The sequence below is a fragment of the Papio anubis genome, chromosome 7 (genome assembly GCF_008728515.1).
Source record: "Papio anubis isolate 15944 chromosome 7, Panubis1.0, whole genome shotgun sequence".
Lineage (NCBI taxonomy): Eukaryota > Metazoa > Chordata > Mammalia > Primates > Cercopithecidae > Papio > Papio anubis.
This window is the reverse complement of record NC_044982.1, coordinates 140828807-140900895: the sequence shown is the minus strand read 5'-3', so window position 1 is coordinate 140900895 and position 72089 is coordinate 140828807. Positions and strand designations below refer to the sequence as shown.

Sequence of the window (72089 nt, the reverse complement as noted above, 5' to 3'; positions counted from 1 at the left end):
TCTTGAGATCCATTTGCACTCTCACAATGTCTGAGAACTCTGAATAGTTTTTGCCTATGTGGGTTATGCCTACCAATATTTACCACATTGGAAATTAAACAAAAATATTAAAATACGTTTGTCATAATTCATTTTAAAATGACAAAATAAGTCAATTACAGGTTAACATATCTAATATATTTTTATAAATTAAAAAATTTATTTTAAGTTCTGGGATACATGTGCTGAATGTGCAGGTTTGTTACATAGGGATACGTGTGCCATGGTGGTTTGCTGCACCTGTCAACCTGTCACCTAGGTTTTAAGCCCCACATGCATTAGCTATTTGTCCTGATGCTCTTCCCTCCCCTCATCACCCCCTGACTATATTAGAAATTAAACTGAGAAATTTTACTGAGAAATCAAACTGAGAAACTTTATCATATTAGAAATTAAACTGAGAAATGTTAAAGTATATTTGTGTTAATTCATTTTAAAATAACAAAATTACAGGTTAATACATCTAATATATTTTTATGAATTTTTTAAAGTATAAAATAGAAGTGAGAATAGTGGCATTCATTTACATTTTGCAAGTCTTTTGATATGAAACACAACAGAAGATAGAGTTTTCTGTTTTTGGATTCAGTCTGTACTTAAATGCTGTTTTGGCTGTCGTGTATGTAGAAAATGAAGCTTCACAAAATATGTAGTTGGAAAAGGGAAGAATGCTGTAATAGCCTTATCAGATAGTTGTGAATATTCTTCAATACTACACAAAAACTTGGCAAGTAGTAGTTTCTTAAAGTACAGCTGTGATATGGCATCTGAAATAATTTCCATGAACTTTTCATCTATTGCTGGATTAAAATTCACTGGCCTATCTTGCACCTTAAATAAATCCTTTAGCTATGCATGGTCTTGTAACATCACACATTGATCATTTGGAAAATATTAGCTCACTGAGTTATGCAGATCTTCGAAATGTTGATGTATTCCATTGTACAATATTTTAAAAGTCACATTATTTAATAAAATCACCGGTCTCATTAAAAAGTCTTTAAGTACTGGGAAGTGGGTCAAATTCAAGGTGTAACATAGAAACTTGCCACGGTTCTAATTTTTACCTGAAGCCTCCAATTTCATCATTGGTAACAATTTATCAGTTGTTTTCTTGGACTTCACAGGCTTATTCGTTCATTTTTGGGAAAATGACTGCCAAATAGCCAAGCCTGAATAACCACTCTATGCCTGTCAGTTGTTATTTCAAGACAAAACGTTGTTCCATTAAAGGGGTTTACTCAGCCCCTTTATGGAAATAATTTTGAAATAATTTCAGAAGTGCTTTCCCTTGATACAACTCTCATGCTTTGCTACGCCGTTAAAGCTCTATGCATACTTCTTATTTTGTCACATTGAATATTAAAAAGACATGTTCCCAAGGATCAATTTTAAAAATTAATAATGATTTTGACTGCTTCATCAAGTAAAGCCCTAGAAAAACTGACTTTAAAAATTGGCAGTGAAGAATATTAGTACAGTGTGGTGCCATTGCTTTAACTTTTTTGCTAAGGCACCAGAAATTGAATACACCGTTGCTTTGGTACTCTCAGTGGAAACGTCACCCAAGCACAGAATAGGCAAATAGCGTCTTAGTTTGAAAATCATTTGACCTTGTGGACTCCCAGAAAGGTTTGTGAGATCTGTAGGGATTTGTAGACCACATTTTGAGAGCTACTGATGTGGAAGCATTGTTTCCAAGTGTAGCAGTGTATCTGGACTGGCTCCAGGAACCTAGATATAATCAACAAGGTGAGACATTGCATTTACTATATCGCTGAATTTTATTTAATTGTTTGCATTGAGGAGAACAGACTCATCTTGTGAATCATCAGCTTTCTGTGGTTTTCAAGTTACGGAATCTGCTCTTCTCTAGCAAGGAAGCGGTGTCTTCTTCTGTTGGCCCACAGCGCTCACAGCAATCTGAGAGCTCAGATATCTCCCTCTGAGACTTGCCTTATCAGGACTCTATTTTTGACATAGAAGACTTGCAATGCCTATTAATTCAGCTTTTTCTTAACTCCTACCATCCTTACAATCAAATATTAATCCCGATTTTGAGCATATTCTGCCTTCTGGCTGCTGGAGATAAGAGTCTCTTTAAAGACACAATAGAGGCCTTCTGCTTTCATAGCAGGCCCTAAGCTAATATTTGGGAGACATGAGCCTGTTTTTTTTCATCCTTCCAATATAGTTGAAAAAATCCAGCCAACCTTTCTATCCTCACGATACACATAAACACGTGTGTGTGTGTAAATTGTAGAACTTCTGTAGACTGTATATATATATATTTTGTATATATGGTGTATATATATGGAAATATGTATATATTAGTGTTTCCTCTTTTACCTGTGCTTCCTCCCAGTCCACCATAAGTGAGATTCTCAGTAGAGTGATACTAAAGAATAGAAGTGTTCATTACCATCCCATTTATTATAGTATTGGAAACCCTTTGCCATCTGACTGGTAAGTAACCTAGTTATAGTATCTCATCCTGAAGGTTTGCTTTCTAGAACATTTTGGGTTGCTGCAATAACTGAAATTGAACCAAGGATTCAAATAAAAGTATTTATTTGGGAGGTGATCTCAGGAAGCAAGTCAGTGAGTGAGGAAATAAATTAGAGGAGGGAAAGATAATAAAATGTATGTTAATAAGTTGGCTATCACTGTGGGAACAAGGGCTCAAGTCTACTGTGAATCTCAGAGACACTGTAGAAAGTACCTTCCAACTGTCTCATTCAGGGGTGAAGAAATGCATGTTAAAAGTTGGTTATCATTGTGGTGAAGGAGGTTGTGATTGTGGGGAACTTTATACACAGGAAGAAGTTGGGATGCTTTTCTTTCTTAGGCTGAAGTCGCTCTTGGGACTTTGGTCCTTTTTTAGACAGTTCTGTGTATGGGCCAAGCCTGCTTCAGTAGCCAGAGAATACCCTCAATCAAATGCCTAAGGTAGAAAACCAAATGTAGAACTCTTCTTCCCTAAAGCCCTGGGTGAGCTCTGGGAGAGATTTGGGAGGGCCTAAGGAGCATGGATGGGGCTCTGAAAATATGTATCACAGATCTCTACTTCACATCCACATGCAAACCAAATTCAGGAAGATAAAAGGGAAAATTATAATATGTTTAGAAGAAAACCTTGCGACTGATGGACCTTTTAGTAGAGAAAGATTTCTTTAAATAGGTACAAAAAGCACAAAGCATAAAGGAAAATAGCCAATGATTTATCTTTCCTAAAAGATACCATAAACAGAGTGAATAAAAAATGCTACAAACTAGGAGGAGATATTTGCAATACATGTAAACAACAAAGGATTAGTGTGTAGTATATCTAGATACTTCTGTCACTCAAAAAAAAAAAAAAAAAAAACCCAATAGAAAAATGAAAAAAATCAATGAGCACAAACCTCAAAGATGACAAACAAAAATGTTCTATTAATATTTGAAAGATATTAAATCTCATTAACCAGGGGAAAGAAAATTAAAACTACAAAATTAGAGAAAATTAAACTATTAGGATATATGAGGCGCTGGCAAGAATGTGGAGCCACAGAAACTCCCGTTCACTTTTGATGAGGGTATAAATTGTAACACTTCTGTGGAATGCAGATTGGCATTTCATAGTAAAGTTGAACGTGGGTATTTCCTGTGATCTGTCAGTGCCTCTTATCGCTATTTACCTAAGGAAACTTTTGCACACCAGGATATGCATGAATTTTTAAAGGATGTACACTATTTTTAAAAGAATATAGCCTTTAAAAATATATTATAAAACTGTAAACAACCTAACTGACATAAGGAGGACGTTGAGTCTTGGTTCTGTTTCTTACTGTTTGAGTGGACAGGTACTCGACCTCTCTAAACTTGAGTTCCCTCATCAGTAAAATAAAAATAATAGTAATTTTTAACTCATAGGTTTGCTATGAAAATTAAATAATACATGTAATATCCTTATTACTGTGCTTTCTGGTTATTGGCTCAATAAATGTTATTAAAATGAATGATTCTTATTTTCATTACAGAATTCCAGAAAGGACCATTTAAAGAAAAAAGTGATTCTTACTCCTTTGAGGTTTTAAGAACTTGTTGAATAGCATTTTAATTTTATTGCTTTCTAGTCACCTGGCCTTAATAATAGTACCTATCCCATAAGGTTGTCAAGAGAATTAAGTGAGATAAGGTACATAATGTACTTTAAAAAGCTTCTGTGCCTGATGGTAGTCATGCAACATGTGCAACCACTGTGATTATTTTTCTATTGTGCAGGAATATTTTCTATGTTTCTAAAATCTATGAAAGTTGAGGGTTACCAAAAAAGTGAGCAAAGGAGATAAACACTTTTCAAAAAAAGACATTTATGCAGCCAACAATCATATGAAAAAAACTCAACATCACTGTTCATTAGAGAAATGCAAATCAAAACTGCAATGAGATACCATCTCACCCTAATCAAATGGCTGTTAAACAGTCAAAAAATAAAAAATAAAATAAAAATAAAACGTGCTGGCAAGGCGGTGGAGAAAAAGGAATTCTTATACACTATTGGTGGGAGTGTAAATGAGTTCAGCCATTGCGGAAAACAGTGTGGCCTTTCCTCAAAGACCTAAAAACAGAACTGCCATTTGACCCAGCAATCCCATTACTGAGTGTATACCCAACAGAATATAAATTGTTCTATTATAAAGACACAGGCACGTGTATGTTCATTACAGCACTATTCATAGTAGCAAAGACATGGAATCAACCTAAATGCCCATCAATGGTAGGCTGGATAAAGAAAATGTGGTACATATACACCATGGAATATTATGCAGCCATAAAAAAGAATGAGATCATTTCCTTTTCAGGAATGTGTGTTGAGCTGGAGGCCATTATCATAAGTAAACTATTGCAGGAACAGAAAACCAAATACTGCATGTTCTCACTTACAAGTGGAAGCTAAATGATGAGAACACATGGACACAGAGAGGGGAAATACAGAAATTGGGGCCTACTGGAGAGTGGAAGGTGGGAGAAGGGAGAAGATCAGAAAAATAACTAATGGTTTAATACCTGGATGATGAAATAATCTGTACAACAAACCCCTATAACACAAGTTTACCTATGTAACAAACATGCACATGTACCCCTGAACATAAAATAAAAGTTAAAACAAGGTAGTTGAAGGTTAGCTCACTCAATTTGTTTTTATTTTTGGGGGGCCTCTGTCCTCACATACTTAATTTTGAGTTTTTTTTTCTCTTAAAGCACCGACCTTCTAAACAACATTTTGATTTTACTTGCTTCTTAGACCTTTTCAATAATTTTTTTTCTTTTGATTGATCTATATCTGGTTTAGGTTTTTCAAAGTTTTTAAAAAATCTTTGTGAATTTTTTAATTGTCTTGCATATTATTATTTTTTGGTCATTTCCTCTTATGTTTCTATATTGAACATGACTTTTCTCAAAACATTGCCAGGACTGGTTTTTGGTGGTTGATCTATATGACTTTTAAGTCTAAGGAGGCCTCTTCTGTGGCTCACAGGTCAGGAAGCTTGGCTTGGTGCCAAAAATGACAATACAAAACAATGTAACATAAAACAATAAAAATAAAATAACAAGATGAAAATTTCTGAAGTTTTTATGAGGAAAAAATCCCTGCCTGAAATATTTAGAATTTAGTTTAATCATTAAAAAAATACTTGATTATCAAATAATGAGTTCACAAATTAACTTAAATCCACTTAGATGCTCACATAGGATGAAAGAAACTTTCAGTATAGTTATATACACAGCAATAGATACTTTGGTGTTCAGTTCCCTGAAAGCCACCTTACACTGCATGAAGTTAAAGTGCTTGCAGTCCTTGCCACTGAAAGTAAGATCCGAGGACCAGCAGCATCAACACCATCATTACCAGGGAGTTTGCTCGATTCACAAAGTCCCAAATAATGCACCAGAACTACGGACTCAGAATCTCCATTTTGACACGATCCCCAGGCTGTGTCTATGCCTGATGGTGTTTGTGAGGCTAGGAGCTGGAGTCAGATCTGGTAGTGCAAGGCACCTTCCTCCTCCTCAAATATTCATAGATAAACGGTCAGTTTCTCTAAACCAGCATCTAGGTAGGGCAAAGAAGCATTTTGGATGATAGCTACAATTCAGTGAAATGTTAAGCACATGTGATTATATTGGATAATTAGTACCCAAGTCTCTTACTCAGCAATTTAATTCTTAGTGGCATTTTATCTTGCAAACATTTGCCACATTTTAGTATGTGACTTGTTTACACCTGCCTCACTTGAATATTTGGTAAAACATTACTTTTACTGTAATCCTGTTGAAGTAATAGAAGGAATATATTTTCATGTATTCATTGAATAAGCATTTAATAAACACCTGTTCTGTCCTGTACTACCGACTAGGAACACGAAGATGATTATAAATTGAAAACTGTCCTCAAGGAACTCACCATCTGATGGGGAGTGAACACATGAATGTACACTTTTCATGCCATGGTAGAAATACTTTGGTAGAGTACTTACAGGGTCATATGGAGGCATTGTTGAAGTGCAGCTTGTCCACACAGGAGGCAGGAGGGCTCATGGAGGGAGGTTGGATGGCATGACAAATTCAGAGAGAAAGAATATGATTTCATCTGATTTCCGGTAGTTAGGTGTCAATGAAGCCTAATGTGCAAGTAAAGGAGTGACATGGGCTGAGGCTGGAGATCCAGATAGAGCATTTCAAGTCCACGTGAAAGATCCTGGAGTTTATCATGTAGGGTAGTACTGAATAGTTTTAAATACTGAAGAGCCCAGTCTTATTATCATTATTGATGGAACACTCTGCCTATAGAGTGAAGGAAGGATGACGGACGTAGAAACATAAAACCTAAGTGGGAGAGACCAATTAAGAGGCTGTTACGTTCTTGCCGGCAAAAGATGGCGAGGGCCAAAGGTGGGGCCAGAAGTTCTCGAGCTGTTAGATGGTGAGATGTGGGCTTCATAACCAGGCAGAAGGGCAAAGGTAGAGAGAATCCGCAGAATCTGAAGGCTCCTACACCCTTTCTCTACAGCGTTCTTCATGTCATATTCCACTTTGCAGTACAATGTTGCAATTATTGCTTTAAATGAACAAATTTCTAAGATATCCCCCTCCTCCATCCATTACAGTGTAAAAAATGGAACAAATCCTTTATTATACAAGCATCTTAAACAAATGAAATGTAATTCATCCCACATGCTGTCAGCTAATTAAAGTATTTGTACTACAGATTCCTCAGCCTTTTACACAACCTTGGAGGAGCACTGGGGTTTTATTCCAGGAGAAAAACAAATCAATCTCCATTTTCCCTTATTTAATTTATGCCACAATAACAGTAGCTTCAGTGCAGAACTGCAGCTTCAAGCTTTACATTTACCCTGGAAGCTAATTGTGCACCTTCAGAAAACTGCCTGCAAGTAAAAAGAAGGAAATTACAAGTTAAAGAAATTTTTAAATTGGGATGAACTGGTTTTTCCTTCTCCTGCTACATTCAGATTTCTGTTTTAAGCATCATTTTCCCTCACCTTGCTATTCACTTTTCTCTCTGATCTCAGCCCAGTGGGAACTGAGATACTGGAGAAAGTGTATTTTTTCTCCTAGTTTTACAGTGTGACAGAAGAAGGTTTAAGTGATAGGCAAATGAAGGAAATGCAAGTCCTCAATATTCAGAACTAATTTACCAGGTTCTTGGCATGCTGAGAAACTCACTAGGTTTGTGGTCTTTTTGTGAATAACAGCACATTATCACCTATGACTGGCAGGTGGTCACAACTCAGCTGGAGAGAGTCCCACTGGAGAGCTCATTCTGCTGCCATGTAACTAAGTGACTCTTTTTCCCTGAAAGTTTATGTACTATATTCTATATAGAACATTTGTGCCTCATGCAGGGAACTTTAGCATTTTGACTTAAAAAAAACCCAATTATTGGGCAAGTACTGTGTGCAGGATGCTCCTAAGGAATTGACAGTGGATATAAATAAGCAATTTTTCCAACCCTATGCTGGGAAGAATTCCTGCAACAACAAGTTATAAAGGTAGTAAGGACCGTAAAGAACCCGAGAAGCTCAGTGTTGAAAGAAACATCTACAGGTTATCTAGTGCAACTACCTTCTGATGCTTAAATTCCCTTCTGCAGTAGGATGGTTGAATGTTAGTTCTGTCTCTACTTGACTGACTGTGGGGACAGGGAGCTCTCTACTTAAGGAAGGATCTTTAAATTTCTCAGACACCTTAGTATGTTTGTGTCCTCACCCCATTATTTCATGGTATACCCTTTGGTTTAACATAACAAGTCGATTACCTCTCCCACATGAGTCCCTTTACTTTAAGATACTTATTTTTAATTTTCATGACATCTCTCTTATAGCTTAAAAATGCCCAGGCTGTTTATTATTATTATAATATTATTTTTCTCATATATAACATGGCTTCCAAGTCTTAACTCACCTGGTCATTCTTCACTAGATGCTAATTTGTCTCTTTCATCTTAAAGAGAGATTCTTAACATCATTCTCAGGCCTGGCCAGACCTGTAGGGAAGAAGGTAGAACTTACTCTTTTTCCCATTTTAAATGTTCTGCCTTTATTAATAGAGCCCTCATTTTTATTAATTATTGAATCTGGTTGGATGTCAATGTAATGTCTTTTCATACTGATTTGTAGTACTTCAGACATACTTGTATGGAATCTGAACATTAATGGTTCCCATCAGGGTGAAAGGATAAAGGACTAAGATAGTACACCCTTGAATTACAAGCTAAGTCTTTGTATTAGTCTATTTTCATGCCGCTGATAAAGACATACCTGAGACTGGGAAGAAAAATAGGTTTAATGGATTCACAGTTCCACATGCTGGGGAGGCCTCACAATCATGGCAGAAGGCAAACGGCACTTCTTACATAGCAGACGCAAGAGAGAATGAGAGAGAAGCAAAAGTGGAAACCCCTTATAAAACCATCAGATTTTGTGAGATTTATTCACTACCACGAGAACAGTATGCGGGAAACTGCCCCCAGGATTCAGTTATCTCCCACTGGGTCCCTCTCACAACACATGGGAATTACGGAAGTATAATTCAAGATGAGATTTGGGTGGAGGCATAGGGCCAAACCATATCAGTCTTACTTCCAATCGGAAGCTTGCCCAACATTTTCTCACATCACCTTAATTTGCAAAAGTGGAGCTTGGGTGAAATGAGGAGTGAAAAAGGAGGAGGAGGAGGAGGTCATATTGAATGTAAAAAATGTGGCAATATAATAAAGGAGAAAAAATGTTGGCTGTGGAATCATAGGGGGAAATAACACAACAAATGAGTTCTAGTTTCTGAGCTCTCATTTGTGAACCCGTTGATCTTGGGAATGATAGATAAGTTATCTCATCTTTAATTTTGTCATTTTTGAAAAACACTATAATATTGCATAAATATAGTGGAAATAATAAAATGAGATATTACGTGAAAGCATTTATCTTAGATACATGTGTATTGCACACCTTGTTTCTTTCTCATCCTTGCAGTTACCTTCTCTTCCTTTTACCTCTTTCATTCCATTTAGGTGTCAAATAAAACCACAAGTCTGGGAAAGGAACAGTATGTAAGAGTGAAGATGCCTACTAGGTGGGCACAGAGAGAGCTCCTGGTGGGACAGGGACTGCAGTAGAAGAGCCACTGCTTGGAGAGGTTTATCAAAAACTCTATCTGAATGAATTTCAAGAGCAAAATGATGACATATCCACACATTTAAATGAAATCCTTCCCCTTTCCCTGGCAGTTAATATATTGAAATACTATATCATGTTTATCAAGGGAAAACACCACCAAAGACCTGCTTTTTAGTCTTGGCAGGTGTCCCTAATCCAGAATGACACTCTTCCCACTGGCCTGGACAGGCTTTCTGGTATCGAGTTCCTCTTCCAGGTAGCCATTAACAACTATTTCAAGTTGGCATTCATCACTGCTATTAGAGAGTAAACTAGATTGTCATAATTGGTCCTGTCTAAAATGAGAGCCATGGGGAATGCCCAGTTACAATTGTCTATGGCTGTTTCCTCCCGTGTGTGTGTGTCTTTTTCCTGATGTGGTGGTTCTCCAGATACTTGTATGTGGTATCCAGATCTTCTCTGGTTTTCCACAGCAAGAAATGATGCAGGGCATCTCTATGCCAGTCTTTTGCCCCTAATCCAGACTCATGGGTCTCAGGGATTAAGGGTCCTCCACCAATTCATAAGACCTTCACCTATGCTCCTTGTTACCATCATCACAAAACTTCTGTTTCTGATTACCCCTGCTCCTCTCCCATATTTTTATATGTCTTAGAGAATACTTGAATTAATTTAGGGTAGTTTTCATGTAGCTTTTTTTCTGAGTTGTTTGTATGGTCTTCCTTGACCTTAATGTTTTTGTTCCATGTTGTTATATATACTCTGTTGAGTTCGCAAGAATCTTTTTATTTTGAGATCTCTAAAGGTAACCTAAGAAATAAATTTTTTAATTGATTGACAATGAAAATAAATGTCTCCACAGTATGCAATTATGACACATAGATTAGTTTTGAGGAAGTCTTTGGATAGTATATTTAATGTTGGACAGTGCTTCTTTAACAAGTTTATTAAACCCCTCCAACAAAACTTGGTAAAAGAGACTCCTTCCGTTTCCTTCCTGGAACTTAAGCTCATCACGGTGGGATACCCAGAATAGATGGAAAATTGTCACTTTTCCCTTGCTTGACTGGTCTGTCTTACATGTATCCTGATGCAGGCTTCAGGCAGACAGTCTCTCTGTTACTAGCTTTGAAATTTTCACAACATATTGCAGTAATGCCTAGTGATGAAGTAGGGTATTTTAGGGAATATCTGTAAAGGGTTTTCTTCTTCCTCATAGCACCCATAGGACGTACTCTCCTCCCTCACATACACAATTTTTACCTCAGTTTTCCACATGTGGGTGCCTGGAACCTTTCTCCTATCTCCTGCTGATGTGCCCCATTAGCCAAACCCACATAGAAGCCAGAAGGGCGTAGGAGGAACCTGGTAATATAACCCAAACAGGCAGTTACCAGGTGGAGAACATTTTGGAGATGGATAGAAAGTGAATCTATAGGATCAAATTGAAGATATATGACACGCTCTTCATCTGCTTATTTATCGAGTACACATATATATACACACACACAGACATGCTACTTTGCTATTAAAACATAAACACATATATTTAAAAACGAGCAAAAATTGAAGCTAAAGTCAAGTAATTTCCAACTTGACATAATAAAATCATTTGGATACTAATAATTCAGCTATGTGCAAAGGACTTGGTAGGCACTGCAAGCAGAAAGATGTAGATGAGGAAAGGTAGCTGTTTCCAAAGAGCATATAGTTAAGTCATGAAATCAGATAGCATTTTCTCTCCTAGAAAGAAAAGTGTTAAGTGTAGGTGAAACTTGGACAGTAGGATCCAGGTTCAAATCCAAATAGGAACTTCTAAAATCGGAAATGTATCTTTATTAGCACTGAGGATATGCCTATTTGAAAATAGTTGAAGCAAATGAGGAGACAAGCATTCTCTTTTGGGAAAATTGTGGACTGTACAAATCCAGCAATGACATGATTACCTGGACCCCAAAATGTTCTGAAACCCTGCATAATGACAGCCTGCGAGGCTTATGACTCCTCTAGAGTGAAGCTTGCCCATCCTTAATCTTTTTCTCTAATTTCTTCCGTATTTATCTTCTTTTTAAAATAGAAAAATTAAAAGATAGCTCCTTTGTTTACAACATTTTTCTAAGTCTGGGTGTTAATTTTTTAATGATATCACATGAAATAAGACTCAAGGATAAAATCTATGTATTTTGTTTGGAAGTCATTCTTGAAGTGAAAAGACATTCTGTCCTTTAGGTTTCAGCCTCTCTTTATGTTAATGAATGCTAAGAAAAACGAAAGTAGCCACCTAGTCGTAAAGCAGGCACTTGTTAATCACATCACTACATAAATCAAATAAGGCTATTTACACAATTGCAAAAAATCTCTTTACATTCAATTCACTGTTTTCCAAGCAACTCATGTAAGAGAGATGTTAACAGATTGCATTTCCCTTGGCAACACTCTACACCCAAGATCAATGGATAATCTCCTGGCACTGGCTATAGAACTTCATTTGTTTATTTTTTAACTTTTAGATTAGAGGGTACACGTGAAGGTTTGTTACATAGGTAAACTTGTGTCACGGGGGTTTTACAGATTATTTCATCACTCCAGTATTAAGCCCAGTACCAAATAGTTATCTTTTCTGCTCCTCTCCCTCCTCCCACCCTCCCCCATCAAGTAGAACCCAGTGTCTGTTGTTTCCTTCTTTGCGTTCATAAGTTCTAATCATTTTGCTCCCACTTATAAGTGAGAACATGCAGCATTTGGTTTTCTGTGCCTGTGTTAGTTTGCTAAGGATAATAGCCTCCGGCTCCATTCATGTTCCTGCAAAAGACATCATCTTGTTCTCTTTTATGGCTCTATAGTATTCTATGGTATATATGTACCACATTTTCTTTATCCAGTCTGTCCCTGATGGCCATGCAGGTTGATTCCATGTCTTTGCTATTGTGAATAGTGCTGCAGTGCATACTGTGCACATGTGTCTTTATGGTATAATGATTTATATTTTTCTGGGTAGATACTCAATAATGGGATTGCTGGGTCGAGCGGCAGCTCTGCTTTTAGCTCTTTGAGGAATCATAATACTGCTTTTCACAATGGTTGAACTAATTGCTTTACATCTTTAAAAAGAAATCACACATCATCCAGGTAGCTTACCCAGGACTAAGGAAGGTTTCCCACACAAGGTGGAGGAGAAAGTGCTAGAATTCTTATATGAGAGGACCCCATGGACAATCTCTTGTTGGAATGTTAGAATGTTGGGAGAAAAGTAGAGGTAGTACGGCAGGGCTATGAGGTAGTTCTTATCTCAGAACCGCTTTTGGCTGGTTACTTAAATGAGATGGGGAATAGATTAATTGTTCATATCAAAGAGTAGTGATAGGATTCTAAAGAAGGTGAGATGGGAAAATATCTCTCCAAGCCAAGTTCTGATGTATCCATTACCAGGCTGTAGAACATTAAAAAATGAGATAGATTTTATAACAGCCTGACCCTTACTTTATGAATAAAGAGACAGAGGAATGTGTTGGGCAAAAGTGGAATAAAAGGGACCACATTTATGCATTGGATATTAAGCAGCCAGGATAATGGCTACTGAAAGCAGAAACAAATAGTGTCAGTCCTAAAATTATCCTTGACTTACTTTTTTTCTTGGAGAGAGTTTTCAGGCTGCAACTTAAGAAAAATATACGCAGAACCCAACAATGTTCCTGAATAAGAAAATGAAGCTGGGATTCCTAGGAGTCCAAAGTAGTTATACTTTAAAAAGACAGGGTAAGGAAGAGAAAATAGATACATGGAAAGAGTTCCATCAATCTGCAGAGGGCACCTGTTCAGTCATTAGCTGAGTAGTGATCAGCACGTGTATGTGAGGAAACTACTTGAGGCCAAGAACAAAGCTGTATCAGACAAGCAGAGGGAAAAAATCCTTGCAGCTTGCATAAGGTCAGGAATATTTCACATGCCTCATAGTCAGAAAGAAAAATCTCATAATTCCCGAGGCAATGAACACAGTATTTAAGCTCTAGTTACAGCAAAAACAAAGCTTAAAAGGCAAGATTGGAAAGGAAAATAAATAATTCCAAGTAATTTAACTGTATTCCATAATAAAGTTTAAGAATATTTATAGGAATTAAAAGATACAGTACTCAAAAAGTAAAATTCATATGTGTCATTTAATTAAAAATTAACGGGAATACAAATAAGAAATTACAATTCATAATGAAGAAAAAATTAATAAAACAGACCCAGAAATGACACACATAATAGAATTAGTAGTAAAGGCATTTAAATGGTCAAGAGGATAAAGGTTTAGCATGTTAAGCAGAGATATAAATGTTTTTAAAAAGATCTAAATACAATTTTTAGAAATAAAAAGATACTGAGATTATCAGATTACGCACTGCAGAAGGTTAGGTTAGTGATCTTGAAAACATAATGATAGAATGTATCAAAAATGAAAGAGAGACAGAATGGCATGCTGGTGAGTAGTGGGATAACTTCAGACAGCTTACTCTATGTATAATTGAAATCCCAAAAGAGAAGAAAAAGAAAAAAATTAGTAGAAGTAATAATCTGCAACTTTCCAAATTTGGTGAAAACTGTAAGTCTACAGATCGAAGAAGTTCAACAAACTCCAAGGACAAGACCCTTGAATAAAATTGCATGAAGACACATCATGATCAAATTGTTTAAAATAAATAAAATAAAGAGAAAATCTTAAAAGCAGCCAGATAAGAAAGGCATAGTGAGTATAAAAGAATACAGGTGAAAATGAAGAGAGGCTTCTTAGAAACAAAGCAAACCAGGGGACAAATGATCAAAGTTTTTGAAGTATTTGGAGGAGGCAATGATTATCTTAGAATTCTATGACTAGCAAAAATATGTTTGAGATAGGAAGATAAAATAAAAGGTTTACATCCATTAAAAAATCAAAGAATTTATCCCCAGTCAGTATACGCTACAAGAAATAGTGAAGTTCTCCAGGTGGAAGGAAAATGATATCAAATGGAATCTGGATTTACATTAAGAAATGAACAGCACTAGAAATGCTAAATATGTGAGTAAATACAAAATTTTAAAAATTATTTTAAAACATCTTTATTAAGTAGTTGACTAAAGCAAACCAATAGGATTATATTGTGGTGCTTATAATATATCTAAAAATAAAATGTATTTCAACTACAAATAAAATTTGTGGGAGGTCATTGTTTTGGATTGAGCTCCTGCACCAAGCTCCAACAGACCAGACCAAACCAGAATGGAGTCACTGGTGCTAGGCACCACATAACCAAATTGAACTTAAAAACAGGTCAGTTTTCTAAAAAGCAAAAGATTCATGCAACCAATCAAAAGGGCCCCAGGCAACCTGAACCAGCATGATTAGGAACCCCTGTGCCTTAACTCACACTAGGAAAGTAATCTGAAATAACTTGATGTTCACCAATCTGCTTTTTCTACTATATTGTTTCCTTGTTCCTGATCAAGGTCCCTTACAAAAATCTACTGTTCTGCCATTCCCAGTGGGGCTTATGTCTGTTTATAGAGTGGATGCTGCCTGGTTCATGAATAGCGAATAAACGTCAATTAGATCTTCAAAAATCAATTTTTGAAATTTTGTTTTTTTGACACCACAATAGCCAACATTCTAGGAAGGGAGAAATGAAAGTACACTGCTATATGCAAAGTGGTATATTACTTGAGAATAGACTATAATAAGTTAAAGTTGTATATTATAAACCTGAAAGCAATGACTCAAAAACCAAAAGTACAGTTATAGCTTTTAAACCAAAAAGGCAGAGACCAAGAAAAGCCAAAAAAAAAAAAAAAAAAAAAAAAGGGGGGGGAAATAAATATCAAATGGAAAAAAAACAACAACATAGCAAGATGGTAGATTTAAACACCATCATCACAATAATCACATTAAATAAATTGCCTAAATAACCCAATCCAAGCAAAAGGTAAGGATTTTTACGTTGAACAAAAAAGACCCAAATACATGTTACCAGTAAGAAGCTAACTTTAGGCTGACTGCGGTGGTTCACACCCATAATCCCAGCACTTTGGGAGGCTGAGGCGGGCAGATCACCTGAGGTCAGGAGTTTGAGACCAGCCTGGCTAACATGGTGAAACCCTGTTTCTACTAAAAAAAAATACAAAAAATTAGCCGGGTGTGGTGGTGCATGCCTGTAATCCCAGCTACTTGGGAAGCTTAGGCAGGAGAATTGCTTGAACCTGGGAGATGGAGGTTGCAGTGAGCCAACATAGTGCCATTGCACTTCAGTTTGGGCAGCAAGAGTGAAACTCCATCTCAAAAAAAGAAGCTAACTTTAAATATTAAAACAGAAATGGGTTAAAAGAAAAAAGATTGATAAATATAGGTCATGCTAACTTTAATAAAAAGGAATCTTGGGTGGCTATATTAATACTAGGCAAAACAGATTTCAGAGAAAACAATATTACTGAGGATAAAGAGGGAATTTTCATAGACAATGGGTTCAACTCATCAAGTAGACATAGTAATTCTAAATGTATGTGCACCTAATAATAAAGCTTGAAAACATGTGAAACAAAATCGGATAGCATGACAAGGAGAACCAGGCAAATTCACAATTACAGTAAAACATTACAACACTCATCTTTCAATGATTGATAGAACAAGTAGGCAGAAAATTATTAAGGATATAGAAGACTTAAACAATACCATCAACCAATTAGACATAATTAAAAATTATAGAACATTCCACAAAAGACAGCCAAATAATTATTTCTTTACATTTTTTCCCAGTGTATTTTAAAAATTTACCTAGATAAACCTTGTTCTGGGTCATAAAACAAGTCTCAATAAATTTAAATAATTCAGTTCATACAAACTATTCTCTGACTACAAAGGAATTAAATTAGAAATCAATATCAAAGAGGTCTGTGTGATATAAGCTATTTGGAAATGATATTAAATACTTGTAAATATCTCCTACTTAAAATAAATCAAAAGAGGACTTACAAAGTATTTTGAACTGAAAGAAAATGACAACATATTATATTAAAATGTTTACAAGACACCCAAAGTAAAACAGAAGTTTATAGCACTAACTACCTGTATAGAAAAGGAGAAAGGTCTCAAATCAATGGCTCCTGCTTCCACCTAATGATAATAGAAAGAAAAAAAAAAAAGAGAAAATTAAACTCAATGTATGCAAAAGAAAGAAATAAAGAAAAAAAGTAAGCAAAAAAATATGGTAGATAAAAATCAATGAAACCAAAAGCTGGGTCTTTGTGAATTTCAGTATAACGATAAATCTCCAGCCAGGCATATGAGGAAACAAATGAGAGAGAGAGAGAGACAAAGACAAAGAGAGAACGGAGAGAGGGAACAAATTTACCAGTATGAAAAAATAAAGGCTAATATTTGTAAAGATTCCATAACAATAATGAATGATTGTGAACAATTTCATGCCAATAAGTTCAACAACTTTAATGAAATGGACTTTACTGAAAGATACGCACTATCAAAGCATATTCATGAAGAAATAGATTACTTGGATAGCCTTATATGTATGAAAGTAATTGAATTTACAGCTAAGCACTTCCTACAAAGAAAACTCCAGATGGAGATGGCTCCATTGGTGAATTCTATAAAACATTTCAGGAGGAAATAGTACTGATTCCATATAAACTCTTCAGAAAATTGAAGTGATCATACTTTTCAACTAATTCTGTGAAGCCAATATTACCACGATATCAAGACAAGAGGAAACATTACAAGAAAAGGAAACGACGAACAAGTCTCTGTTATGAACATAAATGCAAAAATTATTCACAAATCCAATCCTGCAATATATAAAAATGATACTGCATCATAAATAAATGGGCTTTATCCCTGAAATGCAAGATTGTTTTAACATTCAAAAACAAATCAAGGGGACTTTTATTTTCAGTTTTGACAAAGAGGTTGGAAACTTTTATTCCTGAGCTTTCAACAGGAAAAAGCTGAACAAACTGAAAATCAATGAATTTTCTTGGAACCATGAGATAATGGAGGCCTCAAGGCAAACTGCCACCAGAACTCTGGAGGTGAACACAGGTAAACACAGGGAGTCACAGGCTAAATGGAACAGAAGCTACTGGAGCCCTAAACTGATAGGAACACTAAAAATCCTAACTTTGATGAATTCCTAGAGGCTGAATATGGTCTAGTCTGAGAGCGAGAAACATCTGGGAAGCCTGCATTTTTGTGGATTTTACTTGGAGGTACTCATGATGAAGAGTCACGAAAAACCTTCATGTTTCTGGCAGGGGAGGAAAGAAGCAAAACTTTTGAAATATGGCCATAATACTTTAGTATAAAGGTCTGTTCAGCAACAGAAAAGACTTTACCAGAACATTATCTGAGGTGGAGGAATAGAAATTACACAACTTCAGCCTTCTGTGTTTCTCTCATACCTAAGGGAGGAGGGGGGAAGCTGAGAAACACTTGTGAAGGTCACACTAGTGACACAGTCCCACTTAAAGACTGAGACTTAATCATAGGAGGACAGACTGCTTCCCCTTCTCCATACCTTACCATCACAAGTCTCCCATATAAAATAACAACGGATGAACCGGGTGTGGTGGCTCACACCTGTAATCCCAGCACTCGGGAGGCTGAGGCACGAGAACTGCTGGAACCCGGGCGTTGGAGGTTGCAGTGAACCGAGATCATGCCATTGCACTCCAGCCCGGGCAACAAGAGTGAAATTCCTTTTCTAAATTAATTAATTAAAATAAAATAAAATAACAATGGATGACACTGAAAGAACTGCAAGGCTCAGACTTGTATGTAAGAGCATTTTTAGGGAAACCCACAGACAGAGTAGGAGCCAGTATACAAGAACACAAGAAGAAATTGAAGGCTCTGGCATCTGCAACTATAGCAAACATTAAATAAGGCCTGTCTCCTAGCCAGATAAGCATAAGACCTGTCACTAAAGGCCTATTTACCTCAGATCATATTACATGATACATACTAAATGGTTTTCAACTGAAAAATTATGAAGTGTGCTAAAAAGCAAGCAAAAACATAATATGAAGAGACAAGCATCACATCCAGACTCAGATACGGCATGGATTTTGGAATTATCAGACAGAATTTCACTTGATCTTAGCCAAAAGACTAAGAAGGATAACAGACCGAATTTAAAATAACTCCGATTGATATGTTCAGAACTATAATGGTAAAATAGAGAACATGTGAGAACAGATGAGTAATGTAAAGAGAGAGCTAAAAATACTAAGAAAAAATCAAAAGAAAATGTTAGAAATTTAAGAAAAGCGCTGTAATAGACATATTTTGGTGGGATTATCAGTAAACTGTACCTGGCCAAAGAAAGAAGAAGTGAGCTTGAAGATATGTCAGTAGAGACTTAAGCTTAGAAAGCACAAACCAGGATAAAACCTCCCAATTTTACACCTAAGTCTATCGTATTAAAATGTAGAAAACTAAAGAAAAAAGAAAATCTTAAAAGCAGGCAGATGTGCACCTTAACTATAGAAGAAGAAAGATAAGAATTATAGGCCGGGCGCAGTGGCTCATGCCTGTAATCCCAGCACTCTGGGAGGCCGAGGGGGGCGGATCATCTGAGGTCATGAGTTCGAGACCAGCCTGACCAACATGGAGAAACCCCGTCTCTACTAAAAATACAAAATTAGCCAGGCGTGGTGATGCATGCCTGTAATCCCAGCTACTCAGGAGGCTGAGGCAGGAGAATCACTTGAACCTGGGAGGCGGAGGTTGTGGTGAGCCAAGATCGTGCCATTGCACTGCAGCCTGGGCAACAAGAGCAAAACTCCGTCTCAAAAAAAAAAAAAAAAAAAGGAAAAAAAGAATTATATCAGACTTCTTTTCAGAAATCATGCAAGGAAAAAGAGAGAGTAAAATATTTAAATTACCGAAAGAGAGACATATCAATATAGAATTCCATATTCAACAAAATTATCTTTCAAAAGTGAAGGAGAAATAAAATCTTTATCAGATGAACAAAAAGCTGAGGAAATTCATTGCCAACAGAACTTTTCTGAAAGAAATATTAAAAGTTCTTCAGAGAGAAGGAAAATGATATAGATTAGAAACAAATTTACATAAAACAGCATCTAAGAACGAATAAAGGTAAAATAAAATCTTTTTAAAATTCTTAATTGATCTAATACATAACTGTTGAAAGTAATAGTAGTAACAATATATTAGGTGATTATAGAATATGGATAAGTGGAATGAATGACGGCAATGCAAAATATAAGGGATTCAACTAACATGGGGGATGATCTAGGAAACCTATATTACCATGAGGACAATAGCACACACAAGCTTTAATGGGGTTGCTTGTTGGGGAGACCTTTTACAGCAGGAATCTGTCCAGAGATTACAGCATGGGGGTGGCTACTCAGAAGGGGAGAAGAACAAGGAAACATTTTGAGGAGAGGAAAAATGGAGAGAAAACTTACGATCCAGGTGATGTCGCACAGCAACAAGGAAGGGATTCTCTAGGTCAGAAAACTCCAAAGTGCCTGGCAGCTTGCGGTCTTGTAACCACAGGCTTGCTATTGTCAGTGGCCAGCAAATGTGAGGTGAGGTTTCATTGGATATGCAATGCAAGCAGTCTCTCAAGGACTAGAAATCTGCTTGTTTGAGCTCTTTTAAAAAGAACTGGATATGTAAAAATTTGTGTTTGGCCCTGGTGGGCCTTTCAGCGAATGGGTCTCAGCATGCAGGGAAGAAAGAAGCAATCTGGGGAGCAATACAGAGACATTATTTTTGACTCATTTATGTAACAGTAAACGATGGAAGGAAGGATTTGGTTGGGAATGCACTATTATAAGTGCAGTTACCTTACAATAGTGTATTCCCAACTCCTTCCTTCCGTCCTTTGTGTGAAGCTCTGTAATGTTACTTGAGAGTGAACTTCAAAGCTTTGTATATGTATATAGCAAACTCCATGGCAATCACAAATGGTGTGTGTGTGTGTGTGTGTGTGTGTGTGTGTTTGTGTTTTATATGCTAACAGAGGAGAGAAAATGGACTCATGTAATATGATCAGTTATAAGCCAGAAAAGGCAGACAAGAAGGAGGAGAAAAAAAGAAACAAAAAATATAACAAACAGAAATCAGTTACAAATATGGTAGATAAACCAACTCTATAAAAATAATAACTGTAAATGTGGAGGTCTAAATATGTTACAAAATAGAAATTGTCAGAGTGGATCTAAAAATTAAATCCAACTATATGTTGTCTATAATGTGCTTTAAATATAAATACACAGATACATTAAAAGTAAAGGGATAGAGAAAGATATATCCCGCTAGCACTAATCAGAAGAAGGCTGGAGTAGCTATATTAATTTCAGACAAAGCAGACTTCAGAAAAAAAAAATTATCAAGAATAAAAAGGGTAACATAGACAGGATAATATAAAGGAGTCAATTATCTAAGGAGACATAACAACCCTTAATGTGTTTGTACCAAATAACAATGAATCAAAATATGTGAAGCAGAAGTGTATAGAATGCAGAGAAATAGACAAATCCACTATTTTACTTGCAGACTTTTACAACCCTATTTAAATAAATTATAGATCATGTCTAACTTTTACTTAAGGAGACCAGAGAAAGAAAAGAAATTTAGGCCTAAAAGAAGCAGAAGAAAAGAATTTATAGTAATTAGAGCAGAAATCAGTGAAATTAAAAACAGAAACTTTGGAGTAAATCAATAAAACCAAATGTTGGTTCTTTAAAAAGGTAAATAAACTTGGGCTGGGCGCGGTGGCTCACGCCTGTAATCCCAGCACTTTGGGAGGCCAAGGCGGGCAGCGGATCACGAGGTCAGGAGATCAAGAACATCCTGGCTAACACGGTGAAACCCTGTCTCTACTAAAAATACAAAAAAATTAGCCAGGTGTGGTGGCATACACATGTAGTTCCAGCTACTCAGGAGGCTGAGGCAGGAGAATGGTGTGAACCCGGGAGGCAGAGCTTGCAGTGAGCCGAGATGGTGCCACTGCAATCCAGCCTGGGCGACAGAACGAGACTCGGTCTCAAAAAAAAAAAAAATTGGTTGAATTCTAGCCAGATTAACAACCAAACCAAAACAAACACAAAGAGGGAACATACAAATTACTAATATTAGAAAGAAAAAGGGGTCATTCCTGTTGATCCCATAGACATCAAAAGGATGATAAAGCGTTATTATGAAAAACCCCCATGCCACAAATGTGATGAATAGAATATTCCAATTCCTTAAAAGACACTACCCCAAATCCCACAGAGAGGATTATAGAATCTGAATAAGTCTGTGTCTGTTAAAGAAATGGAGCAATAATTCAAGAAAGAAAACACCAGGCCCAGATGGTTTCACTGGCGAATTTTACCAAAGGTTTAAGGAAGAATTGATATGAATTCTCTTCAATCTCCTCAAGAAAATAGAAGCAGAAGGAGCATCTCTTACCTCATTGCTATAAAACAAGCATTACCATAAAACCAAAACCAGATAGAGACATTACAAAAAAAGAAAACTACAGACCAGTTTCTCTCATGATCACAGATGGAAAAATCCTCAGCGAACCAAATCCAACAATGTACAATTATTTACCAGGACCAAGTGGGATTTATTCCAGTTATGCAAAACTAGTATTATATTTAAAAATCAATTAAGGCAACCCCTTACATTAATAGGAATTGATCATGGTAATACCAATCAAAATCCTGGCAAAATCCTATTTTATGGATATTGTGAAATTGAAATTTAGAGTCAATTTCAAAGTTGGAGGACTGACACTTCACATTTTACTATAAAGTTGTACAGTTATCAAGCAGAGAGGTATTGTCAAAAAATAGACCATAGATCAATGGAATTTGATAGAGTGCCCAGAAATAGACCCATACAAATACAATGGATATTTGACAAAGGAACAAAGGCAGTTCATTTTTCAACAAATGCTGTTAAACAATTGGATGTCCAAATGCAAAAAAGAAAAAGAAAAAAATTCAACAGAGACTTAAATGTTTCATAAAATATTTCAAAATATGATCAGTAATCTAAATAAAAAATGCAGTACTATAAAACTTTTAGAGGGCAGATGCAGTCAGTAATCTAAATATAAAATGCAGTACTGTAAAACTTTTAGAGGGGAGATGCAGTGGCTCATGCCTGCAATCCCAATACTTTGAGAGGCCAAGATGAGAGGATAACTTGAGACCAGGAACCTGAGACCAGCCTGAGCAACATATGGAGACTCTGTCTCCACAAAAAATACAAAATAATAGCCAGATGTGGTGGCCCACATCTGTAGTCCCAATTACTTGTGAGGCTAAGGTGGGAAGATTGCTTGAGCCAAGGAGTTTGAGGTTGCAGTGAGCTATCATGGCACCACTGTACTCCAGCATAGGTGACAGAGTGAGACCCTGTTTCAAAACAACAACCAAACAAATAGACTTTTAGGAGAAAACATGGGAGAAAATCTACGTGACCTTGAGTTTGGCAAAGCTTTTTTTTTTTTTTTAAAGGTATAACACCAAAAGCATGATCCATGGGAAAAAAATGGATAAATTATACTTTATCAAAACTTGAAAAAATTCTATTCTGCAAAAGTGGCTGTTAAGAGAATCAAAAAGCAAGACACAGACTAACAGAAAATGTTTTACACCACATAACTGATATAGAGCTTGTATCCAAAGTATACAAATAACTCTTAGACCTCAACACTAAGAAAACAACAACAACAAAAAACCAGAAAGCCCAACCTAAAAATATGTTTATCTATTCAATGCAATTGCAATAAAAATTCATTCAGGCTTTTTCTTTGGTAGAAATTGAGAAATTCTAAAATGTGCATCAAAAGAAGCTGCTTAAAGTAGCCAAAATAACTGGAAGAGAAGACCAAATTTAGGGGACTTATACTTCATGATTTCAAGATTTATTATAAAACTATGGTGAAAAATACGAAAAATTAGCCGGATGTGGTGGCAGGTGCCTGTAGTCCCAGCTACTTGGGAGGCTGAGGCAGGAGAATGGCGTGAACCAAGGAGGTGGAGCTTGAAGTGAGCCGAGACTGTGCCACCGCACTCCAGCCTGGGTGACAGAGTGAGACTCCGTCTCCAAAAAAAAAAAAAAAAAAAAAAAAGCTATAGTGATCCAGACCCTAATGTAAAAATAGATGATAGTTCATTGGAACAGAATAAAGTGTTCAGCTATAGACACATAATGACACTCACAAGAAAATGAAAAGCATTTCACAGACTGGAAAAACATTTGCAAAATGTATATCCAGACAAGGATCTATATCTAGAATATATGAAGAACTTTTACAGCTCATAAGAACACAAACAATAAGCCAATTTTAAGATTGGCAAAAGATTTGCTCAGACACTTCGCCAAAAAAGATGTACAGATGGCCAATAAGCACATGTAAATTCGCTTGGCATTATTATTCATTAGAGAAACACAAAATAAAAGAAGCTACTAGTATACTCCTACCAGAATGGCTAAAATTAGAAACACGGACCAGCTAGAGCAACTCTCATATACTGCTGGTGGGTTTGTGAAATGGTACAACCACTTTGAAAAAGTTTGGGAGTTCTTATTTATTTATTTATTTATTTTTTATTATTAGTACACTTTAAGTTCTAGGGTACATGTGCATAACGTGCAGGTTTGTTACATACGTATACTTGTGTCATGTTGGTGTGCTGCACCCATCAACTCGTCATTTACATCAGGTATAACTCCCAATGCAATCCCTCCCCCCTCCCCCCTCCCCATGATAGGCCCCGGTGTGTGATGTTCCCCTTCCCGAGTCCAAGTGATCTCATTGTTCAGTTCCCACCTATGAGTGAGAACATGTGGTGTTTGGTTTTCTGTTCTTGTGATAGTTTGCTAAGAATGATGGTTTCCAGCTGCATCCATGTCCCTACAAAGGACACAAACTCATCCTTTTTGATGGCTGCATAGTATTCCATGGTGTATATGTGCCATATTTTCTAAATCCAGTCTGTCACTGATGGACATTTGGGTTGATTCCAAGTCTTTGCTATTGTGAATAGTGCCGCAATAAACATACGTGTGCATGTGTCTTTATAGCAGCATGATTTATAATCCTTTGGGTATATACCCAGTAATGGGATGGCTGGGTCATATGGTACATCTAGTTCTAGATCCTTGAGGAATCGCCATACTGTTTTCCATAATGGTTGAACTAGTTTACAATCCCACCAACAGTGTAAAAGTGTTCCTATTTCTCCACATCCTCTCCAGCACCTGTTGTTTCCTGACTTTTTAATGATGGCCATTCTAACTGGTGTGAGATGGTATCTCATTGTGGTTTTGATTTGCATTTCTCTGATGGCCAGTGATGATGAGCATTTTTTCATGTGTCTGTTGGCTGCATGAATATCTTCTTTTGAGAAATGTCTGTTCATATCCTTTGCCCACTTTTTGATGGGGTTGTTTGTTTTTTTCTTGTAAATTTGTTTGAGTTCTTTGTAGGTTCTGGATATTAGCCCTTTGTCAGATGAGTAGATTGCAAAAATTTTCTCCCATTCTGTAGGTTGCCTGTTCACTCTGATGGTAGTTTCTTTTGCTGTGCAGAAGCTCTTTAGTTTAATGAGATCCCATTTGTCAATTTTGGCTTTTGCTGCCGTTGCTTTTGGTGTTTTAGACATGAAGTCTTTGCCCATGCCTATGTCCTGAATGGTACTACCTAGGTTTTCCTCTAGGATTTTTATGGTATTAGGTCTAACATTTAAGTCTCTAATCCATCTTGAATTAATTTTCGTATAAGGAGTAAGGAAAGGATCCAGTTTCAGCTTTCTACTTATGGCTAGCCAATTTTCCCAGCACCATTTATACCAATATCCCTGATGAACATCGATGCAAAAATCCTCAATAAAATACTTGCAAACCGGATTCAGCAGCACATCAAAAAGCTTATCCACCATGATCAAGTGGGCTTCATCCCTGGGATGCAAGGCTGGTTCAACATTCGCAAATCAATCAACATAATCCAGCATATAAACAGAACCAAAGACAAGAACCACATGATTATCTCAATAGATGCAGAAAAGGCTTTTGACAAAATTCAACAGCCCTTCATGCTAAAAACGCTCAATAAATTTGGTATTGATGGAACGTACCTCAAAATCATAAGAGCTATTTATGACAAACCCACAGCCAATATCATACTGAATGGGCAAACACTGGAAAAATTCCCTTTGAAAACTGGCACAAGACAGGGATGCCCTCTCTCACCACTCCTATTCAACATAGTGTTGGAAGTTCTGGCTAGGGCAATCAGGCAAGAGAAAGAAATCAAGGGTATTCAGTTAGGAAAAGAAGAAGTCAAATTGTCCCGGTTTGCAGATGACATGATTGTATATTTAGAAAACCCCATTGTCTCAGCCCAAAATCTCCTTAAGCTGATAAGCAACTTCAGCAAAGTCTCAGGATACAAAATTAATGTGCAAAAATCACTAGCATTCTTATACACCAGTAACAGACAAACAGAGAGCCAAATCATGAATGAACTTCCATTCACAATTGCTTCAAAGAGAATAAAATACCTAGGAATCCAACTTACAAGGGATGTAAAGGACCTCTTCAAGGAGAACTACAAACCACTGCTCAGTGAAATCAAAGAGGACACAAACAAATGGAAGAACATACCATGCTCATGGATAGGAAGAATCAATATCATGAAAATGGCCATATTGCCCAAGGTTATTTATAGATTCAATGCCATCCCCATCAAGCTACCAATGAGTTTCTTCACAGAATTGGAAAAAACTGCTTTAAAGTTCATATGGAACCAAAAAAGAGCCCGCATCTCCAAGACAATCCTAAGTCAAAAGAACAAAGCTGGAGGCATCACGCTACCTGACTTCAAACTATACTACAAGGCTACAGTCACCAAAACAGCATGGTACTGGTACCAAAACAGAGATATAGACCAATGGAACAGAACCGAGTCCTCAGAAATAATACCACACATCTACAGCCATCTGATCTTTGACAAACCTGAGAGAAACAAGAAATGGGGAAAGGATTCCCTATTTAATAAGTTTGGGAGTTCTTAAAAGTGAATCATATAACCTAGCCAATGTATTTCTAAGTAGTTATCCAAAACACATGAAAGCATATTTATGTACAAAAAATGAGTTCATAAATGTTAGTTTTTTTTGGTAATAGCTAAAAACTTCACACAAATGTTCACCAACAGGTAAATAAATTCAAGCATACCCATACAAGAAATATTGCTTATTAATAAAAATAAATGAACTCCATATGCTACAATGTGAATAAATCCAAAAATCATTATGCTGACTGAAAGATGCTAGAATACCTACTTCATAATTGTATTTATATAACATTTTGGAAAATAGTAATCTGTAGCATCAGAAATCAGATCATTGGTTGCCTGTAGGATAAATGGGGTTTGAAAGGGTGGGAGGAAATGCTTACAAAGAAACAACTGGAAACTTTTGGGAATATGAGTGTGTTATGTTGATTATGGAGATAGTTTCATGGATTCATAAATATATATCAAAACTTATCAAATTATAAATTTAATGCAGTTTTTATGTGAAATCTTGATAAAGGTTTAAAGAAAAAATAGATGTGTTTTGTCTTTTTAAAGACTTGTTATTAGAAGTTTGAATTGCTATTACTTATGTAATCATTTTCCTCTTTTTTAGACTGTAATCTTTTCAAAGTCAGGAATCCATTCTATTTAACTTTTATTTTTAGTTCAGGGGTACGTGTGCAGGTTTGTTACATAGGTAAATCTGTGTCTGTTACATAGAAAAACTTTTGTGGTACAGATTATTTATCACCCATGTATTAAGCCTTGTACTCATTAGTTATTATTCTTGATACTCTCCCTCCTCCCATCCTCCAACCTCATGTAGACCCCAGTGTATTGTTGCCCTCTGTGTGTCCATTTGTTCTCATCGTTTACTCCACTTAAAAGTGAGAACATGCAGTATTTGATTTTTTGCCCATCTTAGCTTGCTAAAGATAATGACTTTCAGTTCTATCCATGTTCCAGCAAAGGACATGATCTCATTCTTTTGTTATGGCTGCATAATATTCCATGGTATATATGTACCACATTTTCTTTATCAGTCTACATTTTCTTTATCACCATGTCCAGCTAATTTTTTGTATTTTTAGTGGAGACAGGGTTTTGCCATGTTGACCAGGCTAATCTTGAACTCCCGACCTCAGGTGATCCACCCACCTCGGCCTCCCAAAGTGCTGGGATTACAGGCATCAGCCACCACGCCTGGCCAAATGCTAGTGATTTTTGCACATTGATTTTGTATCCTGAGACATTGTTGAAGTTGTTTATCTCCTTAAGAAGATTTCAGGAGGCTGAGGCAGGAGAATCACTTGAATCCATGAGGAAGAGGTTGCGGTGAGCCAAGATCACTCCATTGCACTACAGTCTGGGCAACAGAGTGAGACTCCATCTCAAAAAAAAAAAAAAAGAAGCAGCTTTTGGGCTGTAATGATGGGGTTTTCTAGACACAGGATCATGCCATCTACAAACAGTTTGGGAGTTCTTAAAAGTTCTTAATAGTTTATCTTTCTCTCTTCCTATTTGGATGACCTTTATTTCTTTATCTTGCCTGATTGCCCTGGCCAGAACTTCCAATACTATGTTGAATAGGAGTGGTGAGAAAGGACAGCCTTGTCCTGTACCTGTTTTCAGAGGGAATGCTTCCAGCATTTGCCCATTCAGTATGATAGTGGCTGTGTGTTTGTCATATGTGACTCTTATTATTTTGAGGTATGCTTCTTCAGTACCTAGTTTATTGGGAGTTTTTACATAAATGGATGTTGAATTTTATAAAAAGCCCTCTCTGCATCTATTGAGATAATCATGTGGCTTTTGTCTTTAGTTCTGCTTATGTGATGAATCACATTATTGATTTGTGTGTGTTGAACCAGCCTTGCATCCCAGGAATAAAGCCTACTAGATCGTAGTGCATAATCTTTTTGATGTGCTGCTGAATTTGGTTTGCCAGAATTTTGTTGAGGATTTTTGTACTGATGTTCATCAAGAATACGTACCTGAAGTTTTCTTTTCAGATAGATACCTATCTGCCAGGTTTTGGTATCAGGATGCTGCTTGCCTCATAAAATAGTTAGGTAGAAGTCCCATCTCAATTTTCTGTACCTGTAGGAGGTGGCTGGAGACCCTAGTTGGGAGGTCTCACTCAGTGAGGAGGAATGGGATTGGGGACTGCCTTAAAAAAGTAGCCTGGCCAAATTTTTGCAGCTGTGCTGTGCTGGGGGTCTGCTTCAGCCCACAGTTGCCTTGGACACTCTGAATCCTGAAGGCTGAAATGGCTAAGTCGCCCTAACAGCCTTCCCCTCCCTCTGGGAGTTCTGTCCAAGGAGGAATTCAGATCCCTGTTGGCTGGAGAACACTGGTAGGGGTAGCTGGATGCCCCAGTTTGGAGGTCCTTCCCGGTGAGGAGGAATAGGATTAAGGGCCCACTTAAAGAAGCAGTCTGACCATGTAGAACAGACTGCTATAGAGCAGCTGTGATAGAGCAGCTGTGCTGTGCTGGGAGATTCCTTTCACCCCTGGTTGGTTTGGACTCTCTGAAGCCCAAGGCTGTAATGGCTAAGTTGTACAAACAGCAGAGATGGCAACTCATCCCTCCCACTGGGAGCTCCATCCCAGAGAGGTGCAACACTGGTTTGCTAGCTGGAATTCCAAGCCAGTGGTCTTATCCTGTGAGGTGCCATGGAAGTGGTGCCTGCAGACTTTTGCTGCTCAACCCTCTGGATTCAGCCTGTTTCCTAGGGGTATGTACCAGGATCTAACCTCTCACCTTGCTGTAGTTGCAGCTACTTTTGCCAGAATGCCTGGAACTAGAACTCCTAGGTTTCTGAATCTAGAACTCCTGGGTTTCTGCACGTACCTGAGCTGCTGCTCTGCTGAGACTCCATGCGGCTCTGTATGTCAGACTCAAGGCCCTTGTGGAGTGGGTTCACAAAGGGATCCCCTGACCTGAGGATTGCAAAGATCCGTGGGAGAAGCCTGGGATCCTGGGGTCACACATTCACTCACCACTTCCCTGTGTCGGGGGGGAGCTTCCCTTGGCTCCATGTCACCCCTAGGTCGGCCATCGTCTTGTCTTGCTTTTCTCTGTTCTCCATGGGTCAAGCTGTTTCCTTGATTAGCCCTAGTGCGAGTCTCAATGGATGTTTCCGTTGAAGGTGTATTTACCCGTCCCTTCCCTTCCTCTCCATGAGAGCCACACACATTAGCTGCTTTTAGTCAGCCATCTTGGCCACTCCCCTCATTTGTACCAAGTGACTAGTATAGGAATTATTGAATGCATATGTAAAAAAATAACAGGAAAAATAGTTAAATTAATTAATAACTGCATATTACTGAGCACATACTATGTGCTCAGAAATTTCTTTAGGAAATTTCATGAAGTCTTATTTGAGGTTAATATGTTTTAGGAAATGAGAAAAGAAGGGGAAAAAAAAGCCAAGTTTGTTTGTAAATGTGCACCAGAGTAAACTCTGCAAAGTTAACTATGTTACGTTAATCTGAAAACCCTGAAACCCTCACCATAGTAATGTTTTAATTACTAATGCTAGCAAGATTGTTTCTCATCACAGTTGACCCCTTCTTGATATGAATGTGCCTTAGATTAAATAAACTAATGCTAAGTGAGATTCCACTTTTGATGGCATCAGGCTAAATAAGGTTGGGCAAGATAAGGGGACCCATAAAAGATTTAACGTGAGCAGTATGAATATTCTCATTTGGGTCTAGAAGTTTGTCTTTACTCAGTGGACCTCAATAATAGGCCTCTTCATTATTTTTAAGACCCTAGAATTCAGCACCTAATACAATTGGTTGATGTGATTGCATTAAGAAAATGTAGGATAGGCCGGGCGCGGTGGCTCAAGCCTGTAATCCCAGCACTTTGGGAGGCCGAGGCGGGTGGATCACGAGGTCAGGAGATCGAGACCATCCTGGCTAACATGGTGAAACCCCGTCTTTACTAAAAATACAAAAAACTAGCCGGGCGAGGTGGCGGGCGCCTGTAGTCCCAGCTACTCGGAGGCTAAGGCAGGAGAATGGCGTGAACCTGGGAGGAGGAGCTTGCAGTGAGCCGAGATCGCGCCACTGCACTCCAGCCTGGGTGACACAGCGCGAGACTCCGTGTCAAAAAAAAAAAAAAAAGTAGGATAAGCCTCCAGCTCCCATATCTACCTCTTTGCATATGCCAGTTTCTCTAGATACCTCTCAGATATACAACCATTGTGCTTTGTATTATGTGGGATATGAAGTGGGACTGTCTGAGGAATTTATAGTCTAATTAGAGAGAGAAAATATAAAAACATGATAAAACTAGCTAAGTCACTAGGAAGTGGTAAATACCGAAAAAGTAAGAATGACATCATGGGAAGTTTCTACCTTTTGGCAAGAGAAACTTGAGAAAGAAGACGGTATTTTAGTTCAATTAAATAGAATTACAACAGACTAAGGGGTGGACAAAGGGCATTGAGGAGTTAAGAAACAAGCATGAGATGAGGAAATAGAATAGGCAAGAAAAAATAATTTAGCAAAAGTAAGCAAACCAATGAAATAAAGATAAATATTGCATTCAGCCAAGCAATCTGGTATTTTGAGGAAGGAAACACAATTTTGAAAACTGACTTGATTTTTTCCTATTCTTTAAGCCAGCCCTTGTTTATATAGTATTTTTAAATTTCGTAAGTTATCTCTTAGATACTGACATCACGATCCTCTAAAATTTAATTTGTAATGCCTAATCCAGATGGTAGAGATGATGATACTTACAAATTATATTCACAAATTTAATTCTGTATGAGGGGGATGTTCAGCGAGTCTGTTTAGGAAATGGGTTATGTCAAGTGATTGAAAATGATTCTTCATATTATTAATGTTATATATAGTAAAGCTAGACATATATTAATGTTATACACACATGTGTGAGGACTGGGTTTGTCAACTATGAAAACATAGGGTTATTAATCAGATTGACTAGTTGATGTTTGCTCTATGCTATGACTGAATCGTATATAATAAATGAAGGAAGAACCCTGGCATTAGGATGAAATAAATTATTAAGAAATACTTACTTGGGATGCCTGAATCAGCTCATGGTAAACTGTCCTCTGTACCAAATTGAGTAAGTTTAAGCCTATCCAACAATGCACGGTTCCTGGGAGAACATCCTCAGCTGAAGAGAGATGATAATGTGGGATAACTTCACTCCCAAGGAAGGACAGACAGCTTCTAGGAAACTTTGATATCATGTTCATATCACTTCTGAAATTATCTTCCTGTAGCCATTACTCCTTGAAACAAAATGCCATAACAGCAAGATTTTGGGGCATTCTGTCACAACAGTAACCTTAAAAATGGAAAGAAAATTGAACAGTGTTTGCATTTCACAAGGAATTCTACATTTCCCATGGGTCCACTAAGCTCAGGAAACATCTTCAGAGAAAAACACTTCTCTTTTCTAGTACAAAGGATGTAAATTATAACAAATCAAATGGAGTGGGAATGACAAGGTCACTTAAAATAACTTCTGTGATTAAATAGTCTATATTGAAATTATATTGTGACAGATTTTAATATCTGACACCTTGAGTGAAAAGTGTTTTTTTCTCTAAAACTTTTCTGCAAAGAAAGCATGTTAAAAGAGCATAGCTTGTGTCTCGCCCACTCTTTAGAGAATACTAGAATAAGATGCACACTTATACATGAGAGGATTTTATGCAATTTTAGAGCATGAAGTCATCTTAGAGATCATCTAGTCCAACCATCTTGTTTTATGAATGAGGTTACAGGCCTAGAGGTCAAGGTAAGATTTACGTTTAAGAAAGATGAGTCTGGCGGCATGGACGAGACGCTGTGGGTATAGTCTCAGGGGTTGGTCTAGGTACACTTGGGTCAGAATGGGTTGTTTCTCCAGTGGTTGGAAGTACATGTCATCTGAAGAATGACTGTGACTTGAAGCTCAGGTGAAGACAAAAGGGGCAGAGACTAGCAACAGTTCCAAAAAGCAATAAAAAAAGATGCCACAGATAAGATGAGCAACCTTCTGGGAAATAGATTCCAAGGCTGCAAGAAGTTACAGGATGAATACCAGTCCCTACAAAGTAAGAATGCCAAGGACACAGTGTTTTATGACTTTTGCCTATGATGTGAAAAAGGGCTTGGCTTATAGTTTGGAGGTCCAGAGTTGGAATGCAAAAGATCAGTGCAAAGAAGATTGAATAAACTTGAGTGATATGGAGGCCGTGAAAAAGCCTGATAAACTCTCATGAGCCCATTTGGCTCTTCCTTTTCTAGATTCATAGAAATCAGGCCTCATTGTTGTCACTTTCCTTTGGGGGCAAAACTGCCCCTTTCTGACAGCCCTTGTAACAACCAAAAAGAGCAAATTAACTTAGGAGTAGAAACAAAGTGACATTTAATTCCTGACGTTGATGCTGCCAGACAAATGACCTTGGACAAATTACAAATCCTCTCTGAGCTTCAGTTTTTTATCAGAAAAACAGAGATTACAGTACCCTTTCATTCAAAAGGTTATTTTGAGAATAATATATCTAAAATCTCAAGCAAAGAATATGCTTTCAATAGTGCTAAATGCTAGATTTGTTTTAAAAATTATGTCTTTTAGAGAATATATCCTAGTTTTGCTCTTTCTGAGAATAGGCTGATTCATCCACTAAATGTTGAACTTATAATTTGACTCTCAGAGGGGTACCATTGTCTGCAAGTTTACTAAAATTTTACTATATCCCTCTAAGTACGTGGCTATAAATCAGAGTGATCAGTTTAATCCTAGGATTCAGCAAATGTATTATTCTTTTATTAGCATGGCTCTTAGTGAAAGTGGCAGATGGGGTGGGTCCCTGGTAAAACTCCGCCTCCAAGCTGAAGACAGTTGAAAGCCTGAAAGTCAAGCTACAAGTGAAATCCTTGGACCAGATTGATAACTTGTCTTCCTATTCAGTGCACTTTCCTCTGATTTATCCCCACCCTTCACCTATTTTACATATACCTCCCCTTTCCTCATTGGTTTTCTACACTGTCATGTCTCCCTTTGAGTGGTGTCTTTGCTTTAAGCTTTTTTTGCATATTCACAAACTAATCAGCACACACTCCCCATTCTGAGTCCATAAAAGGCCCCAGACCCAGCCACATGGGGAACTTTCCCACCTTCGATAAACCTCACATCCTGTCTCCATTGAAAGCTGTTTTCGTCATTCAATAAAATTCTTCTCTCCCTCCTCATCCTTCAATGTCCCACGTATCCTCATGCTTCTTGGGTGTGGTATAAGAGCTCAGGAACTGCTGAATTCAGGTACATTCTATAACACAGGCAAGCTGGGGCACACTGGCATGGTCTAGTGAGGCCCAGGTAGAGTGTCACTGGCTGGGGGTTCCTGGCTTGCAAAGTGACAGAGAAAAAAAAATCCTACGTCATTAGTTTTTTTCATTCCAATAACTGATATGCACTTGTTGACCAGATGCTCAGAGAATGCAAGAAACTAGCAGAAAAGGAAGAGCCAAGAAGCCATCTCCCAATGAAAAACATCGGAGTTATTGAAACCTCCATGCAATGAACCAATCACCAATTCAGGAAAATTTCTTCCTAGAAAACCAACAGTGAAGACAATGATTACGACTGTATATGCACAGCAGCCCCATAGCATTTTGAAAACAGAAAAATTAAGAAAAGATTATTTGATGATTATCCTAAAAGCTAAGGATACCTTTCAACGGATTCACAAACTTTGAGTTTGGCTGCCTCTTTTTCCTTTGTCTTACTTTTCTAGGCTTGCAAGCTGGATAGGGCAATCCAAATGGTAATCTGTGTCATTGTGAACACAATAGAATAAAATCACTGAGCTTTGAGAGCCCAGGAGGATGATTTAATCTAACATTTCAATTTATAAAGAAAGGAAATTAAGTCTGTAAAATTTCTCACTAAGATGATATGCAGCGATTCCTCGATTTTTAGATTTCCTAGGCCAGTACTTTTTTAAGAATTGAGAAGTGGGTGTAAATTATTTTACTGTTGGTGCTTGCTGTTTCGGTTTAATATCACTATATGGTCACATATAGTGATCTATCATATCTAATATCACTATATGTTCATTCTTGGTGGCCACTAACTGTTGGTTAGGTGTTTAGGAATTACTATTGTGTCACTGAATAAACTTCGAATGAAGCCTCAGTAACAAAAGGAAGCATTTTTCATGCAGTTGGATCTCATTGGAACATCTTTAAAGTTTATCTTCGTGTATGCTTAAATTGAGGGGCCACTCACAATAAGCTGCATTGACTGAGAAGATAGTAATCTAGGGTAAAAGAAATCTTACATTAGAATAAAAATGATAATATCTATTAATACATGGCTTTTTTTTTTTTTTTTTTTTTTGTTTGAGACAGAGTCTCACTTCATCACCCAGGCTGGAGTGCAGTGATATGATCTCAGCTCACTGCAACCTCCACCTTCTGGGTTCAAGCCATTCTCATCCCTCAGCTTCCCAAGTAACTGAAATTATAGCTGCATGCCATCATGTCTGGATAATTTTTGGTTTTGGCTTTTGTTTTGTTTTGTTTTGTTTTTAGTACAGATGGGGTTTTGCCATGTTGGCCAGGCTGGTCTCAAACTCCTGACCTCAAGTAATCCACCCACCTTGGTCTCCCAAAGTGCTGGGATTAGAGGTGTAAGCCACTGTGCCTGGCTGCTATGTTTGTTTTTATGGTTATGACTACAGCATTAAAGCAAGCTCTGTGGACTTTGACAAGTCATTATTACCTTTTTGAATTTAATTTCTATCATGTATATTACAAAAGAAACCCTCCCCCAGATTAGACTCTGGAAAATACAAGACCCTCTAGAGTGAAAAAGAGTAGACAGATTCTGAAGAGATGTTAACATTTGCATGAAGGAAATGACATAGCATGAGTTTCCTATTTTTTGTTGCTTTTAGCCTGAGAGTAGCTAGCATACATGGAGCAGCTAATATTCTATAGAAATCTTTGGTATTTCTGGCATAAAGAACCAAAGGACAGAATTGGGGAAACCACAGTCATACAAAGGATAGGGGAAGTGCTGGAAAAGAAAAGAGCCCAGAGAAGGTAAGCAACACATTCTGTGTGTACAGTCTGTGGAAATCTCTAACTGACTTTTGAACTATACATTCACACGGAAGACTGCAAATAGCCAATCTGCCAATAAGATAACTGAAGTGATATTTGAGTTGCTGCCAAAGAGAGAGTTTTATTTTAGTTTGAGGCAAGTCAAGTTACTCACCAAAGCAACAAAAACAATCATCTTTGCAAAAACATAACATAATCCAGAGTCTCCACAAAAGCTCTCATAGTTAGCCAGAATTATAATTTAAAATTTAGAAATCTGAAAAAGATAATCATTTTCAAGAAAGAAGACAAGTGATGGAGACCTATATACCATGATGATAACTCATGCGTTGGGATTTGTAGACAAGGATTTTAAAGCATTTATTACAGCTGTGCTCAATGACATAAAGCAATATAAGCTCATAAAGAATGAAGAGATATAAAGGTGTTAATTCATTTGTTCGGATAGTCTGTGGCTATGTTTTTCAATATAAGCTCATAAAGAATGAATTTATAGAGACGGAGTCTCGCGCTGTCGCCCAGGCTGGAGTGCTATGTTTTTCAATGCCTTCTATGAAGAGACACAGTTCTTGCCTTCTTAGAGTATATAAATTAATAGTAGAATAATCAATGGGGTATAATGTGGTTCTATAAATGTATGATTTCAAAAATAAGAAATGAAGGAGAATCCTTAATACACATATATTCAGACATTCTTGCTTTGTACAACAGAGACCCAATTGATTTAAGGCTGAAGATACTGATTTGACTTCAAAATTTCCATAGGCATGGTCCACAAAACAAATAAATTGATAAAGTTAGGTCCTCACACCTGTTGAGTAATCATCATGATCATGATCATCATCACAGCAATAATATTAATAACTGACAATAGTAATTAGGTACAATTACTGTTGTAACTGGTGCAATTACTTTTGCACCAACCTAATAACTGATAATAGTAATAGTTCATGTTTATATGTTGCTTTTACAAAATAGCTTACACATTTTATTATAAAATTTGAGCCTCCCAACCACCCTGTAAAATAGAGCAGCAATTATTCACATTCTGAGAGTACATGCAGAAGTAAAAATAAGGGGAGCATTTTCATATGGATATTTTCTTTGCAAAAATAGAAATATATTAAATATATCGGAAGCATTCACTCAAATATCTATGTCTAGTGAGCTTGCTTTCAGTAGCAATCTAGGTTTTATAGGAGGAAAACAAGCTTTACCTGCCATGAAATCAATGATGAACATTTGGGATTATCAAAGCTTTCTGGGAACTGTCTTTTTCCAGAAACCTATCTTAAGAATGAGTTCCTCAGTGACAATTAGAGAGTGAAATGCACCCAGCTTCACATTTCAATGCTCCTTCCCAATTAGAATGGCATTAGAGTGAAAGTGTAGCTATATAATTGTATGAAGAATAGATCTAATTTTCTCAATGTCACTGCAATATCACCTTTCAGGACTAACAGCACTGAATGATTACGCATATCATTTGGTAATTTTATTTTTATCCATTCCACACTGGGAGCTGATTTTTAAAAGTGGACATGCAATTAGATTATAAATGAACACATATCAACCAGCCCTCAAAGACAGCAATATGCCAGCATTAAACCAGCTGTATTTTAACTACTGTCAGTGTCAGTGTTTGTGGCTTGTCAACACTCAGCAGTGATGGACGTAGGGATTCTGAGTTTCACCTTTAAAAATAAAAAAGGAAAGTGACTGAGAAACTTGAAACTCAGGGAGAGTGGCCTTCACAAAGCGAGAGCTTTACTGACTGTGGATATAACTTAAAAACGAGCCGTGATAGGGAATCAAGATTAAATGCCCACCATTGCTGTGAGATGTTACTTTTTGAATGCTGCGGAGAATGTGTATTGGTAGAGAAGAGACTATCATTCTGTCTCACAGGCTACAACACAGAGGATCCCTGGGGAACAAACAGAGCTCTGAAGTGCCAATTCATCATAGCATACATTGGTGAAAATATTTCAGTTCAGGAGTCGAAATTTATTTAGCCATCTGCATTTAAATTGCAGTTTCTAAAAGTAAAATGTATAGAAGAAGGTGAAGTTGAGGCTGTAAGTTACGGCTTCAAGACCTCCTGAATACTACTGAACTCACTAATGCACAGTCATAAATTTTAATAAATACAATTATTTGGTGTGCAGTTGAAGTCTCATTATCATACTAACCAAAGGCAAATCTGTAGACCAATTTTGATCCTTGGACTTGGTTGGGAGCAATCTCGGGACATTTAAATGAGGGTATTTTTCACATGGGACAAATGATGAGAAATAATTTTGATTTCCCTGTGCTAATAACACAGCAGTTAACAACCACACACTGCCTCATTATGATGGAGTATTCACTCCATGGCATGAAAATGTCTGTCAAAAACTCCATTCTCTTTTGCAGAGTTGTTCATGCAGGCTGATGAAATGCATAATTCCTGGATAAGACCTGAGCCAGAAATCAAAGTCTGTAACATCTCTTACAGATTTTCATGAAGGGGTACTGGACTTTCTTTAAAGTTTCAAACATCAACATGTAGATGGGCTGCGACTGCACCTGTAGATGTAAAATGCATGCCTTGGGTTATTGCCTTAGACTGTCTTTCCCTTCCTGGAGGAACATAGCCTGCAGTGCTCAATGAGGTCTTGGAGTGTGTAGAAAGGGAATCTCTTACTGTCCTGGATGTAGTGGGTGGGGTCAAGAGAAGCCAACCAAAAGCCTGTATCTGGAGAGAATTGTAAATTAACCCTAGAGAGATTATCAACCCAGGTTACCACTCCATTGGCCTCAGATTAAGCAGACAAACATATGAGAACATTGTACGCAAATGGCGAAACTACATGACTGTTGGAGAATTTGAAGCAGAGGTTCAGAGGAAGAGCCTGAGAAATTCCTTAGGTGGAAAGAATAGGTGAACCATTTACTTCACTTTGGAATTGCTTTCTCAATGTTGATCCTGCTTTAGCATTCAATCCCCTGTATTACAGTTGGTTACATCAAGAATGGTCTCATCTGATAGACTGTGTATGTCTTAAAGCAAGAATTATTAATAATTTTGGGTATCCATGAGTGGCCATGGGCTAGGCCAAAAACGGGCTCGGTAAATATTTAGAAAGTTGTCTTCTAAAATTAAACAGTGGTTTTCTGCTACATTTAGATATGACCCATACTTCTTAGCAGGAACTGTGATGTAAGTCATTCAGACCTCTCACTTTTTATCTCAACTTGATGTCTACTGTGATCAATATGCCTTAACTAAAATAGTTTTTTTTTTTTTTTTTTTTCTTTTCAGTTTTCTAAATATCCCAAGCTTTTGACAAATGATTCCTTTTGCTCGGGTTTTCCTTTCCTTTCTTTATTCGTATGACTATTTATTTATTTATTTGGTTTTGTTTTTTTTCCTACCTTTCAATTCTCAGCTTAAATGATAATTCCTTAGAAAGGTTTTTTAGGCTGTGAAATTATATGCTATGTGTTATTCTCTTTCATAGCACCTAGTTTTTAGCCATTTAGAGTGATCAACTCTTCCTGTTTGCCTAGGACTGGGGGGTTATCTGGGATGCAGGTCTTTCAGTACTAAATCTAGGGTAGCAATATGCAAAAAAAGGATGGTTGGTTATTCTGCTCATAGAACTTACTTATTTTGAACTATATTTAACTATATTTTTGTTTGTTTACTTGTGGAACATCTACCTCTTCCATTAGGCATTAAGGTCCATGGAGTAGAAGACCATGTCTTTTTTTTGCTCACATTGTGTACTCTATATCTCTCATAGAGTCGGACACTTAGTAGGCACTCAATAAATATTTAATGAATGAATAATGAATGAATCAACAAACTAGATGGGAGTTCAGAACAATAAATTTACATTTGGAGTCAGCTACACAAAGTTGCAGTTGTAGGATGTAGAGAGCTCTTTGAGTTCTATAAGGGAGTGAGACATAGATGCTTTGTTTCTATATATAGGTGGTGGGAAGGGGAGACATGACTAGAAGAGAGAATAGGGATCAGAGGATAGGATAACCAAAATAGATCATGCCTCAGAAACCAAGGAAGTAATCTCAAGAATGAGATTGCTTCTAGGTTTCTTTTATTCCAACCCAAAGGTTCAGGGAACATGCATTTTAAAGGCATTCTTTTGAGTGCCGATTAAGGGTTTATAAAGAAATCACAATGACCATATAGGATATCTAGTTGGAGAAAATTAATTTCCTTCAGAAAGAAATATTTGACAATTGTGTTAAATCAAGCAGTGATTTACAAAAGAAGTTGAAGACAAAAGGAGTTAAAGTGGAGAAATCCTATTTATTCATCATCCAACCATCCATACCTCCAACCATCTAGCTATAATATAACACGTAAGAGGCAATAAGAGAGTAATAACTATGAACATCTTGACATTTGTTATACCAAAAACATATTCCCAAATATACAAAAGTTATTATACATGAGATAATTTTGGGTTATTGTAGAAAAAGAAAAGGTTGGAGATAACATCAGCCCACATCTAATCTGTGATCCTTTCTTCCTGCAGGGCACTGGGTCGTAGTGAGAGTAGTAAGGCTATGTGGAACATTAAATATCCTGTAAGCCATTGTTTCCCAAAGTGCAGCCATTGGAAAACTCTTCCAAAAGATTACCTGAAAAATAGTTACATGGTGAAAACCATTTGGAAAATGTCGCATTGCTTTTGAGGATTCATAATACACATAAGTATAACGATAAGGATGGCATTTTAAGACACTTATCTACCTTTTTCTATCCTGTAGCTTCCAATTCCTCCCATGGAATTAGGTCCTGTTATCACTGTCTCAGGGAGATTTATGGAGGATGGAAAGCAGAATAACCCAAAGAGGGAGGAAAGTTTGGAGTTATTATCAAAATGTGAAAAGAGACTAATTTCTCTGTGAATTGATTGACACTTGAGAAGGAGGTGAAATGTAGTGAACACATTTACAGAAGTCTGGAGGTCTTAGAAGAAAACAAGCCTGTCCTCTATTCACTGAATAGAGATGATGTGATGGTAGGACCTCTAAGAAGGAATGGCTGTGGGTATATTCAGGTAGATGAGACCATGTGGAATTTTGCAAGCATGGCACAGAGCATCTTGGAACCAACCATGTAGACCAGAGGCTGGTACACTGCAGCTTGCAGGTCAAATCCAGCCCAGAATCTGTTTTTCTATAGGACAAAAGCTAAGGTTAGTTTTTACATCTTAAAATGGTTTTTAAAATTTTGTACATATTGTATATGGCTACTTTTATAAAACAATGATAGAACTGAGAAGCAGCAGATAGTTATAACAGTCCAAATGGCCTGCAGAGCCTAAATTATTTTCTCTCTTGTCCTTTACAGTAAAAGCTTGCTGATCCCTAATGTAGACCGCTCTAGAAACACATTTGGTGGACTGATGACTTAGGACAAGATAGGCTACCCATATCTGTGAAGATTCTAGAACCAAGACCCCAACATTACTGAAGAGAAGATTATCATCGGTTTGGCAGGTTGAGATCTAGATAGCATAGTTAATTGTATTATGCATCAGAGTTTGTGACTGAGATTCATATCTGTGAAACATGTTGAGATAATACAGGCCCTGGGAAGTCCTGCCAACAGACATATTAGACTAGTGTTTTCCAAAGCTACTTACTCATTTCTTTTGTTATACCTATTAATGTCTCATGAAAGTACTTTTCTAAAGATTACACTTTGGAAAACGCAGCTGTAGTCCAACCTTCTCTTTTTGTAGGGGAAAAGGCTAAGAATCAAAGGCTGGTAACTTGGACAATGTCATACAACTGGTAAATAGAACCTGCTTCCCCTAGTATATTTTTAAACCTCTACAAGTCATTTTGATTTAATCAATCAAAAATCTCTTAAGGTGGGGAGAAGGGTCAAGAGGTACAAAGTTACAGTTTGGAGGAATAAGTTCTCTGTTCTATTGCATAGTAGGGTGACTACAGTTAACAATAATGTATATGTTAACACAGCTAGAAGAGAGGATTTTGAATGCTCTCACCACAAGAAATGGTAAATGTTTGAGATGATGGATTTGCTAATTACCCTGATTTGATCATTTTAGAATGTATACGTATATTAAATATGATTGTGTATCCCATAAATATATACAAGTATGATGTGTCAGTTAAAATAAAAATATCTGTCAAAATCAAATATTTGGAAAACGCAATAGTGATTTTTGGAGTGATTTGACTGGGTTTTTGACTGGCAAATCAAAGCTATGTGGTTTTCATGGAATGTATCAAAACTCACAATCAGCAGGATTTAGATTCCACATTTTGCAACTTTTAAAAAACCATCTTGGATAAATTGACTAGTCAATCCAATATAAAACAAAGTTCTGCAAAACAATACATTGGATCGAATTTTGATGGAATTGACCATCTGCTTCAACTGTCAGGCCAATTCAAATTGTGTCTAGAGAACAGTCCAAAATAATTTTTGAGAGTAAACACAAAACTTTTTTTAAAGTGAGGAAAAAATTAAATTTCTGATCAAGTGGAAAGGTATAGATTTAGTCAATCTCTGCCTTCAAAGTGGTCCCTTTGCTGAAATTGGCAAATTGGTTACTTTCATCAGTTTCAGCCTCTGTCAATTTCAGGAGCATGGAATAGTCACACAAGCACATCAATTTCAGCCCTAGAAGCTTGTCTCTTTTGAAACTGACAGAAAGTTAAAAAGAAGGAAAGCCGAAATGTCAGGTTCTCTGGAGGCTTTGGGAAGCGCTTGATATTGAGTGACCTCTTTAGCAGGCCTGGTGTTCCAGGACCCTGTCACTGCTGGCATGATGCATTGGCTCTATACCAAGTTGCTGTCCCTAGGATCCTGTAATGAAGGCTGTTCCAATGGGGCCACATATCCTCAAACTTAGGTCTTAAAGTCAAGTAGAGTTCAGAGTCAAATTGGCATAGTACAAAGTGAGATGGTTTCAGAATTTGAAATGAAGGTTCTGAGGCCACCACTTAACAGGCAGTGAAATCATTTAACTTTTTGAGGCTCTTTTATGATCTATAAAATGGAGTTGGTGATATCTGTGCTACTTACTAATGGTAATAATAGCAATGGTTAGCATTTATTGAGCACAGTATTTTTCATGCATTATCTTATTTAATCTTTGATCAACCTAATATAATTTTAGAAGAGAAAACTAAGGGACAGAGAAGTTAAGTAATTACCTGTGTGACATGGCTAGTAAGTGCTCACTCAAAGATTTAATAAGGTTTAAGTAAAATAATATTAAGTCATTCTGGAAACTATGAGGTGCTGTGAAGTTCAGGTGTTATTATCATTGGTAGCACAATTCCCACCAGATTCATAGTATCCACTGTTTTACTTCAACACTTAAAATATGTTATAACTACTTGCCTGTGAATAGCCACTGCACTCAAACCTGGGCAACATAGCAGGACCCTGTCTCTTAAAATATGTGTTATCATTGTATAATCCTATGTAGTCAATACACTCATATTTGATTTAAGTAGAGACATGAATAAAAGAGCTATCTGATCTGAATAAAATGTCCTGCAATATAAAATGTAGATGTTCATTCCAAACATATGTGATAAGAACCACAAGACATCCAAGGATAATTTTAAACTTTCTGAGTATGGTCTCTGAATAGGCTAAAATCCACTCCAGTCTGACTAAAATATTCTGATTTCCATCATCTCTTTATGAAATTGATTTCAAGACCAAGGCTGTAAATACCTGGCTATTGTCTTTGAACTGCCAAATATCCTTGGATGTCATTCAGTGATACCTGTCCTATCATTGTCAGCTTAGATGTAGTCTCTTCCTCTTCCTTTTCTCTTCTTCCTCCTTAAAAAAAAATTAATGTAGAATTTGTTTAGTCATCTCAAGGAGTCGAAGACTTTTATAGAGGGTTCTAAAGAAGACATGCAAAAATAGAGAGGTGCTGAAGATTGTTCCTTATCCTTTGGGTCCTGCTTTGGTCTCTTTCTTTCTTTCTTTCTCACTTCATTCATCGTCTTCCTTTATTCTTTCTTTTTTTTCCTTCCACAAATATTTACTGAGCTTTTACCAGGGGACCAGTATTTTGCTAAGCTGAGTATACAGCGGTAAGCAAGATATATCCATCTTTTTCCTCTTCATGTCAGAATGTAGTGGGGTTTGACAGATAGTAAATGAAAAGTATTTATTCATGACAATGTAGTAAGTGCTATGCAGAAAAAGTACAGGATTTTTTGAGGTAGAATAACATGGCCCTTATCTGTATTAGGGGATGAGGAAGGCTAGAATTGAGTCCTTAGATTGCTAATGTTTCTTTGATGTGTACGTAATTTCCAACGTTTTAACATAAATGCCAACCCATGCTCATCTTTCCGTTGATAGCTAAACATAATGAGTGGGATAGCCAGCCCTGACTTTTCAATTCAGATCAGAAAATGGAAAGAAAGCAAAAAGTCTACCATTTCTTAATCCATTTGTGTTGATTGTCTTAGCCAAAGCTAATAAACAATTTGGCAATTCAGTTAGTTTATTGGACAGATATATGGAAAGAGCTAATCTTATCAACTGTACACATTTTAACCTGTTTCTATTTCAGTCTCATTTTGAGTTTTCACAGGTGACTGTGTTGCAGAATTGGAACATAAGCTCAAAATTAAAAAGAAAAGAAAAAGATGGGAAGATAAAAAGAAAGAAAAGAAAGGAAACCAGGCTGACACATGACAAAGCCTCAGAGTATATGGGTTTACCACATCTAATGTGTTATGTCTGTCTAAACTGACCCACCAATTCAGGTGGCTGCTTCATAAATTGACATTTTTTTTTCTCTGAAAGCGGAGAGGTGAGCATTCTCTCAGGCCTTTCCAACTCTCATTTGTTTGAAAGCTAATTTGTTACCTTGAGAATTCTCCTCATCGGTGTCCCCATCCATCCCCCACACTGAGAGCTTGTGGCCCTTGGTCACAATAATGTATTCATAGCATCTGTAGTCAAATAATTTATTCATGGACTGAAATCACTAATCCCAGTTTGGGGTGGAGAAGTGTTTACTTGGTCACTCACACTCTGTTAAGCTGAGGCATTGAAGGGAGAGTTGCTCACAGCTGTCCTTCCCAATACAACTTTTGGAGCCGTGCATTGTAAGCCATTTTATCAAAGAGCCACGGGTAGCAGTCTGTGAGGACGTATTGGGAATCAGCTAATGGACAGAAAGTACCTGCTCCGACACATTAATTCCCTTCCCTGTCAGCCTGCATCATTGTAGAGCGTGCATGATGGGAAGCAAGGTCCCGTCACACCACGGCACCTGCTGCTTCTCCATCTGCCAGGCACAATAGCTCCTTTGATTGCCCATTTTTCAGCCTAATGGCTTATTCCTTTTCTCTTTGTAAAGTTTCTACATTTTTTATTGTGATTTTAATAGTCATTTAAAGAATGTCCTTATCCCTGTTGGGCACACCAAGGATGTTGATAAAAGAATAACATAAATAATATTCTAAACCATGCCCAAATTGAGATCGCGCCAAGAGCTGCATTTCACTGTTTAGTCTGATAAAGTTGTCATGGCAATAATGTCCCCTGAGAATAAAAATGCCATGTGCATGGTTGATGAAAGGAAATCGCTCAGATGGCACACAAACTGGTAAATATTGAGCCTACGGATGATTATACTGGCCATATTTTTTTTTTTGTTTTGCTTTTGTTTTCTGCCCAGCTTTTTTCATTTTTTAGGTATGCTATGCTCAGTTATTGGAAAAATAGTCTGATAATTCACGTTTCTCTCACTCTTTATTTGAAGATTTATGTTGTTAAAAATCCCTTGGAATAAATATTGGCAGTGCTCCCAAACTGGCCTTTGGATTCTGTCGAAAGCTGCTGATTTTGCTGGATTAGTCAAAGCAGCAGATCATTATTACATATTGAACATCTGTCAAAAATGGCACTAACAATTATCAGATACATTTTCTATCGTGAATATTTGGATTTGAGTTACTTGAGAAGAACTTTCTACAAATCCAGGTCGATAGTACTATCTGATTTTACTCAAGACAATAAACAAAATGAGAACCCTCTTTACTTAATGTGAGGATAAAATGATAGGCCTGCTCTATTTGGGTAATTTAAATGAAGATAGGTAGAAGTTACAACTTACTGAAGGGTCAGAGCCAACCCATCTTTTTTAGTCTCAGGCAAATGGAGAGGCAAATGGGTTATTTAGGGAAGGAAATGTGAGCCCTGGTGTTAACTGGATCTGGATTTTTATTTTTTATTTGTAAAGCGTGTGATAAATTACCTATAGAAGGGAATGTGTTGTGATCTGTATGTTTATATGTGACACTCAATTTATTGATGAAGTGAAACAGCAAGATGCTGGAATACCTGATAGGAACATCTCATAGGCTACGGAAATGGGAAGAAAAATAGCATCCAAATGTCTGTGACAGAAATATGAAAAAACGCTTTCAGAAAACTTATTTGTGTAGATATGTTATGGACCAAAACATTCTGATCTATTAACCATGCACCAGGGAATTAATCCTGTCACTATGAACCTATCGAAGCCATGTGGTCATGAAGTCCAGTAAGATGCCAGACACTGTCAGTCAGGGCTTAGAAGTAAGCTGGAATATAGCACCCACACCTGTGGACAAAACAACAACAATCTACACCTCAAAGTCTCTCTAAAGCTTCCGACCTTGAAATCAAAGAATTTCTGAAAAAAGATGTTAAAATGGCCAAAGAGATGGGAGAACCTAGTACAACCAAAAGGATAATTGTTCATTTCGTAAATAAATACTCTTAGGCAGCTGAGTTTTTAGACACTAGACTAGGTGCTGTAAGAAGAGGCAGAAAGGAATACAACTTTACCTTAACCCAAAAGAGGCTTACATTTCAACAGAGAAAAGCCTTATATATACCTACATAATGCGTGGGATTAAATGAAGAGCTGGAAACAAAAATGCTCTGCGTGTTGAGCTAACTCCGAGTTTCTTAGGGTAGGGCAGTCAATGAAAATGAGCTGTCACGTAGGTTTTGCCAATCTAAGCTGTGTCTGCCCTGGACTAGAAGTGGCAAGGTATGGTTGAGTGCAAACTTGAACCGTGTGAAAAGTCAAAGGCTGAGAAGGGATGTGATAAAAATTTATAAAAAGTGGAGTGAGTGAGCACAAACATTTTTCTCGAATGGAGAAATGGAGAAGTGCTAGAAATAGGAAGGTTTCCTTTGAATAATACATAAACACCCCCCTAAAATAAGGAAAGGAGGGAAGGAAGGAAGGAAGGGAGGGGAGGGAGGGAGGGAGGAAGGAGAAAAATTTTGCTTTCCATTTTTCCAGTCTTGTGGAACTAGTTATTCCAAGTTGGTATGAGTTGGTTATGTTGTAAGTTTGAAAATTATAAAAGTATCTGCATAAATTCATGGATGGCAGGTCCGCATGCATTATTTAGAGAATGCAAGGTACAGAGGGGTAGGATACTCTAGTGCAAAAAGCACCGGTTTGAGAGTCAGAAAATTTAGGATTGAATCTGCCTTTATCAGGACTGTTTTGTCTGACTTTGAGCAAGTTACTTTACCCTAGTTTTCTCAGAAAAGGAGAAAAGGAGATGACCTGCCTATTTTACAGGATGATTAAAGGGGGCAATAGACGTAAAAGACTTAATAAACTTCTCATTAGCAAACACACATGCCTTGAGACTGAATATAGAAAGTTCGACATTATCTTCCCACTGAACTAGTCCTGTTACTTTGCCTTTTAAATCCCACGCCTAAATGTATAAACAGTGTTTTTGGTGAAGAGTAGAGGGCATGCAAAATAGACACCAAGCTATTTCTCATACCTGACCATAGTCTAGTACTGCCTCCTGGCCCTCATTTTGACTCCAAGCATCAGTGAAAATCCATGTCCTATGCAGTGACTTGGGTACAAAACCAGCAGAGAGAAGAGCACTCAGCCCCAGTCCTTTATATGCAGGAAGCGGGCAGGCTTCGTGTCTGTAAGGAGACTTGGATAGATTGCAAGTCCATACAAAGATTTCCCTTCTGGTTTTCCTTATTTTAAAAGGCAACTTACCTAGGTAGAACAATTTGACAAAGTTGTATATTATATCGAGATAAAATAACATTTTATCTTCAGTTATCCTGAACTACAGACAAGAACTAAAATGATCTCTATGGACAAAGATAGCTGTGTCATTACTGTAGAGCTGTGATGGGGAGCTGCTGGCTTGACAGCTCTAGGTGGTTTCAGATGCATGACGGCCAATGACTTCTCAGCTCCACCCTTTTCAGGTGATGGAGCAGTAAAAGGCCGTGACTGAGATGCTTCTGACTAGGGTCATCCAGGAACAGCAGCTGCATTTATGCCACTGATTATTTAAAAGAGAATGGCAAAAGACTCCGCCCCTCATAGCTACTCTTATTTGTTCTTTGATGAGTGGAAAAGAGAGGATTTTTTTTTCCTCTAATGATCTATGCATTCCCTAGGTGTGCAGCTGTATATGAAGCTGGCATTAAATAGGTCCGAGTACAATATTCTTGAGAACCACTGGCTTTCGCCCCAAACAGGTTATTCTATAACCAAAAGTTCCATTTAATCATTGAACTAAAATGTTTATCTGGTTGCCTAAAGAGATTTTATGGAAATTCATTGATTTGTCTTGCTTCAGATGATAGACATTTAGAGTTTGGTTAGCTGGCTACCACTAAAGTCCAGTGTCTGGTGAAAGATCAGTAGTTTAAGCCATGATCAAGCAAGTACCTTCAGTCTGCTTAGCTATAAGTGAACTCCAAATTGAGCTAGCTAGATTTCTGGAGAGTATTTTTGTTTCAGAAATTTGACAACAATTAAGGGATTAAAGAGATGTGCTAAATTTGTTCTTCCACGGGCCTTCGAGCCAATTTCTGCTATCAACTAGGCAAAAGAGCCAACTTCTCAGGGCCGACTTTAAGGGGGAAGTTACTCTCCCTTCCTCCCTTCCTCCTTCTCTTCCTCCCTTCTTTTCTTCTTTCCTTTTTTACTTCTTCTTCCTTTCCTTTCTTTCTTCCTTTCCTTTCTGCCTTTCTGCCTTTCTGCCTGCCTGCCTGCCTTCCTGCCTTCCTTCCTTCCTTCCTTCCTTCCTTCCTTCCTCTCTCTCTCTCTTTCTCTCTCTCTCTCTCTCTTTCTTTCTTCTTTCGGTTTTTTGCCAAGAAGGGGTAGTTACTTCAGTGAGTAGATATGTTTTGTGGGAATCTGAATGAGGGAATACATCTTCATCCTGAAATCAAATCCTTATTCTCCTACATTTTTTTTTTCTGTAGTATCATTTTTGGGGATGTTCTCCTGCGGTCCTCACTCCCTAGATGAGTTAAAGATATGTCCCCTATACTTGTCTTCAGTGTAAAGAGTTTGCAACTGATTCATAAAGGTTAACCTGGAGTTGAACTACATCATAGAGAAAACCTCAGCATCTCAAAACTTCTGATAAGTGTAGAAATACCATGCTAAAGCATGAAAGATGGGCGCTGATAGGTTAGCTAGGCTGAGAATTGTGAATAGATGGGTGGCATTGAATGCTTAGACCTTGAAGAGCCAAAATTAAGTACAAAAGGTACATTAAAAAACAGGTTAGAACAAATATTGGTCATCTTAATACAAAACACCAAAAGATAAAGGCTAAAAATGGAAGTTGCAAGAAGGGAAAATCCAGTGGAGTCTGGGTTGGTCTAAGAATTTATGGAGAAGGTGAAGTTTGAGTCAATCCTGGAAGGACAGATGTGTGGAGAGGAAAAAGCATGGCACAGCCCTTGGAATGGTGGAGAGGTACTGTGCATGTATTTGCAATCAGTGAATAAGCCAAGCTGTTTTTAGAGTTAGGAAGCATGTGCATTAAGGAATATAGCATGATTTCAGGCAGGTGGATAGGGAGAACGACCTGGTCACTCCGGGTAGAATTCATTAAGGATGGGAAGGAGGAATGGAGGCAGGAGGTACTACAAAAGATGAACTGCCAGACTTGCCAAGATAAGTGGTTGGTTGTGGACCACAAGGAGAAAGAACTTTCAAGAGCAATATTTCATGGGATGCTAGTGGAGTTATTTACCCTTTAGTTATGGGGAAGGAGCATGTAGCATCCTTGATCCTCAGAAAAGGCTACTCAGAGGTGCTACTAATAAAGAAATTTCTTATTCTTCTAAACATTTTATGGTGGCTAGAAAATAAATGCTTTTTTTTTTTTAAAGTCAGATTTAGTGACATCGTGTAATATAACTATAGAATGAACTAAAGCAATATTTTACTTTGTCATAAAATTAATGTATTATATAAAATTTGTGAAACACAGGAAAAATAGATCAAGGGAAAATTCCCATTTGGCCTTACCCCTTAATTGATTTTTTTTTTCTTTTGGGCATTTTGGCAAATTTCTTTAGTCTTTCTTCTTTATCTATTTGGGTTATGTAATTGTATTTCTATTGTACATAAAATTTTCTATGCAGGCTTTAACCCTTTTCCTGTTTAGAAAAAAAAATAAGTGCAGCTCACTGCCAGAGCTCATTTATTTTTACATAAACACGCTCCTTGAGGCTGAAGCAAGTCTAACTGATTTTCAATGTGAAAATAAAAGACAAAAACTGTTATGGGTCCTCTGTATGCTGAGCGCCGGTCCCCTGGGCCCACTTTTTCTTTCTTTGTGTCTCATTTCTTTTCTCAAGTTTCTCTTCCACCTAAGGAGAAAGGCCTACAGGTGTGGAGGGGCAGGCCAGCCCTTCATCTTTCTCTTGCCTGATTGCTCTGACCAGGACTTTCAGTACTTTGCTGAATAGTAGTGGTAAAAGAGGTCATCCTTGTCCTGTTCTGGTTTTCAAGAGAAATGCTTCCAGCTTTTGCCCATTCAGTATGATGTTAACTGTGGGTTTTTCATAAATGGCTCTTATTATTTTGAAGTAGGTTCCTTCATGCTTAGTTTGTTGAGGGTTTTTAACATGAAGCAATGTTCAATTTTATTGAAAGTTTTTCTGCATTTATTGAGATGATCATGTGGTTTTTAATTTTAGTTTTGTTTGTACAAGGAATCACACTTACTGATTTGCATATGTTGAACCAACTTTGCATCCCAGTAATAAAGCCTACTTGAATATGGCAGATCAGCTTTTTGACGTGTTGCTGGATTCAGTTTGCTAGTATTGTGTTGAGGATTTCTGCATCTATGTTCATCAAGGATATTGACCTAAATTTTTCTTTTTTATGTATGTCTCTGCCAGGTTTTGGTATCAGGGTGATGCTGGTCTCAATGAATGAGTTAGGGAGGAGTCTCTCCTTCTCAATTTTTTTTTTGAATAGTTTCTGTCAGGCCTCTGAGCCCAAGCCAAGCCATCGCATCCCCTGTGATTTGCACATATACTCCCAGATGGCCTGAAGTAACTGAAGAATCACAAAAGAAGTGCAAATACCCTGCCTTGCCTTAACTGATGACATTCCACCACAAAAGAAGTGAAAATGGCCGGTCCTTGCCTTAAGCGATGATATTATCCTGTGAAATTCCTTTTCCTGGCTCATCCTGGTTCAAAAAGCTCCCCCACTGAGCACCTTGTGACCCCCAACTCCTGCCTGCCAGAGAACAACCCCCTTTTGACTGTAATTTTCCTTTACCTACCCAAATCCTATAAAACGGCCCGACCCTTATCTCCCTTTGCTGACTCTTTTCAGACTCAGCTGCCTGCACCCAGGTGATTAAAAAGCTTTATTGCTCGCACAAAGCCTGTTTGGTGGTCTCTTCACAGAGACATGCATGACAGTTTCAGTAGGAATGGTACCAGCTGCTCACATTTGGTAAAATTTGACTTTGAATCCTTCTGGCCCTAGCATTTTTTTCTGGATGGTAGAATTTTTATTACCGATTCAATTTTGGGAACTTATTATTGATCTGTTCAGGGATTCAATTGCTTCCTGATTGAATCTTAGGTTATATGAGTCCAGGAATTTATCCATTTCTTCCAAGTTTTCTAGCTTGCGTTTATAGAAGTAATTATAGTAGTCTCTGAGGGTTTTTTTGTCTGTTTGCTTCTGTGGGGCAGTAGTAATGTCTCCTTTGTCTTTTCTGATGGTGTTTATTTTGATCTTCTCTCTTTTTTTCAGTATCAGTCTAGCTAGTGGTCTAGTAGTAGTCTTTAAAAAAAAACCAGCCCCTGGATTTGTTGATTTTTTTTTGTATGTTTTTTTGTCGTGTCTCAATTTTCTTCAATTTTACTGATTTTGGTTATTTCCTGTCTTCTCCTACCTTTTGGAGTTGTTTGCTTCTGTTCCTCAGTTCCCCTAGGTGTGATGTTGTTATGCCCAGACCGTTTATTCCCTGAAGAAGACCACCAGAATCCAGAGTCAAAGCTAAGCAGCAAGGATCTTTATTACAGGTTCGAACCTGGAACTCTCACTCGCTCGCGAAACGAGACGGGCAGGAGAGCTCCCCCACTGAGCTCCGAGCAGTGTTATATAGTCTAAGAAAAGTGGGCATAGAGTTATTATACAAATCAGATATATGATTGGCTAGTGTTTGAACAAGGCGATTTGGCTAACTATGATTGGTTCCCGCCATTTCTGATATTTTGGTTCAACCTTTGAGGCGGGAGAGCAGGTTTATGGCAGCAAGAGTTTATCTTACTTAAACACGTCTTGTGACCTTGCCTCAGAACTTACAAAATCTCTGGTATGTGCAAAACAAAATCTCTGGTACGTGTAGAAAAACAGGTACTCACAGAACTTACGAAATCTCTGGTATGTGCAAAGATTAGAGAGCAGAACAAAAGGGTGTGTTGGGGGGGGTGGGTACACATCTATCTTTGTGTCCTTTCAATGTTACATTGTTAATCTGAGATCTTTCTAACTGATGCGGGCATGTAGCATTCTATACCTCCCTCTTCACACTGCTTTAGCTGTGTCCCAAAGATTCTGGTATGTGGTATCTTTGTGTTCATATGTTTCAAAGAATTACTTCATTTTTGCCTTAACAATGAAACAATAAAAGTTTACCCAAGAGTTATTCAGGAGCAGGTTGTTTAATTTCTATGTAATTGTATGGTTTTGAGTGATTGATTGTTTTTAGTATCGATATCTATTTTTATTGTTCTGTGGTCCAAATGTGTGCTTGCTATGATTTTTTTAAATTTGCTGAGGATTATTAGGATTGTTTTATGGATGATTATGTGGTCAATTTTAGAGGGTGTGCCATGTGCAGATGAGAATAGTGTACATGCTGTTGATTATGGGTGGAGAGTTTTTGTAAATGTCTTTAGGTCCATTTGGTCAAGTGTCAAGTTCAGGTCCTGAATATCTTTGTTAGCTTTTTGCTTTGATAATCTAACACTGTCAGAGGGATGTTGAAGTCTCCTACTGTTATTGTGCAGTTACTCAAGTTTTTTCATAGGTCTCTAGGAACTTGCTTTATGAATATGGGTGCTCCTGTTTTGGGTGCATATACATTTAGGATAGTTAGGTCTTCTTGTTGAATTGAACCCTTTACCATTATATATTGCTATTCTTTGTCCTTTTTGAACATTGTTTAAACTCTGTTCTATCTAAAATTAGAATAGCAACCCTTGCTTTTTTCTGTTTTCCATTTGTTTGGTAGATTGTTCTCTATCTCTTTACTTTGAGCCTATGAGTGTCATTGCATATGAGATGAAAATCTTCAAGACAGCATACTATTTGTTTGTGCTTCTTTATCCAACTTGCCACTCTGTGCCTTTTAATTGGGCATTTAGCTTGTTGACATGCAAGCTTAATATTGTTATGTGCAAATCTGATCCTGTCATCATGCTGTTAGCTGGTTATTTTACAGACTTGTTTGTGTGGTTGCTTTATTGTGTTGATTATCTATGTACTTAGTTGTGATTTTTTTAGTGGCTGGTAACAGTCATTCCTTTCAGGACCTTTTGTAAGATAGGTCTGATGGTAATGAATTCCCTTAGCATTTGCTTGTCTGAAAAGGATCTTATTTATCTTTTTTTTTTTTATTTTTTTTTTCTTGAGACGGAGTCTCGCTCTGTCGCCCAGGCTGGAGCGCAGTGGCCGGATCTCAGCTCACTGCAAGCTCCGCCTCCCGGTTTTACGCCATTCTCCGGCCTCAGCCTCCCGAGTAGCTGGGACTACAGGAGCCCGCCACCTCGCCCGGCTAGTTTTTTGTATTTTTTAGTAGAGACGGGGTTTCACTGGGTTAGCCAGGATGGTCTCGATATCCTGACCTCGTGATCCGTCTGTCTCGGCCTCCCAAAGTGCTGGGATTACAGGCTTGAGCCACCGCGCCCGGCCGGATCTTATTTATCTTTTGCTTACAAAGCTTAGTTTGATATGGATGAAATTCTTACTTGGAATTTCTTTTGTTTTAAAATGCTGAATATAGGCACCCAGTCTCTTCTGGCTTGTAGGATTTCTGTTGCAAGTTCCACTGGTAGCCTGATGGAGTTCCCTTTGTAGGTTACCTGCTCCTTTTCTCTTGCTGCCTTTAACTTTTTTCTTTCATTTTGATCTTGGAGAATCTGATGACTGTGTTTCTTGGGGGTGCTTATCTTTTGTAGTATCTCACAGGAGTTCTCTGCCTTTCCTGAATTTCAACGTTGGCTTCTCTAGGGAGGTGGAGGAAATTTTCATAGATGATATCCTGAAATATGTTTTCCAAGTTGCTTGCTTTCTCTTCCTCTCTTTTAAGGATGCCAGTGAGTCATATATTTCATCTCTTTATGTAATTCCATATTTCTTGGAGGTTTTGCTCATTCTTCATTAAAGTTTTTTTTTTTTTTTTTAATTTGTATCTGGCAGAGTTATTTCAGACAACCAGTTATTGAGCTCTGAGATTCTTTCCTCAGACTGGTTGATTCTGCTGTTAATACTTGCGATTGTATTCTGAAATTCTTGCAGTTTTTCAGGTCTATCAGATCAGTTAGTTCTTTCTTAAAATGGCCATTTCATCTTTCATCTCCTGTATACTCTTATTATATTCATTAGAATCATTGGATTGGTTTGACTTTCTCCTGAATCTTTATGATCTTCATTCCTGTCCATGTTTTAAATTCTATTTCTGTCTTTTCAGATGCTTCAGCCTGGTTAAGAACCATTGCTATGGAACTAGTGCAGGCGTTTGGAGGTAAGTAGCCACTATGAATTCCAGAGTTTCTAGAGTTATTGCACTATTTATTTCTTATCTTTGTGGGATGATGTTCCTGCAATCTTTGAAATTGCTGTCCTTTGGATGGATATTTGTTTTTTCTTTTATCTTATTTGATATCCTCAAGGTTTGATTGTGGTATAAGGTGGGTTCAGTTGAGTGGCTTCATTTCTAGAATGTTTTAGGCGGCCAAGGCTCAGCTCAGCCCTCTTGGACTGCATTCTCTAACTCTGAGTGGCTAGTACTGGGCCTCTATCTTTGTTGGCTTGAGATTAGGGACCTGGTGCTGGAGGCGTCAAGGTTGGGTGAGTGGTGAGGCCGCTGGCTTTTGTGTGCATGTTTGCACCAGTGGCAGTGTTAGTGTGATGGTGGGGTGCTGGCAGGTGTAGGGCTACCAGCCTTCATGCTCACATTTGTGGTGGCGGTGCAGGTCAGGGGATGAGGCCACTGGTATCCATGTACATGTCTGTGCCAGTAATAGAGGCCCAGCAGGGGAAAGGTGAGCTCATGCCTGTGGCGGTGGCATGGTAGGGTGCACATGCACATGCACGCTGGCTTGGGAGGGGAGGCAAGGTCCTCCTTCCTGTGTGCATACCCAGCACAGCAGTGGGGGAGTATCCATGGGCAAATGCATGCCAGCAAAGCAGAATGGAGGAGGTTGCAATGGGAAGAAGGAGGGTGGGGGTGGGCTGGTATGCATCAGTAGAGATCACTCTGCTGGAACTTTCTGATGGTCCGCCACAGTATTCTGGCAAAGGACTTATCATGCGTGACCTCAGGAGGCATCCTGGTTGGGCATCCAAGGCTGCGCTGCAACAAGGCTTGGACAGTCTGAGTCCCTGGAAGAGTCCAGCAGACAGGAGGTCACTCAGATCAGTCTGGTTCCATCTCATAAGTAAGACCACCCTGCTCTGTTCAGGTCCAACAGCGCCCCCAAGGTGAGTCTCCTAGGGGAACATGGCAAGCTTTGGGGAACGCGCATCACTGGCTGTGCTCCTCTACAGACATTCCTGCACCAAACCCTCTGGGCTCTGCACACCTGGAGTCCTGACCTTGCCACCTCTCTCAGCGGCTCTCCCTGCCAGCTCAATTGATTGTTCAAGTCACTCCTTCCCCAGGCGTCATTAGGATCCAGGAATGAGCCCCAGTGCACAGTACCCTATGCAGGGCTCCCAGCTTTCTCTCCCTTCAGCCCAGTGTCTGTATCCTCCCTCCTTCCTTCCAAAGATCTGCTCAGAGTGTACCAGTCTTCCTGATATCTCAGTCCCTCCATGTCAGATGTTTCCCCTGGTTGCATCCAGTTGGCCATCTTTTTCCACAATTCACCCCAGATATTTTAACGTGGATACGTAAAAAAAAAAAATCTAAGGCTAATGAGTATTTTTAACCCTTTCCTCAATAAGAAGACATTAGAAAGCTTCAGATCGAATCGATCTTCTCTCAGATTTTATGCTATGGTTGTTGGTAGTTGGTTTAATTTTTCTTTAATTTGAAAAGGAGATGTCATTTTATACAATCAATATTTGCTCTGATTTACCTACATACTTACAGAAATCTTTGCCTACTATTTCTTTCTGTATTGGAGACTTTTCATTTGATATAACTTCAATAAGAAGCTCACTTTTGAGAATTATGTTGAATAAAACCTGTTGGTAGTCAATTCTGTTACTTTCTGTTAACCTGAGTATATTATTTTTACTTCCTATTCCTGAAAGATAATTTAAAGACATATTTTATTGTTGGTTGAAAATTATTTTCCTTCAGCACTTTAAAGATGCCATTTGTCTTCTGGTGTTTATTATTTATATAGAAAAATCACACAATGAGGCTATTTACAGTGCCTTTGTAGAAATGTCTTTACTTTCTAGCTGCTTTGCAGATCCTCTCTTTGCCTTTGAAGTTTTGCAGTTTCACTATGATTTATATCTAGAAAAGGAATTCTTTTTATTTATCTTGCCTGGGATTTTTTGAACTTCCTAAAGGTGAGGATCACTGTTTGTTTAAAAGTTATGAGAACTTTTGGTCATTATTTCTGAAACTATTTCTTGTTCCAAATTCTCTTTATTATTTCCTTCTGAAACTTTAATTAGACATACGTTAGAAATTCTCACTGTATCTTCAGTGTCTCTTAATCCCTTTCCACATTTTCTGCTTTTATTACTCTATTGCATTTTGCATAATTCATTCAGGTCTGTATTCTATTTCACTGATTTTTTTCCTTAGTCACATCTAATCAATTATCTCATCTGCTGGAGTTTTTAGTGATTACATTTTTATTTCTGGAAATCTCAATTTGGTTATATTCACATCTGTTTAGATGACTTGTATTCTTTTTTTCCTTTTTTTTTTTTGAGACGGAGTCTTGCTCTGTCGCCCAGGCTGGGGTGCAGTGGCCGGATCTCAGCTCACTGCAAGCTCCGCCTCCCGGGTTTAGGCCATTCTCCTGCCTCAGCCTCCGGAGTAGCTGGGACTACAGGCACCCGCCACCTCGCCCAGCTAGTTTTTTTTTTTTCTGTATTTTTTAGTAGAGACGGGGTTTCACCGTGTTAGCCAGGATGGTCTCGATCTCCTGACCTCATGATCCACCCGTCTCGGCCTCCCAAAGTGCTGGGATTACAGGCTTGAGCCACCGCGCCCGGCCTATTTTTTTCTTTCTTATATTTTTAAGCTTCTTTTTTTCTTTGGATATGTTAAGCATTCCTTTTGTATATTTTGTTTGATAATATCTTAATTCCTTGCAAGATTGAGTCTGAAGTTAGTTGTTTCTGGTTGGAAGTTCCTCATGATGTTTTGTGATATTTTGCTGTAAGTGCATATTCCTTGGATCTTTATTTGTAGAAATTGTCTAAGAATTGGTTTGAGATTCGTTCTCTTCAGAGAAGAGTTTGTCTTTGCTTCTGATGTTGACTGGTGTATTGCCAATTCATAACTCAAATAACTTCTGACCATAAACCTGTGTGAAAACTGGCTTGCGGTTATATATTTTGAAGGGAGATTTATTTATCGTCATCTTGCTGTTTACTTTTCTGCAGAATGAGTCTGTTTCTCATTTACCCTTACACTGAGATAGGAGTGTAAACCTTTGGGATTACAGGTTAATGTAGAAATCTACCATTAGATTCTCCTCCTTAAGGAGGTCATAGGCTGTATCTCCTGTCTCCGATACTGTGTGACCCTGGGCAGCTTTTAAATCAGAAGCTCAACGTCACCAGGATTTGGCAGATGCAGTCAGAGTAAATGCTGGGCTGCATGCTGGCTTACTTAGCAGTAATTGCCTCTGTTACTTGTTTTTGGTATCTGGAGAACCATTACAATTAAAAAAGAATATTTAGACTTTTTATTGTTTTCAGTGATTATTGAATGGTTATCGAGGAAGTCTGATGCACCATATTGCCAGGATCAAAAGTCAAATCAGAAGTGAGCTTTAAAATATCAAATCAGAAGTGAGCTTTAAAATAAATCACTCAACATCATATCAAAGGTATTTCACATAAGATTGATGAGCATTATGGTAACAAGTAGAAGTACTTAACAATTCCCTCAGAGTTAGATTTTATATTTGCATTTATTTACTATTTTTAAAAGTCCTGCTATAAACACAGTTTTAAATAATGCTCTATAATTATATGCTTAAAGTTATTTTCATAGGATAAATTCCTTGTGTAACACTGCCAAGACAAAAGAGATGCGTATTTTTATGTCTGTTGATGTACTTCACAAAAGTGCTTTTCTGACGGGTTCTACCAATTTACATGATCATCAATAAAAATGACAGTGCTATGTAGCATCATCAGTAGTAGATGTTATTGTTAATATTTTATATTTGCTAATTTGATAAGAAATTGTCTTTCAAAACAAAAATGTATCTTTGTTGTCTCAAAAGTTATTTGTGCTAAAAAAAAAGCTTTTAAGCCTGAAAAATTCTGTTTTCTACATTTGTCTATGTATACATAAAATATATTATTATACATGAATACAGAAAGAATCACCTGAGTTGAGTGAAATAAAAATAATAAGGTTTATTTCACAACTCTGAAATACACAGTTGTTTGGAAGTAACCTCATCCCCTTCCCCCATGGTGTTTAAGAAAATATCTTTAAGGACCAGGCACGGTGGCTCATGCCTGTAATCCCAGCACTTTGGGAGGCTGAGGCGGCGTGATCACGAGGTCAGGAGATCGAGACCATCCTGGCTAACACAGTGAAACCTCGTCTCTACTTAAAATACAAAAAATTAGCAAGGCGTGGTGGCAGGCACCTGTAGTCCCAGCTACTTGGGAGGCTGAGGCAGGAGAATGGCGTGAACCCAGGAGGCAGAGCTTGCAGTGAGCCGAGATTGCACCACTGTACTCCAGCCTGGGCGACAGAGTGAGACTCCGTCTCAAAAAAAAAAAAAAGTTTTAAAATATTTAATATACTCTCTCTTGATAATCCCTTATTCTGGAGGTGTCCGGAGACTACCCAGGATTGTCCCCATATCAATCCTGATGAGCTCCTCCCTTTTTCTCTTTAATCCACTCCATCTGGAAATAAACAAGTACTTTTTTTTTTTTTTTTTAAAGTAACTCATTTCCAACTTTAACACAAGAAAAGAGAAAAAATAGAAAACACGTCTTAAAAAAGTAAAACTATTTTACCCTTGGGATTTTCTTTTAACTGTAAAGTCAAAACACTTTGTGCATATAGATGACAGCCTGAGAGACAGAAAACTGAGCAATCAATATTCTGAATTTTCTTTTTTCAGAGAATAAACACACTTTTTCCTACTTAGAGTAATTTTTATGTTCAGGCAGCGCAAAACTTTCCCTTGAAGGTGAGTCTTTGTGGCGGTAGCAGGAAGAGGAGGTTGCCTCTCAACCCTTTGGTTCCCCTAGAAACGGCTGCTCCCTTCTGCAGCACCTGAAACTGTTCCTCAGAGCCTCAAAGCTTTCTTTTCAGGTCATGTGCCTCTTCTCCCCCTGCCCCGGGTGACTGGTTACTTCTCACGCAAACCCCAGGGCAGTCCTCTTTCTGAGAGTTCTCCAGCAAAACTAGCTCCCGACAACTTTCCAGCTTTCTTTGATTTCCTGAAGTGACTGGTTTCAAATCAGCAGCTGCCTGGTCTTGCATTCTCTGTGTCCCAAGCGGGATAGTCAGGCTCAGGAATGATTCCCACACAAGGTTGCAACAGGTACTGCAAGGGCCACCATGACTCCTGGCATCATTCTGAAATAATTGCTATTTTCTATTGAAATTCAGTTTTTAGAATACCCTGAAGGTTGTTCTATTCCAATTCTGACAGATAGATATAAAAAATAATTGATGATAATTATCCAATCATTCTGTTTTTTTAAAGGTCAGGTTTGATGGACTTTACCCAGAAGGACACCTGCATCTTCAGAGGGGAATTGTTGGTAGTTTGAGTTGTCTGCACATGTTCGATTTATTTTCTGAAAGCCAACTGCTCCCTACCCAGGCCACTGGCTGTCTCTTGGTTTTTATCACTTCTTTCAGTTGAGGATGAAGGAGATTATTTCAGTTCATGCCCTCTGAGACTTAGTAAATTCCTTTAACAAGTCTTAGCACTGGGGAAGGCAAAGTCAGCTGCCTTCTCAGGTCTGGTTCATCTTTGGGTAATGTTACTTGGCATGCGGTGCCTGTGCCTGTGCTGTGACTGGACAATTTAAGAGGGGACCATGGGACAGGCATTCGTTTTCAGGCCTCTCAGCGTGATTCATTTTAGCCTTTCTATCTCCAACTTCTCTCCCCATAATGATGGCCAATGATACCCCTTATCTTTTTGTTTTGCTTTTTTTATTTAAAGGGGGAAATAAAAGTTTGTTTCCTAAGGAAGTGTAGAATGTGGAATAAGAAGGTAATTTAGATTCTTGACATGCTTTAAAATAAGCTTCCTATAAAAGAAGCCACAGAATACTCTAGCCAGAAACCATTGGTGAAAGGCTTTTAGCTAGACAGAGTTGAAGTTCATCCCTGCCACTTCTTAGTTGTGTGAGCTTGGGCTGTTTCTCCATCTGTAAAATGGGATGGTGACCACTAGGTTCCCTACCACTATTCCCATTTATAGGATTATGGCCACTGCTGTATTTGTTAGTAAATTGGGTTCTTAGGAATATCTATGCTGAGAACACTTAAGATATCTTACCTTAAAAAGGTCATTAGCTGTCTCAAAATGCTTCTTATATTCTTAGGCATTTAGGGAAACTAGTTAAACTTCTACTTTTCTGCATTAAGAAAAAAGCCTTAAGGTTATAGGCTCTTTTCATTTTTCAAGAGCAATAAAAAGTACAACTATTCTGATGAAGAGTGATCCAGGTTCAAACTCTGGGAAATTTAAGAGGGAACGGTGACTTTATAAAAACATTTGCATCTGGGAAGTCAAGGCAAGCATTTGAGGACAGATTATATAGATGAAACCTTGCATTCCTGCCCACCCGATTTATTTGACCTAATGTATTTTATCTTAATTGCCAGAAAAATACAAAATCATGTTTTCACCTCTATTGTCTTAGAGTCTAGCCTTAACATTAGAGGCAGAAGCCCTTTAAAAATATTAAGTCAGATCATGTTACTCTTCTGATTAAAACTCTCCAAGGAGTCCCATCCTGCTTCAAATAAAAAGTCAAAACCTTCACAATGAGCTACCAAGTTCAATGTGACCCCTTATGCCTCTCCCCCTCACGCATTGTTCTACAGGCATGAACTGTTCTCAGGGTGCTTGCTTGTGCTTTTGCCTCTGCTTAGATCATTTCCCGCCCTGCCCCCGCACCCCACTTTCCCCAGGTAGTCACATGTCTCATTCCCTCTCCTTCTTCAGATGTCACCATTATAGTGAAGCTGTCTTGTTCACCCCGTTTGAAATGAAACCCTCCCCTTCCTCAACTCTCTAACCTCCTTTTAGAATTCATTTATTCCCATAATGTTTATCACCTTCTAATACATCAAATAATTTAATAATTTATTTGTTCTATAATTTGTCCTTGCCTGGAAACTCCCTGAAGGCAGAGATTTGGTTAATTTTGTTCATGAATGATTCCTCAGCTTCTGAAACTATGCCTGGAGCGTAGCAAGTAGTCAATGAATGTTTTTTGAATTAGGAGAAAAATTTTAGAAGCCTATGATGGATTGCAGATGATGGGTTTTTTTAACCTCATTAGACAAAATAATTTCTTTCACAAAACAAGGTAAAACTTCAATGGGCATACAAAAAGTAGAGTTTGTAAATAAAGGGTGTGTGAAATGACGGAGGCTTAAAAACAGGTGCCCTCTTCAATGTCTGTTTTCACCACATTTAGAAAGCCCTGCCTAGGAAGTTGCTCATCTCAGACTGTGAGCAACTCGTACTCTGAGTTTTACCTTCTCTCTTGCAGTAGAGTGGCAGAGCAGAAATTGCCAGTCAACATGATATGAGAGTACTGGGAAGGGAAGAGCATGGTCCCTTTAAAATAACACGGAAGGGGGAAAGAAGGGAAGTGCTGGGTAGGGAAAGGTGGGTCCCTGGCTAGGGTTCCACCCCATGGGCCTAGGTGAGGACAGGAATTTCCTGCCCAAATGTTGCATTTCCCAAGACCACCCCGGCGGGCCACATCCCCATCTTGCGCCTATAAAAACATGAGACCCTAGCGAGCAGACACCCAGGAGGCCAGACGTCCAGAGGAGCACATCCATGGAAGAAGGCACAAGTGACTGGTCATTGAGAGGACGTCGAGAGGAGCTGGTGAGCAGAAGGGCACACTGACAGAGGCTGGCCCGCCGACAGGCCATCAGCTGGCAGGATGAGGAAGAGTTTGGCCAGGGCAGTCCGAGGAGAGCCGGGGCTGCCGAGTGGCTCAAATCCAGGGGAAAACCATTTCCCTTCTGGCTCCCCCATTGGTGAAGACCTTCTTACACTCAATAAAACTTTGCACTAATTCTCCAAGCCCACATGTGATCCGATTCTTCCAGTACACCAAGGCAAGAACCCGGGATACAGAAAATCCTCTGTCCTTGTGACAAGGCAGAGGGTCTAACTGAGCTGGTTAATACAAGCCACCTATAGATAACAAACTAAAAGAGCATGTTGCCGGATGCGGTGGCTCAAGCCTGTAATCCCAGCACTTTGAGAGGCCCAGACGGGCGGATCACATGAGGTCAGGAGATCGAGACCATCCTGGCTAACACGGTGAAACCCCGTCTCTACTACAAAAAAATACAAAAAAACTAGCCGGGCGAAGTGGCGGGTGCCTGTAGTCCCAGCTACTCAGGAGGCTGAGGCAGGAGAATGGCGTGAACCCGGGAGGTGGAGCTTGCAGTGAGCCGAGATGGCGCCACTGCACTCCAGCCTGGGCAACAGAGCGAGACTCCATCTCAGGAAAAAAAAAAAAAAAAAAGCATGCTGTAACACCTGCGCACTGGGGCTTCACCTGTGAACATTCACCCCTAGACACTGCCGTGGGATTGGAGCCCCACAGCCTGCCCATCTGTATGCTCCCCTGGAGGTTTGAGCAGCAGGGCACTGAAGAAGGGAGCCACACCCCCATTGCATGCCCTGAGAGGGGGACAAGCGAATCTTTCCTGTTTCAAAAATGCTGGCTCTCTTAAATGACAACGATACTTTCTATGTCCTGTGGGTACCACACAGTTTCTAACAAATGAAGCTGGAAGAAAACATCGCCCAGGAGATAAGGAGTGAGCAATTCTAGATATTGCCAATTCTGCATTTTTGGCTTGAAAGCCATTCAGTCTACATGTCTTCTCTGTCTGCGGCCACATACAAGACCCACATTTCCTAACTTGTAATGCTCCCACAGGAGAACGCATGCTCAATTTGCTGATGCAACTTCCAAGTCAATGTCTCCATTTCCAGGAAAAACTATAAAAGAGGCTGTTGCTCTAGATCCTGGGAGAGTTTGTCTCTTTGGAAAAGTGATCTCAGCTTACAAAATAATTAGCTCCTTAGTGCTAATCCATGTGCATTTACAAAAGCACTTTTGGGTTAGGAGAAATAAAGAGTTGATTAGATCTCCATCACTGAGGTGTAACACCAGGGAGCTCTTACCTGCTGGTTGTATTGGCTTAAATAAGGAGACCCAAGACTCCTTAGGTCTGCTCACTAACCCAGCTCTCCTTCTCACTTAAAAACACACAAAATATGTGAAGCTTGCAGAAAACCCTGTAGTCATGGGTTGATTTCCTCTAGAATGTTATTTTGTTATTTATATTGTTGCTTCTATTGGGCTTTTTGGCATTTCTTTGTTCTTAGAAGTTTTAGGGGGTATGTTATAACAGCCCCACAATCCTTCTTTATAACTTGCTTTTAAGATGCTTTATTTGTTAATCTAGGCCACTTATTTCTAAGTCTCTAAAGAGCCATGGGTATGGTTCCTAGGCTCTAAACAGAGGTATCCAATCTTTTGGCTTCCCTGAGCCACATTGGAAGAAGAATTTTCTTGGGCCACACATAAAATACATTAACACTAATGATAGCCGATGAGCTTAAAAAAAAAAAAAATCCCAAAAAGCAATCTCGTAATGTTTTTAAGAAAGTTTTTGACTTTGTGTTGGGCCTCATTCAAAGCCGTTCTGGGCCGCGTTGGACAAGCTTGCTCTAAGATATCATCAAAAGAGGAACTGAGAAAGCAGAAATGAAGACAAGAGAGGACAAATTTATGTCAATGAAATCCCGTGACAACTTACTTGCATTTAGATATCATGCACATTTTTTTCCTTGATGAAAGGTTTTTTTAAACTCTTCTGAAAATGCTAATGAGACAAGTTTCAAAAAATTGACAGTAATGGAAAACCCGAATGTTACAATGATAACTAAAAAGAAATTATTTCACTCATCTTAATCTTCCTGGAGAGAAGAAAAAAAATGTGAACACAGAAATAAGACAGCTGGCAATTAAAGCCTTGGGATGCCTAAACCTTCTCTTTTGTGCTCCCAAATGAACAAGGTTTAAGCTGCCTTCAAGAGAAAGTCAATCTAAAGTCCGTGATGACTTTTCAAAATGAAACCTTAGGGGGCTTTTAAAACTTCAAGCTTCAGCCCAGCAAGGTCACTTTCTAAAGTGAAAATTCTTTTTAGGGTAATGATTGTGGGGTAAGAAAATGAATGAGGGAGGGGTGGCATGTCAGGGTTTGAGCTGAAAGCCATGTCATTGCATCCTCAGAAGTAGGTATCCTCCCTGCGCAGATCCTAGGGAGATTCATTATCCAGCTAAGTAAATAAAGGAGCCCTGTGGGTTTCTTTTGCATACCACTTGCTAAAAGCATATGGGCTTGTTTATTGGTAGTTAGTTAGCTAATCTCTATTGAAAGTCAAAACTCTGGCCACTGGGGAGGTTGCCTAGCTCTGGACTTGTCAGTAAGAGGAAAGCTCAGCTGTCACCAGGCTCCTAGAAAACAGCCTAGATTTATGTTGAATTCCTTTGAACTCTCTGCTTCTTTGTTCAATCTTCACACATTCTCAGTGTTTACAAGCTGTCTTGGTATTGTGATCTGTTGTTTCACAAATGTGCATTCTGAATTTCTGGTTATGCTGTGAGCTTCCAGGGGAGGAGATCATCTTTCAGATCCCATGTTCTCTACCCCGCCTTGTAAGTGGGAAGAGAATATGAGGGAGTGGCCTAGCGCTGAACTGGAGCCACCAGTGGGCAGCATGAAAATATATATCTGGAAACTAGGAAAGAGGGGAGGACAAACCCAGCTAGCAATTCTGAGGGCTGGATTGGCTGGGAAGATGAGGAGGAGCTTGGAGGTCCAAGCAAGTCCAAATTCAGAGGCCAGTTTAAAGTTGCGGTAAGAATAAGGGCATGAAGTCCGGGCACAGTGGCTCATGCCTGTAATCCCAGCACTTTGGGAGGCCGAGGCAGGTGGATTACCTGAGGTCAGAAGTTCGAGACCAGCCTGGCCAACATAGCAAAACCCCGTCTCTACTTAAAAAAAATACAAAAATTAGCCGGGCGTGGTGGCACATGCCTGTAATCCCAGCTACTCAGGAGGCTGGGGCAGGAGAATTGTCTGAGCTAGGGAGATGGAGGTTGTAGTGAACTGAGATCGTGCCACTGCACTCCAGCCTGGCCGACAGAGCAAGACTCTGTTTCAAAAAACATAAATAAATAGGCATGAAACAGAGGGCCGTGCAGAATCTCGCCAGATGGCTCTGCCACAGCTGCCTGTATCTCAGCCCTCTCTGAGGTGGATGTCCACCTGCTATTAAAGAAAGAAATGAGGCAGCAGCAAGATCAAGAGATCAAGAGGGTCCTTTGATTTGCATCCATTTTTGTGTTCCTGATGGTATCAGGGTCCCAGATGGTCCGTGGATTCTGGCTCCGTTACTTCCTTACAGAGTAACCGTGAGCACATTCTTTAACCTGTGCTTTTTATTTCTGCAAAGAAAACAATGAAACTGGAATTAAAATAGGGATAAAACTATCTAGTCATTCAACTTAATGTTAAATTTAGGTCAGTATGCAATAAGGATTTGCTTCTTTCCTCCTCCAGTTCACATGCTGACAGTAAGTAATTTATAAATATTTGTTCAGAAACAGTATGTTGGCCGGGTGCAGTGGCTCACGCCTGTAATCCCAGCACTTTGGGAGGCTGAGGTGGGCGGATCCCAAGGTCAGGAGTTCAAGACCAGACTGACCAACATGGTGAAACCCCATCTCTACTAAAAATATAAAAAAAGTTAGCCAGATGTGGCAGTACACACCTGTAATCCCAGCTACTCAGGAGGCTGAGGCAGGAGAATGGCTTGAACCCCGGGCGGTGGAGGTTGCAGTGAGCTGAGATCGCGCCACTGCACTCCAGCCTGGGCGACAGAGCAAGACTCCATCTCAAAAAGGAAACAGTATGTTGGTTTTGAGAGTAGAGTGTAGGAGCTGTGGAGCCTGAATGCCTAGGTTCAAACACTCTTAATAACCAGCTATGCGACCTTGGGCAAGATATGCAGACTCTCTGAGATTCCATTTTCTCATGGTAAGAAAATAATAGTGTCCCCCCAGTAAGTTATAAGGAGGATAAAATAACATAACGTGTGCAAATGTTAACACAATGCTGGTGATGCTAGCTTTCCTCATCCTCATTCTTGCTGGGTGGGTCTGCCATCTCGTTCCCAGCTTCCCCACAAACAATTAAACGCCCTCTATTTTTCATGAGAAAAAGTGAGAAGAAGAACGAACATTTAAAACAAATGTCATTTAATTTTACAGATGATACATTTTTAATGTTACCTAGGGAAATGTTGTCAAGGTAGAAAGCTCACACTCTGGAGTGCGGTAATTCTTCCATGATGACTTCATAGGAGTGTTGAGCTGTATGCTGCTGAACTCTTCTCTTTTCTCATTCCGCAAAATATATGTAAGAACGAGCTATGTGCAGTCCAAAGACTTCTGGAATGAAAGTTGTGACCTCAGAATCCCTGTTCTAGCTGGGATCTCCCGGCATCAGAGACCTTCACACATCTTCCAGGGCCCCTTGGCATGCAGTTGTGGTTTCACGTATCTATCTGCCTTCTCGAGCATCTCCTTCCTGGAGTGAACATTTTGGGAAGGAGTTTGCCAACTGAAAATTGCTATCCATGATGGCCATTTTGAGCCACACTTTACATTGGCTCCATATGTAATTCTTTTGGTAGCAGGTTTCCCTGTGAGTTAGGGAAGCTGTTTAAATTTCCTTTCTAAGAGCTCTTGGCTGCCAACTCTGGAGGAGGCTCTTTGATTTCTGAAGTAGGACGACATTCATCCAAACAATATTCACTTTTAAGGACTGAGCAGCAGTGCATTGTGAACATTCATGCTGTTCTCAGCAAGGAGTTACCTGGTCAGGTTGATGGAAGAGAACCTCATGGACTGGCAGGAAAGAGTGGAGCACGTTGATCTCCAGCGTTCACATTTTCAAACACAGGCGTTCACATATAATCAGGATAAAAAGGAGGGAAGGTAGAAGTGAGGAACAGGAGATTCCATTTTAGGTCTCTATGTGTGTGTTTCTCCTGAAATACAGCTGCAGTGTTAGGAAAAAAAAAAATGTGTAACTGAATCATACATTCTGAAGAAAACTCACTGTGGACTATTATTTTCCTGCAAAGTGGGAGCTTTAAATTTGTGATCCACAGATCTTTAGGGAAACTATGAAATTTGAATGTCTGTTGACTCAGGGATGAGGTTGTTGTTCAAAACATAGATTTTTAGTGCCAAACTGCTTGGGTTGGAATCCGTCCAGCTCGTCTATTTACTGGATGACTTCTCTGTGTCTTACCGTCCCTGTCTGCTAAGTGGAAATAATAGTAGAACCTACGTCGTGGAGTTCTGACAATTAATGATATAGTATGTGTGAAACTTTTATGGTAGTGCCTGCCATATAGTTAGCGCAAATAAGTAATAGCTGTCATTGTTCTTCTTTTTTGTTATCTTCATTTACATCTATAATCAAATAAAGTTCAGATTCACCGTTCTAGAACTTGATGAAACAAAACGTTGATGAATTTCTGTAACATCACCAATTAGCAGTTTAATAAATTAGTCTGGTAGTGATGAGGAAAAACCATCATACCCTAAGCTTTTACAGTGATTTACAGTTCATAAAATCCTTTTGTATACAGTGTCCTCAAATTGATCCTCACACTCACTGTGAATTGAAAAGTATTACCTCCATTTTGCAGATGAGATAATTTGACTCAGGGAGAATAAGTGACTTGCCCAAGGTTCCACAGGGAGTTAACTGCAAAATCGAGGTCTGTTCCAATTTGGAAACCAATGTGCTTTCCTTCACATTATCCTGCCTTCCACATGCAAGAGATAAACAGTCTTATAATTAGACTATTGGCTGCATATTATAAATACTGTAACTAATTTATCAAGGAAAAGCCGAGGGATTTAAAAACAACACTGCAGATCCCCGAAGCAGTATCAAGTGAGCTTGTACGTGACTACCATTCAATCACTGTTCACGTTTGCTCTCCAATCACTCATTAGCGGAGGATTCCACAGAATGCTCCGCACTGAGCCAGCCCAACACAGATTGCCGTCTGGAGAGCTTTTGGAAATACATGCTTAGAGGTGGCATTCAAAAAATTCATCACAAATGGGGGACGAGATGACAAACTGCAAATCGAAGGATTTATTTATGTATTTATGCTCTAAGCAGGCAGTAATATTGGGTCTTGAATAGACTGATTTGGTCCAGTCCTAAACTTGACCTCCAGGGTAGCTCTGGAACCCTGAAGGATTCACTCACTACTTCCCAAACCCTACCATAGTTCCTCTCTGTCATTTTGTTGTATTTAGCAGTCCAGGATCTATTCTTCAGGCAACGATCTGTTCGAATGCTACCTATCTTGCAGATCTACACCACATTTTACCTCTGTAGCTAGAGGCCACGTTTATAAAACCTGCTCTGAACTCCTAGAGAACTGATTTTCTAAATGACTTATTTTGTAGTTAGTGATCATTGCTGTACCTTCTCTTTTCATATACATGCACCCTGTTCTTCCAGCAGAATTACTTTTTCTTGAGAGCCAGGAATATATTCTTTACTTTTGTATATTCCTCACAGAACCTTGAATTGTGCCCTGCAATCTGAGAAGCACAGCACACTCAATTATCAACTGATTACATTAAATGATAAATTTATACAAACATAGCAGCTATGTACCTGATTAAAATAGGAAAAACCAAGAAGCTGCGTAAGTCAGCAATAAATACATTTTAAAAGCTCCGATTCCGGAATAGTCCTTTTTCTCCCAAAGTTTCACTGCTTCTGCTGGCATGGAACCCAATAACTGAATCCTAGTGCTTTTTTTTGAGGACTTATAGGTGGCTAGGATAAAAAAAGGGATATGTGAGATATCAGATGGTTGGTTGGTGCTGTTATCTAATGGAGTGACATCAACAAAAATGATAAATTCACCTGTAACTCCTACTTCTCAGGGCTGTCATTCAAAACTAAAGCTAAAAGGGCCAAAAAGAAAATGTGATTGTCACTCTTATGATTCTTTCAAATGTCTTTTCTGGAAAGTAATTTCTGATGGGAAGGTTCGGGTGACAAAGGAGAGCAGGGGAGTGGCTAATCATTTAAGTGGGGAGAGTCCTGCCTGCCAGAGGTTTATGTCGTTGGTAGGGGAAAGGCGGTATCCCATGGAGACCCCTTGGTCCTTATGAAGGGGAATTGATAGAAGATTTGCTTTCTTATGCTGGAAGTGTGGATGGGAGGTGAGGTGAATTCCCAATAATGAAGAAAACTGAACCTGGACAGTTTGTCCTTTGTGCTGGTTAGAGGGTAGCTTTGCCTCCTTAGAATACTTGGATCCTGACTTGAGGCCTCTGACATCATCCCAAATCACAGAAGCAGAACCATGTTAGGAGTTTCAATCTATCTGAAACTGTTATCCTTTTTTTCATTAGACTGCACGCACTTTATGTATAGGGACTCTATTTCCTATGTTTCAGTTTCTGCCTAGCCCTGGACCACCTCTGTGTGTATGTGTACGTACTCACACATACAATGTCATACTTTTATTTGGCACATGAGTATAATCCCTCAAAAGTTCATTGCTGGAAGCCATTTCTGTCAACGAGAATAGATGTGTATGTGGTTACCTAGTGGTAGTGGTGATAGTGAGATTGGTGTTTAAAATATAAAACCTTGGGCAGCTAGGAGAAGAAAATATTATTTCAGGGTCATATGCTTGTAGTGAATCTAAGGTCAAAAAAAAAAAAAAAATGGCAGCAGGACTAACAAGCCTCAGCAGTCTTCCTCCTGGCATCCTACGTGAGTGTTTTACACACTGTGGTTGCAACCCAATAGTGACTCATGAAGTCAATTCAGAGAGTTACATCCACTTTTAAACAAATAAATACAATACCATATTCACTAAAAATATATATTTAAAATGAGATAGAATGGAAAGAAAATATCAGAATACATTGCATGCTGTAAGAGCATCATTTTATAAACTTTTGTTTATATAAAAGCACATACTGATTCAAAATAAAATATGTGTTTCTTAAAGCGAGTCATGATCAAATGTGTTTAAAACCCATTGCTCTACAGTGTTGTGAGGCTTTCCTTGATTTAATTAGGTCATAGGTGATGAAGTATATGATTTAATAGATTGTGATCACCCACTTCTGCCTTATAGAAAAGTATTTTTAAAAGACACAGAAACTACTAAGCCAAAGAGAAAGATCTCTTCTTTCCTTAGAAGAAAGCGGGTGTGAGCAGTCAAAGACACCATTCTGGAGCTGCCAACAGGGGGAGACAGACAGGTAACTAAGCAACGGCCCTGCTAGGTCCACCCATTATGGGGCTTTTGACAGCAGACAATAGCTTACACGACTCAGTGAGACTTGGATAAACAAATTACAGCATATATTAACATATCCAACCATCACACGTGAAGGTGTGGATCTACATTTACTGTCTTCGAAAGATGAATGCGACATACTGTTGAGTAAAAAATAAAAGTAAATTACAAAACTAGTAGGAAATCATATTTGAATAAATTTATGTGATGTATGTGAGCATGTGTTTGTGAAGAAATACATAATTGGTGGCATGTTCGCCAAATTAAAGATATTTATCTCTCTGAGGTAGAGTTTCAGTGCATTTTTTTTGTTCATTTTTGTTCTGTTTAAATTTAAGAAGTATTTTTTATAATATATATAATATATATTCAATTATATGTAACATATAATATGTATTTCAAATACATATATATATATTTAAAAACTCTGAAAGACCATTGTTACAATGCAGTACATGTAACATGCAGGCACAGGGAATAGAGGAGACTAACTGCTGGAAATGCATCATGGAAGAGAGAGCTCATGAATGGAGTCTTGAAAGAGAAAATGTGTTTGTTAGGCCTAATGAGGGTAACTCAGGTGGAAGCAACCGCCTAGACAGATGAGTGAAGGTGCGACAGAGCGTGACATAGTCAGTGGGTATCGCTGTCTAGGATTCAGGGGTAGAAGATAATCTTACAAGGTTAGACAGGAGACAATTTGTAAGCAAAGAGAAGGAGCTTAGCTAAATCTTAAGTTGGTGGAAAACCAATGGAAGGATC

At 38.4% G+C, this 72089-nt stretch overlaps 1 long non-coding RNA gene across 1 annotated transcript; it reads right to left on the bottom strand.

Moving 5' to 3' along the window:
* Window positions 1-36406: 36406 nt before the first annotated feature.
* LOC116275861 lies at window positions 36407-48943 on the bottom strand. The gene is made up of 2 exons (XR_004185174.1): window positions 43653-48943; window positions 36407-40564 (listed from the first exon to the last, which is right to left on the bottom strand). It is a non-coding gene; the product is annotated as an uncharacterized LOC116275861 (long non-coding RNA).
* Between the last annotated feature and the right edge of the window lie 23146 nt (window positions 48944-72089).